A 71,698-nucleotide genomic window follows, 5' to 3' on the forward strand; every position below is an offset into this window, starting at 1 on the left:
GATTGTTTTTTTTGTTCTTTTGATATTGATCTGCAGGAGCTGTTTGTGTGTTTTGGAGATTAATTCCTTGTGGGCCTCTTCGTTTGCAAATATTTGTTCCCGTTCTGAGGGTTGTCTTTTTGTTTTGTTTCGGGTTTCCTTTGCTGTGCAAACGCTTTAAGTTGCATTAGGTCCCGTTTGTTTATTTTTGTTTTCTTGTTCACTACTCTAAGAGATGGATCGGAAAAGAACTTGCTGAGATTTATGTCAGAGCGTGTTCTCCCTATATTTTCCTCATGTGATTTAGAGTATCCGTCCTTAGGTGTAGATCTTTCATCTGGTTGGAGTTTATTTTTGTGTATGGTGTTAGAGAGTATTCTACTTTCATTCTCGTTTTAATTTTTAATATATTTATTCTACTTAGTTTTATTTTTTGCTGCATTGTGTCTTCATGACTGCATGCGGGCTTTCTCTAGTTGTGGCGAGTGGGGGCTACTCTTCGTTGTGCTGCTTGGGTTTCTCATTGCGATGGCTTCTCTTGTCGCAGAGCACAGGCTCTAGAGCGTGGGCTCAGTAGTTGTGGCGCACGGGCTTAGTTGCTCTGTGGCATGTGGGATCTTGCCGGACCAGGGCTCTATCCCGCGTCCCCTGCATCGGCGAGTGGACTCTCAACCACTGCCCCACCAGGGAAGCCCTGCCCTGTTTTTAATTCTTTTTCGAAGACCTACCCCCAGATGTTTCTTGAGGGCAGGTGTTTTTTTCTTTCCAACGCCGTTGGCCTTGTGAATATTCAGTGCCCATCAGCACAGGTTTGAAAGTTGTTGTTATGGAAAACGGCCACAAGGCGGCAGCATTTCTCCACGCCCCACTCTTCTTTTTCTTTTCTATTTTTCTTATAATTTAATTTATATTTTATATTGTAGTAATGTTGATGTCCAGTGTTGCATTTATCTTAGATGTACGGGAACTTGATTCAGTTATATGCAGTCTTACATGTATTATACTTTGGGTCCTTTTCCCATGTAAGTTATAAGACTGTGTTCAGTAGAGTTCCCTGTGCTCCTCAGTAGGTTCTTGTTGGTTATGTGTTTGATATATTCTAGTGTGTATCTCTTAATGTCAGCCTCCTAGTTTATCACTTTTCTGTCACTTTCCTTGTTGATAATCATAAGTTTGTTTTCTAAGTCTGTGAGTCTGTTTCTGTTTTGTAAATTAGTTCATGCGTCTGAACTTACAGATTCCACCTGTAAGTGATATCTAATGGTATTTGTCTTTCTCTCTCTGAGTCACTTCACTGAGTATGATCTGTGTCCATCATTGCTGCAGCAGATGGCATCAGTTCGTTCCTTTTTGTGGCTGCGTAGTATTCCATCGTATATGTGTGCTACATATTCTTCATTTTCCTGTGGATGAACGTTACGTTTGATTCTATGTCCTGGCTATTGTCATCAGCGCTGCCCTGAAAAACAGGGGTGCCCGTGTCATTTCAAATTAGGATTGTCTTTGGAGCTAAGCCCGGGAGTGGGATTGCTGGGTCACATGGTAACACGATGTTTACTTTTTTAAGGAACCTCCATACTCTTTTCCATAGTGGCTGCACCAGTTTACATCCCCACCAACAGCAGAGGATGATTCCGTTTTCCCCAAGGCCTCTCCGGCATTTATTCTTTGGAGATATTTTTTTTTTGAGCTTGGCCATTCTGACGGTTGTGAGGTGATACCCCATTGTAGTTTTGATTTGCATCTCTTTAATAATGAAAGATGTTGAGTCCCTTTCCATGTGCTTTTTCTTAATATACGGAGTGAGTAAAATTTACCTCTCGAAATTACCTTCTTGAAAATCGGCCCAGTTTTGAATTATTTTCTGATGATTTGCCCCAGGGCATTTCTTGAGGGCAGGTGTCATTTACAGCCCCACAGGCCTTGTGAAGATTAAATGCCACTCAGCACCAATTTTAAAGTTGTTGTTACGGGAAATGGCCACAAGGCGGCAGCATGTCTTCAAGCCCAACTCTGGTTACTTGGCAACCAGAGCCTGAGGGAAAGTCCTGTTCCTGGGTTGTCAGAGTGGAATGTGCCCTAAGAAACACCCAAGGCTTGTGTCTCAGGACTTCTTCCCCCTTCCCCTTTACCGCCCACCCGCCGTGCCCTGACAGATCCCAACTCCTGCAACACCGCTCTGCTGAGGTGCTGTCATCCTTAGGTGGGGCGACCGTGAGGAGGGAGGCTGGAGGTGGGAACCCCACCAGCAGGAGACGGAGCGCCCAAGGGAATTTTCAAAGCTCTTCCAGCCCAGAGGCTCCACCATCCTTTGAGTGCACTAGGCTTGGTTTCTGTGTAGGAGGGGCAGCAGGGAGCTGGAGACGGTGGGCCCGTGCAGAGGGGAAGAGGCACTCCAGGTCCAAGGCGGGGGTGCTTATTGGCTGGCATATCCTCCTCAGTTTCCTCCTTCCCACGGCAGTCCAGCTTTGGGCCCCCAACCTGCTCCGGCTCCAGGGATGTGACAGCAGCCTGGGTCACAGAGGCCTGAGGAGATGGATGGGGAATTTCTTTTCTTTTCTTTTTTTAATTTTTATTTTTTATTGGAGCGTAGGTGATCTCCCATGTTGCTGGGTTGTTTTGGGGTTTTTTTTCCCTAGCTGGACAGCAACTTGATTCACTTATATGTAGATGTGTACATATTCTTTTTCCAGTTCTCTTCCCAAGTAGGTTATTGGAGTGTTGAGTAGGATTCCTTGTGCTACACCCTGGGTTCTCATTGATTATTTTATAAATAGTAGTGTGCATGTGTTAATCTCGACCTGCTAATTTCTCCCTGCCCCCCCACGCTTCCCTTTTCCTAACCCTAAGTTTCCTTTCTAAGCCTGTGAGGCTGTTTCTGTTTTGTAAAGAAGTTCATTTGTATCCATTTTTAGATTCCACGTGTAAGTGATATCATATGATATTTGTGTTTCCCTGTCTCACTTACTTCACTTTGTATGATCATCTCTACCTGCTTTCCCATGGCTGGAAATGCCATGATTTCATGTTTATTCATGGCTGAGTAATATTCCACTGTGTTCCCAGACCCTATCTTCTTTATCCGTGCACCTGTCCTCATATGCTTAGTTTGCTTGCATGTCTTGGCTATCGTGCAGAGTGCTGCCATGATCGTTGGCGTTCACGTGTCTTTTAAAATTTTGGTTCCCTCGAGATCTTCCCCCGAGGGTGAGACTGCTGGGTCACATGCTAGTTCTATGTTTCATTTCTTAAGGAACCTCCATACTGTTCTCCATAGTGGATGTATCGATTTGCATTCCCACTGACAGTGTAGGAGGGTTCCCTTTGCTCCACAGCCTCTCCAGCATTTCTTGTTGCAGATTTTTTGATGATGACCTGTGAGAGGTGATACCTCATTGTCGTTTTGATTTGCGTGTCTCTCATAATTAGCGATGCTGAGCATCTTTTCATGTGCTTAATGGCCATCACTATGTCTTCTTTGGAGAGACGTCCATTTAGATCTTGTGCTTATTTTTGATTGTTTTTTTTGTTCTTTTGATATTGATCTGCAGGAGCTGTTTGTGTGTTTTGGAGATTAATTCCTTGTGGGCCTCTTCGTTTGCAAATATTTGTTCCCGTTCTGAGGGTTGTCTTTTTGTTTTGTTTCGGGTTTCCTTTGCTGTGCAAACGCTTTAAGTTGCATTAGGTCCCGTTTGTTTATTTTTGTTTTCTTGTTCACTACTCTAAGAGATGGATCGGAAAAGAACTTGCTGAGATTTATGTCAGAGCGTGTTCTCCCTATATTTTCCTCATGTGATTTAGAGTATCCGTCCTTAGGTGTAGATCTTTCATCTGGTTGGAGTTTATTTTTGTGTATGGTGTTAGAGAGTATTCTACTTTCATTCTCGTTTTAATTTTTAATATATTTATTCTACTTAGTTTTATTTTTTGCTGCATTGTGTCTTCATGACTGCATGCGGGCTTTCTCTAGTTGTGGCGAGTGGGGGCTACTCTTCGTTGTGCTGCTTGGGTTTCTCATTGCGATGGCTTCTCTTGTCGCAGAGCACAGGCTCTAGAGCGTGGGCTCAGTAGTTGTGGCGCACGGGCTTAGTTGCTCTGTGGCATGTGGGATCTTGCCGGACCAGGGCTCTATCCCGCGTCCCCTGCATCGGCGAGTGGACTCTCAACCACTGCCCCACCAGGGAAGCCCTGCCCTGTTTTTAATTCTTTTTCGAAGACCTACCCCCAGATGTTTCTTGAGGGCAGGTGTTTTTTTCTTTCCAACCCCGTTGGCCTTGTGAATATTCAGTGCCCATCAGCACAGGTTTTAAAGTTGTTGTTATGGAAAACGGCCACAAGGCGGCAGCATTTCTCCACGCCCCACTCTTCTTTTTCTTTTCTATTTTTCTTATAATTTAATTTATATTTTATATTGTAGTAATGTTGATGTCCAGTGTTGCATTTATCTTAGATGTACGGGAACTTGATTCAGTTATATGCAGTCTTACATGTATTATACTTTGGGTCCTTTTCCCATGTAAGTTATAAGACTGTGTTCAGTAGAGTTCCCTGTGCTCCTCAGTAGGTTCTTGTTGGTTATGTGTTTGATATATTCTAGTGTGTATCTCTTAATGTCAGCCTCCTAGTTTATCACTTTTCTGTCACTTTCCTTGTTGATAATCATAAGTTTGTTTTCTAAGTCTGTGAGTCTGTTTCTGTTTTGTAAATTAGTTCATGCGTCTGAACTTACAGATTCCACCTGTAAGTGATATCTAATGGTATTTGTCTTTCTCTCTCTGAGTCACTTCACTGAGTATGATCTGTGTCCATCATTGCTGCAGCAGATGGCATCAGTTCGTTCCTTTTTGTGGCTGCGTAGTATTCCATCGTATATGTGTGCTACATATTCTTCATTTTCCTGTGGATGAACGTTACGTTTGATTCTATGTCCTGGCTATTGTCATCAGCGCTGCCCTGAAAAACAGGGGTGCCCGTGTCATTTCAAATTAGGATTGTCTTTGGAGCTAAGCCCGGGAGTGGGATTGCTGGGTCACATGGTAACACGATGTTTACTTTTTTAAGGAACCTCCATACTCTTTTCCATAGTGGCTGCGCCAGTTTACATCCCCACCAACAGCAGAGGATGATTCCGTTTTCCCCAAGGCCTCTCCGGCATTTATTCTTTGGAGATATTTTTTTTTTGAGCTTGGCCATTCTGACGGTTGTGAGGTGATACCCCATTGTAGTTTTGATTTGCATCTCTTTAATAATGAAAGATGTTGAGTCCCTTTCCATGTGCTTTTTCTTAATATACGGAGTGAGTAAAATTTACCTCTCGAAATTACCTTCTTGAAAATCGGCCCAGTTTTGAATTATTTTCTGATGATTTGCCCCAGGGCATTTCTTGAGGGCAGGTGTCATTTACAGCCCCACAGGCCTTGTGAAGATTAAATGCCACTCAGCACCAATTTTAAAGTTGTTGTTACGGGAAATGGCCACAAGGCGGCAGCATGTCTTCAAGCCCAACTCTGGTTACTTGGCAACCAGAGCCTGAGGGAAAGTCCTGTTCCTGGGTTGTCAGAGTGGAATGTGCCCTAAGAAACACCCAAGGCTTGTGTCTCAGGACTTCTTCCCCCTTCCCCTTTACCGCCCACCCGCCGTGCCCTGACAGATCCCAACTCCTGCAACACCGCTCTGCTGAGGTGCTGTCATCCTTAGGTGGGGCGACCGTGAGGAGGGAGGCTGGAGGTGGGAACCCCACCAGCAGGAGACGGAGCGCCCAAGGGAATTTTCAAAGCTCTTCCAGCCCAGAGGCTCCACCATCCTTTGAGTGCACTAGGCTTGGTTTCTGTGTAGGAGGGGCAGCAGGGAGCTGGAGACGGTGGGCCCGTGCAGAGGGGAAGAGGCACTCCAGGTCCAAGGCGGGGGTGCTTATTGGCTGGCATATCCTCCTCAGTTTCCTCCTTCCCACGGCAGTCCAGCTTTGGGACCCCAACCTGCTCCGGCTCCAGGGATGTGACAGCAGCCTGGGTCACAGAGGCCTGAGGAGATGGATGGGGAATTTCTTTTCTTTTCTTTTTTTAATTTTTATTTTTTATTGGAGCGTAGGTGATCTCCCATGTTGCTGGGTTGTTTTGGGGTTTTTTTTTCCTAGCTGGACGGCAACTTGATTCGCTTATATGTAGATGTGTACATATTCTTTTTCCAGTTCTCTTCCCAAGTAGGTTATTGGAGTGTTGAGTAGGATTCCTTGTGCTACACCCTGGGTTCTCATTGATTATTTTATAAATAGTAGTGTGCATGTGTTAATCTCGACCTGCTAATTTCTCCCTGCCCCCCCCACGCTTCCCTTTTCCTAACCCTAAGTTTCCTTTCTAAGCCTGTGAGGCTGTTTCTGTTTTGTAAAGAAGTTCATTTGTATCCATTTTTAGATTCCACGTGTAAGTGATATCATATGATATTTGTGTTTCCCTGTCTCACTTACTTCACTTTGTATGATCATCTCTACCTGCTTTCCCATGGCTGGAAATGCCATGATTTCATGTTTATTCATGGCTGAGTAATATTCCACTGTGTTCCCAGACCCTATCTTCTTTATCCGTGCACCTGTCCTCATATGCTTAGTTTGCTTGCATGTCTTGGCTATCGTGCAGAGTGCTGCCATGATCGTTGGCGTTCACGTGTCTTTTAAAATTTTGGTTCCCTCGAGATCTTCCCCCGAGGGTGAGACTGCTGGGTCACATGCTAGTTCTATGTTTCATTTCTTAAGGAACCTCCATACTGTTCTCCATAGTGGATGTATCGATTTGCATTCCCACTGACAGTGTAGGAGGGTTCCCTTTGCTCCACAGCCTCTCCAGCATTTCTTGTTGCAGATTTTTTGATGATGACCTGTGAGAGGTGATACCTCATTGTCGTTTTGATTTGCGTGTCTCTCATAATTAGCGATGCTGAGCATCTTTTCATGTGCTTAATGGCCATCACTATGTCTTCTTTGGAGAGACGTCCATTTAGATCTTGTGCTTATTTTTGATTGTTTTTTTTGTTCTTTTGATATTGATCTGCAGGAGCTGTTTGTGTGTTTTGGAGATTAATTCCTTGTGGGCCTCTTCGTTTGCAAATATTTGTTCCCGTTCTGAGGGTTGTCTTTTTGTTTTGTTTCGGGTTTCCTTTGCTGTGCAAACGCTTTAAGTTGCATTAGGTCCCGTTTGTTTATTTTTGTTTTCTTGTTCACTACTCTAAGAGATGGATCGGAAAAGAACTTGCTGAGATTTATGTCAGAGCGTGTTCTCCCTATATTTTCCTCATGTGATTTAGAGTATCCGTCCTTAGGTGTAGATCTTTCATCTGGTTGGAGTTTATTTTTGTGTATGGTGTTAGAGAGTATTCTACTTTCATTCTCGTTTTAATTTTTAATATATTTATTCTACTTAGTTTTATTTTTTGCTGCATTGTGTCTTCATGACTGCATGCGGGCTTTCTCTAGTTGTGGCGAGTGGGGGCTACTCTTCGTTGTGCTGCTTGGGTTTCTCATTGCGATGGCTTCTCTTGTCGCAGAGCACAGGCTCTAGAGCGTGGGCTCAGTAGTTGTGGCGCACGGGCTTAGTTGCTCTGTGGCATGTGGGATCTTGCCGGACCAGGGCTCTATCCCGCGTCCCCTGCATCGGCGAGTGGACTCTCAACCACTGCCCCACCAGGGAAGCCCTGCCCTGTTTTTAATTCTTTTTCGAAGACCTACCCCCAGATGTTTCTTGAGGGCAGGTGTTTTTTTCTTTCCAACCCCGTTGGCCTTGTGAATATTCAGTGCCCATCAGCACAGGTTTTAAAGTTGTTGTTATGGAAAACGGCCACAAGGCGGCAGCATTTCTCCACGCCCCACTCTTCTTTTTCTTTTCTATTTTTCTTATAATTTAATTTATATTTTATATTGTAGTAATGTTGATGTCCAGTGTTGCATTTATCTTAGATGTACGGGAACTTGATTCAGTTATATGCAGTCTTACATGTATTATACTTTGGGTCCTTTTCCCATGTAAGTTATAAGACTGTGTTCAGTAGAGTTCCCTGTGCTCCTCAGTAGGTTCTTGTTGGTTATGTGTTTGATATATTCTAGTGTGTATCTCTTAATGTCAGCCTCCTAGTTTATCACTTTTCTGTCACTTTCCTTGTTGATAATCATAAGTTTGTTTTCTAAGTCTGTGAGTCTGTTTCTGTTTTGTAAATTAGTTCATGCGTCTGAACTTACAGATTCCACCTGTAAGTGATATCTAATGGTATTTGTCTTTCTCTCTCTGAGTCACTTCACTGAGTATGATCTGTGTCCATCATTGCTGCAGCAGATGGCATCAGTTCGTTCCTTTTTGTGGCTGCGTAGTATTCCATCGTATATGTGTGCTACATATTCTTCATTTTCCTGTGGATGAACGTTACGTTTGATTCTATGTCCTGGCTATTGTCATCAGCGCTGCCCTGAAAAACAGGGGTGCCCGTGTCATTTCAAATTAGGATTGTCTTTGGAGCTAAGCCCGGGAGTGGGATTGCTGGGTCACATGGTAACACGATGTTTACTTTTTTAAGGAACCTCCATACTCTTTTCCATAGTGGCTGCACCAGTTTACATCCCCACCAACAGCAGAGGATGATTCCGTTTTCCCCAAGGCCTCTCCGGCATTTATTCTTTGGAGATATTTTTTTTTTGAGCTTGGCCATTCTGACGGTTGTGAGGTGATACCCCATTGTAGTTTTGATTTGCATCTCTTTAATAATGAAAGATGTTGAGTCCCTTTCCATGTGCTTTTTCTTAATATACGGAGTGAGTAAAATTTACCTCTCGAAATTACCTTCTTGAAAATCGGCCCAGTTTTGAATTATTTTCTGATGATTTGCCCCAGGGCATTTCTTGAGGGCAGGTGTCATTTACAGCCCCACAGGCCTTGTGAAGATTAAATGCCACTCAGCACCAATTTTAAAGTTGTTGTTACGGGAAATGGCCACAAGGCGGCAGCATGTCTTCAAGCCCAACTCTGGTTACTTGGCAACCAGAGCCTGAGGGAAAGTCCTGTTCCTGGGTTGTCAGAGTGGAATGTGCCCTAAGAAACACCCAAGGCTTGTGTCTCAGGACTTCTTCCCCCTTCCCCTTTACCGCCCACCCGCCGTGCCCTGACAGATCCCAACTCCTGCAACACCGCTCTGCTGAGGTGCTGTCATCCTTAGGTGGGGCGACCGTGAGGAGGGAGGCTGGAGGTGGGAACCCCACCAGCAGGAGACGGAGCGCCCAAGGGAATTTTCAAAGCTCTTCCAGCCCAGAGGCTCCACCATCCTTTGAGTGCACTAGGCTTGGTTTCTGTGTAGGAGGGGCAGCGGGAGCTGGAGACGGTGGGCCCGTGCAGAGGGGAAGAGGCACTCCAGGTCCAAGGCGGGGGTGCTTATTGGCTGGCATATCCTCCTCAGTTTCCTCCTTCCCACGGCAGTCCAGCTTTGGGACCCCAACCTGCTCCGGCTCCAGGGATGTGACAGCAGCCTGGGTCACAGAGGCCTGAGGAGATGGATGGGGAATTTCTTTTCTTTTCTTTTTTTAATTTTTATTTTTTATTGGAGCGTAGGTGATCTCCCATGTTGCTGGGTTGTTTTGGGGTTTTTTTTTCCTAGCTGGACGGCAACTTGATTCGCTTATATGTAGATGTGTACATATTCTTTTTCCAGTTCTCTTCCCAAGTAGGTTATTGGAGTGTTGAGTAGGATTCCTTGTGCTACACCCTGGGTTCTCATTGATTATTTTATAAATAGTAGTGTGCATGTGTTAATCTCGACCTGCTAATTTCTCCCTGCCCCCCCCACGCTTCCCTTTTCCTAACCCTAAGTTTCCTTTCTAAGCCTGTGAGGCTGTTTCTGTTTTGTAAAGAAGTTCATTTGTATCCATTTTTAGATTCCACGTGTAAGTGATATCATATGATATTTGTGTTTCCCTGTCTCACTTACTTCACTTTGTATGATCATCTCTACCTGCTTTCCCATGGCTGGAAATGCCATGATTTCATGTTTATTCATGGCTGAGTAATATTCCACTGTGTTCCCAGACCCTATCTTCTTTATCCGTGCACCTGTCCTCATATGCTTAGTTTGCTTGCATGTCTTGGCTATCGTGCAGAGTGCTGCCATGATCGTTGGCGTTCACGTGTCTTTTAAAATTTTGGTTCCCTCGAGATCTTCCCCCGAGGGTGAGACTGCTGGGTCACATGCTAGTTCTATGTTTCATTTCTTAAGGAACCTCCATACTGTTCTCCATAGTGGATGTATCGATTTGCATTCCCACTGACAGTGTAGGAGGGTTCCCTTTGCTCCACAGCCTGTCCAGCATTTCTTGTTGCAGATTTTTTGATGATGACCTGTGAGAGGTGATACCTCATTGTCGTTTTGATTTGCGTGTCTCTCATAATTAGCGATGCTGAGCATCTTTTCATGTGCTTAATGGCCATCACTATGTCTTCTTTGGAGAGACGTCCATTTAGATCTTGTGCTTATTTTTGATTGTTTTTTTTGTTCTTTTGATATTGATCTGCAGGAGCTGTTTGTGTGTTTTGGAGATTAATTCCTTGTGGGCCTCTTCGTTTGCAAATATTTGTTCCCGTTCTGAGGGTTGTCTTTTGGTTTTGTTTCGGGTTTCCTTTGCTGTGCAAACGCTTTAAGTTGCATTAGGTCCCGTTTGTTTATTTTTGTTTTCTTGTTCACTACTCTAAGAGATGGATCGGAAAAGAACTTGCTGAGATTTATGTCAGAGCGTGTTCTCCCTATATTTTCCTCATGTGATTTAGAGTATCCGTCCTTAGGTGTAGATCTTTCATCTGGGTGGAGTTTTATTTTTGTGTATGGTGTTAGAGAGTATTCTACTTTCATTCTCGTTTTAATTTTTAATATATTTATTCTACTTAGTTTTATTTTTTGCTGCATTGTGTCTTCATGACTGCATGCGGGCTTTCTCTAGTTGTGGCGAGTGGGGGCTACTCTTCGTTGTGCTGCTTGGGTTTCTCATTGCGATGGCTTCTCTTGTCGCAGAGCACAGGCTCTAGAGCGTGGGCTCAGTAGTTGTGGCGCACGGGCTTAGTTGCTCTGTGGCATGTGAGATCTTGCCGGGCCAGGGCTCTATCCCGCGTCCCCTGCATCGGCGAGTGGACTCTCAACCACTGCCCCATCAGGGAAGCCCTGCCCTGTTTTTAATTCTTTTTCGAAGACCTACCCCCAGATGTTTCTTGAGGGCAGGTGTTTTTTTCTTTCCAACGCCGATGGCCTTGTGAATATTCAGTGCCCATCAGCACAGGTTTGAAAGTTGTTGTTATGGAAAACGGCCACAAGGCGGCAGCATTTCTCCACGCCCCACTCTTCTTTTTCTTTTCTATTTTTCTTATAATTTAATTTATATTTTATACTGTAGTAATGTTGATGTCCAGTGTTGCATTTATCTTAGATGTACGGGAACTTGATTCAGTTATATGCAGTCTTACATGTATTATACTTTGGGTCCTTTTCCCATGTAAGTTATAAGACTGTGCTCAGTAGAGTTCCCTGTGCTCCTCAGTAGGTTCTGGTTGTTTATGTCTTTGATATATTCTAGTGTGTATCTCTTAATGTCAGCCTCCTAGTTTATCACTTTTCTGTCACTTTCCTTGTTGATAATCATAAGTTTGTTTTCTAAGTCTGTGAGTCTGTTTCTGTTTTGTAAATTAGTTCATGCGTCTGAACTTACAGATTCCACCTGTAAGTGATATCTAATGGTATTTGTCTTTCTCTCTCTGAGTCACTTCACTGAGTATGATCTGTGTCCATCATTGCTGCAGCAGATGGCATCAGTTCGTTCCTTTTTGTGGCTGCGTAGTATTCCATCGTATATGTGTGCTACATATTCTTCATTTTCCTGTGGATGAACATTACGTTTGATTCTATGTCCTGGCTATTGTCATCAGCGCTGCCCTGAAAAACAGGGGTGCCCGTGTCATTTCAAATTAGGATTGTCTTTGGAGCTAAGCCCGGGAGTGGGATTGCTGGGTCACATGGTAACACGATGTTTACTTTTTTAAGGAACCTCCATACTCTTTTCCATAGTGGCTGCGCCAGTTTACATCCCCACCAGCAGCAGAGGATGATTCCGTTTTCCCCAAGGCCTCTCCGGCATTTATTCTTTGGAGATATTTTTTTTTTGAGCTTGGCCATTCTGACGGTTGTGAGGTGATACCCCATTGTAGTTTTGATTTGCATCTCTTTAATAATGAAAGATGTTGAGTCCCTTTCCATGTGCTTTTTCTTAATATACGGAGTGAGTAAAATTTACCTCTCGAAATTACCTTCTTGAAAATCGGCCCAGTTTTGAATTATTTTCTGATGATTTGCCCCAGGGCATTTCTTGAGGGCAGGTGTCATTTACAGCCCCACAGGCCTTGTGAAGATTAAATGCCACTCAGCACCAATTTTAAAGTTGTTGTTACGGGAAATGGCCACAAGGCGGCAGCATGTCTTCAAGCCCAACTCTGGTTACTTGGCAACCAGAGCCTGAGGGAAAGTCCTGTTCCTGGGTTGTCAGAGTGGAATGTGCCCTAAGAAACACCCAAGGCTTGTGTCTCAGGACTTCTTCCCCCTTCCCCTTTACCGCCCACCCGCCGTGCCCTGACAGATCCCAACTCCTGCAACACCGCTCTGCTGAGGTGCTGTCATCCTTAGGTGGGGCGACCGTGAGGAGGGAGGCTGGAGGTGGGAACCCCACCAGCAGGAGACGGAGCGCCCAAGGGAATTTTCAAAGCTCTTCCAGCCCAGAGGCTCCACCATCCTTTGAGTGCACTAGGCTTGGTTTCTGTGTAGGAGGGGCAGCAGGGAGCTGGAGACGGTGGGCCCGTGCAGAGGGGAAGAGGCACTCCAGGTCCAAGGCGGGGGTGCTTATTGGCTGGCATATCCTCCTCAGTTTCCTCCTTCCCACGGCAGTCCAGCTTTGGGACCCCAACCTGCTCCGGCTCCAGGGATGTGACAGCAGCCTGGGTCACAGAGGCCTGAGGAGATGGATGGGGAATTTCTTTTCTTTTCTTTTTTTAATTTTTATTTTTTATTGGAGCGTAGGTGATCTCCCATGTTGCTGGGTTGTTTTGGGGTTTTTTTTTCCTAGCTGGACGGCAACTTGATTCACTTATATGTAGATGTGTACATATTCTTTTTCCAGTTCTCTTCCCAAGTAGGTTATTGGAGTGTTGAGTAGGATTCCTTGTGCTACACCCTGGGTTCTCATTGATTATTTTATAAATAGTAGTGTGCATGTGTTAATCTCGACCTGCTAATTTCTCCCTGCCCCCCCCACGCTTCCCTTTTCCTAACCCTAAGTTTCCTTTCTAAGCCTGTGAGGCTGTTTCTGTTTTGTAAAGAAGTTCATTTGTATCCATTTTTAGATTCCACGTGTAAGTGATATCATATGATATTTGTGTTTCCCTGTCTCACTTACTTCACTTTGTATGATCATCTCTACCTGCTTTCCCATGGCTGGAAATGCCATGATTTCATGTTTATTCATGGCTGAGTAATATTCCACTGTGTTCCCAGACCCTATCTTCTTTATCCGTGCACCTGTCCTCATATGCTTAGTTTGCTTGCATGTCTTGGCTATCGTGCAGAGTGCTACCATGATCGTTGGCGTTCACGTGTCTTTTAAAATTTTGGTTCCCTCGAGATCTTCCCCCGAGGGTGAGACTGCTGGGTCACATGCTAGTTCTATGTTTCATTTCTTAAGGAACCTCCATACTGTTCTCCATAGTGGATGTATCGATTTGCATTCCCACTGACAGTGTAGGAGGGTTCCCTTTGCTCCACAGCCTCTCCAGCATTTCTTGTTGCAGATTTTTTGATGATGACCTGTGAGAGGTGATACCTCATTGTCGTTTTGATTTGCGTGTCTCTCATAATTAGCGATGCTGAGCATCTTTTCATGTGCTTAATGGCCATCACTATGTCTTCTTTGGAGAGACGTCCATTTAGATCTTGTGCTTATTTTTGATTGTTTTTTTTGTTCTTTTGATATTGATCTGCAGGAGCTGTTTGTGTGTTTTGGAGATTAATTCCTTGTGGGCCTCTTCGTTTGCAAATATTTGTTCCCGTTCTGAGGGTTGTCTTTTTGTTTTGTTTCGGGTTTCCTTTGCTGTGCAAACGCTTTAAGTTGCATTAGGTCCCGTTTGTTTATTTTTGTTTTCTTGTTCACTACTCTAAGAGATGGATCGGAAAAGAACTTGCTGAGATTTATGTCAGAGCGTGTTCTCCCTATATTTTCCTCATGTGATTTAGAGTATCCGTCCTTAGGTGTAGATCTTTCATCTGGTTGGAGTTTATTTTTGTGTATGGTGTTAGAGAGTATTCTACTTTCATTCTCGTTTTAATTTTTAATATATTTATTCTACTTAGTTTTATTTTTTGCTGCATTGTGTCTTCATGACTGCATGCGGGCTTTCTCTAGTTGTGGCGAGTGGGGGCTACTCTTCGTTGTGCTGCTTGGGTTTCTCATTGCGATGGCTTCTCTTGTCGCAGAGCACAGGCTCTAGAGCGTGGGCTCAGTAGTTGTGGCGCACGGGCTTAGTTGCTCTGTGGCATGTGGGATCTTGCCGGACCAGGGCTCTATCCCGCGTCCCCTGCATCGGCGAGTGGAGTCTCAACCACTGCCCCACCAGGGAAGCCCTGCCCTGTTTTTAATTCTTTTTCGAAGACCTACCCCCAGATGTTTCTTGAGGGCAGGTGTTTTTTTTCTTTCCAACCCCTTTGGCCTTGTGAATATTCAGTGCCCATCAGCACAGGTTTTAAAGTTGTTGTTATGGAAAACGGCCACAAGGCGGCAGCATTTCTCCACGCCCCACTCTTCTTTTTCTTTTCTATTTTTCTTATAATTTAATTTATATTTTATACTGTAGTAATGTTGATGTCCAGTGTTGCATTTATCTTAGATGTACGGGAACTTGATTCAGTTATATGCAGTCTTACATGTATTATACTTTGGGTCCTTTTCCCATGTAAGTTATAAGACTGTGCTCAGTAGAGTTCCCTGTGCTCCTCAGTAGGTTCTGGTTGGTTATGTGTTTGATATATTCTAGTGTGTATCTCTTAATGTCAGCCTCCTAGTTTATCACTTTTCTGTCACTTTCCTTGTTGATAATCATAAGTTTGTTTTCTAAGTCTGTGAGTCTGTTTCTGTTTTGTAAATTAGTTCATGCGTCTGAACTTACAGATTCCACCTGTAAGTGATATCTAATGGTATTTGTCTTTCTCTCTCTGAGTCACTTCACTGAGTATGATCTGTGTCCATCATTGCTGCAGCAGATGGCATCAGTTCGTTCCTTTTTGTGGCTGCGTAGTATTCCATCGTATATGTGTGCTACATATTCTTCATTTTCCTGTGGATGAACGTTACGTTTGATTCTATGTCCTGGCTATTGTCATCAGCGCTGCCCTGAAAAACAGGGGTGCCCGTGTCATTTCAAATTAGGATTGTCTTTGGAGCTAAGCCCGGGAGTGGGATTGCTGGGTCACATGGTAACACGATGTTTACTTTTTTAAGGAACCTCCATACTCTTTTCCATAGTGGCTGCACCAGTTTACATCCCCACCAACAGCAGAGGATGATTCCGTTTTCCCCAAGGCCTCTCCGGCATTTATTCTTTGGAGATATTTTTTTTTTGAGCTTGGCCATTCTGACGGTTGTGAGGTGATACCCCATTGTAGTTTTGATTTGCATCTCTTTAATAATGAAAGATGTTGAGTCCCTTTCCATGTGCTTTTTCTTAATATACGGAGTGAGTAAAATTTACCTCTCGAAATTACCTTCTTGAAAATCGGCCCAGTTTTGAATTATTTTCTGATGATTTGCCCCAGGTCATTTCTTGAGGGCAGGTGTCATTTACAGCCCCACAGGCCTTGTGAAGATTAAATGCCACTCAGCACCAATTTTAAAGTTGTTGTTACGGGAAATGGCCACAAGGCGGCAGCATGTCTTCAAGCCCAACTCTGGTTACTTGGCAACCAGAGCCTGAGGGAAAGTCCTGTTCCTGGGTTGTCAGAGTGGAATGTGCCCTAAGAAACACCCAAGGCTTGTGTCTCAGGACTTCTTCCCCCTTCCCCTTTACCGCCCACCCGCCGTGCCCTGACAGATCCCAACTCCTGCAACACCGCTCTGCTGAGGTGCTGTCATCCTTAGGTGGGGCGACCGTGAGGAGGGAGGCTGGAGGTGGGAACCCCACCAGCAGGAGACGGAGCGCCCAAGGGAATTTTCAAAGCTCTTCCAGCCCAGAGGCTCCACCATCCTTTGAGTGCACTAGGCTTGGTTTCTGTGTAGGAGGGGCAGCAGGGAGCTGGAGACGGTGGGCCCGTGCAGAGGGGAAGAGGCACTCCAGGTCCAAGGCGGGGGTGCTTATTGGCTGGCATATCCTCCTCAGTTTCCTCCTTCCCACGGCAGTCCAGCTTTGGGCCCCCAACCTGCTCCGGCTCCAGGGATGTGACAGCAGCCTGGGTCACAGAGGCCTGAGGAGATGGATGGGGAATTTCTTTACTTTTCTTTTTTTAATTTTTATTTTTTATTGGAGCGTAGGTGATCTCCCATGTTGCTGGGTTGTTTTGGGGTTTTTTTTTCCTAGCTGGACAGCAACTTGATTCACTTATATGTAGATGTGTACATATTCTTTTTCCAGTTCTCTTCCCAAGTAGGTTATTGGAGTGTTGAGTAGGATTCCTTGTGCTACACCCTGGGTTCTCATTGATTATTTTATAAATAGTAGTGTGCATGTGTTAATCTCGACCTGCTAATTTCTCCCTGCCCCCCCACGCTTCCCTTTTCCTAACCCTAAGTTTCCTTTCTAAGCCTGTGAGGCTGTTTCTGTTTTGTAAAGAAGTTCATTTGTATCCATTTTTAGATTCCACGTGTAAGTGATATCATATGATATTTGTGTTTCCCTGTCTCACTTACTTCACTTTGTATGATCATCTCTACCTGCTTTCCCATGGCTGGAAATGCCATGATTTCATGTTTATTCATGGCTGAGTAATATTCCACTGTGTTCCCAGACCCTATCTTCTTTATCCGTGCACCTGTCCTCATATGCTTAGTTTGCTTGCATGTCTTGGCTATCGTGCAGAGTGCTACCATGATCGTTGGCGTTCACGTGTCTTTTAAAATTTTGGTTCCCTCGAGATCTTCCCCCGAGGGTGAGACTGCTGGGTCACATGCTAGTTCTATGTTTCATTTCTTAAGGAACCTCCATACTGTTCTCCATAGTGGATGTATCGATTTGCATTCCCACTGACAGTGTAGGAGGGTTCCCTTTGCTCCACAGCCTCTCCAGCATTTCTTGTTGCAGATTTTTTGATGATGACCTGTGAGAGGTGATACCTCATTGTCGTTTTGATTTGCGTGTCTCTCATAATTAGCGATGCTGAGCATCTTTTCATGTGCTTAATGGCCATCACTATGTCTTCTTTGGAGAGACGTCCATTTAGATCTTGTGCTTATTTTTGATTGTTTTTTTTGTTCTTTTGATATTGATCTGCAGGAGCTGTTTGTGTGTTTTGGAGATTAATTCCTTGTGGGCCTCTTCGTTTGCAAATATTTGTTCCCGTTCTGAGGGTTGTCTTTTTGTTTTGTTTCGGGTTTCCTTTGCTGTGCAAACGCTTTAAGTTGCATTAGGTCCCGTTTGTTTATTTTTGTTTTCTTGTTCACTACTCTAAGAGATGGATCGGAAAAGAACTTGCTGAGATTTATGTCAGAGCGTGTTCTCCCTATATTTTCCTCATGTGATTTAGAGTATCCGTCCTTAGGTGTAGATCTTTCATCTGGTTGGAGTTTATTTTTGTGTATGGTGTTAGAGAGTATTCTACTTTCATTCTCGTTTTAATTTTTAATATATTTATTCTACTTAGTTTTATTTTTTGCTGCATTGTGTCTTCATGACTGCATGCGGGCTTTCTCTAGTTGTGGCGAGTGGGGGCTACTCTTCGTTGTGCTGCTTGGGTTTCTCATTGCGATGGCTTCTCTTGTCGCAGAGCACAGGCTCTAGAGCGTGGGCTCAGTAGTTGTGGCGCACGGGCTTAGTTGCTCTGTGGCATGTGGGATCTTGCCGGACCAGGGCTCTATCCCGCGTCCCCTGCATCGGCGAGTGGACTCTCAACCACTGCCCCACCAGGGAAGCCCTGCCCTGTTTTTAATTCTTTTTCGAAGACCTACCCCCAGATGTTTCTTGAGGGCAGGTGTTTTTTTCTTTCCAACCCCGTTGGCCTTGTGAATATTCAGTGCCCATCAGCACAGGTTTTAAAGTTGTTGTTATGGAAAACGGCCACAAGGCGGCAGCATTTCTCCACGCCCCACTCTTCTTTTTCTTTTCTATTTTTCTTATAATTTAATTTATATTTTATATTGTAGTAATGTTGATGTCCAGTGTTGCATTTATCTTAGATGTACGGGAACTTGATTCAGTTATATGCAGTCTTACATGTATTATACTTTGGGTCCTTTTCCCATGTAAGTTATAAGACTGTGTTCAGTAGAGTTTCCTGTGCTCCTCAGTAGGTTCTTGTTGGTTATGTGTTTGATATATTCTAGTGTGTATCTCTTAATGTCAGCCTCCTAGTTTATCACTTTTCTGTCACTTTCCTTGTTGATAATCATAAGTTTGTTTTCTAAGTCTGTGAGTCTGTTTCTGTTTTGTAAATTAGTTCATGCGTCTGAACTTACAGATTCCACCTGTAAGTGATATCTAATGGTATTTGTCTTTCTCTCTCTGAGTCACTTCACTGAGTATGATCTGTGTCCATCATTGCTGCAGCAGATGGCATCAGTTCGTTCCTTTTTGTGGCTGCGTAGTATTCCATCGTATATGTGTGCTACATATTCTTCATTTTCCTGTGGATGAACGTTACGTTTGATTCTATGTCCTGGCTATTGTCATCAGCGCTGCCCTGAAAAACAGGGGTGCCCGTGTCATTTCAAATTAGGATTGTCTTTGGAGCTAAGCCCGGGAGTGGGATTGCTGGGTCACATGGTAACACGATGTTTACTTTTTTAAGGAACCTCCATACTCTTTTCCATAGTGGCTGCACCAGTTTACATCCCCACCAACAGCAGAGGATGATTCCGTTTTCCCCAAGGCCTCTCCGGCATTTATTCTTTGGAGATATTTTTTTTTTGAGCTTGGCCATTCTGACGGTTGTGAGGTGATACCCCATTGTAGTTTTGATTTGCATCTCTTTAATAATGAAAGATGTTGAGTCCCTTTCCATGTGCTTTTTCTTAATATACGGAGTGAGTAAAATTTACCTCTCGAAATTACCTTCTTGAAAATCGGCCCAGTTTTGAATTATTTTCTGATGATTTGCCCCAGGGCATTTCTTGAGGGCAGGTGTCATTTACAGCCCCACAGGCCTTGTGAAGATTAAATGCCACTCAGCACCAATTTTAAAGTTGTTGTTACGGGAAATGGCCACAAGGCGGCAGCATGTCTTCAAGCCCAACTCTGGTTACTTGGCAACCAGAGCCTGAGGGAAAGTCCTGTTCCTGGGTTGTCAGAGTGGAATGTGCCCTAAGAAACACCCAAGGCTTGTGTCTCAGGACTTCTTCCCCCTTCCCCTTTACCGCCCACCCGCCGTGCCCTGACAGATCCCAACTCCTGCAACACCGCTCTGCTGAGGTGCTGTCATCCTTAGGTGGGGCGACCGTGAGGAGGGAGGCTGGAGGTGGGAACCCCACCAGCAGGAGACGGAGCGCCCAAGGGAATTTTCAAAGCTCTTCCAGCCCAGAGGCTCCACCATCCTTTGAGTGCACTAGGCTTGGTTTCTGTGTAGGAGGGGCAGCAGGGAGCTGGAGACGGTGGGCCCGTGCAGAGGGGAAGAGGCACTCCAGGTCCAAGGCGGGGGTGCTTATTGGCTGGCATATCCTCCTCAGTTTCCTCCTTCCCACGGCAGTCCAGCTTTGGGACCCCAACCTGCTCCGGCTCCAGGGATGTGACAGCAGCCTGGGTCACAGAGGCCTGAGGAGATGGATGGGGAATTTCTTTTCTTTTCTTTTTTTAATTTTTATTTTTTATTGGAGCGTAGGTGATCTCCCATGTTGCTGGGTTGTTTTGGGGTTTTTTTTTCCTAGCTGGACGGCAACTTGATTCGCTTATATGTAGATGTGTACATATTCTTTTTCCAGTTCTCTTCCCAAGTAGGTTATTGGAGTGTTGAGTAGGATTCCTTGTGCTACACCCTGGGTTCTCATTGATTATTTTATAAATAGTAGTGTGCATGTGTTAATCTCGACCTGCTAATTTCTCCCTGCCCCCCCCACGCTTCCCTTTTCCTAACCCTAAGTTTCCTTTCTAAGCCTGTGAGGCTGTTTCTGTTTTGTAAAGAAGTTCATTTGTATCCATTTTTAGATTCCACGTGTAAGTGATATCATATGATATTTGTGTTTCCCTGTCTCACTTACTTCACTTTGTATGATCATCTCTACCTGCTTTCCCATGGCTGGAAATGCCATGATTTCATGTTTATTCATGGCTGAGTAATATTCCACTGTGTTCCCAGACCCTATCTTCTTTATCCGTGCACCTGTCCTCATATGCTTAGTTTGCTTGCATGTCTTGGCTATCGTGCAGAGTGCTGCCATGATCGTTGGCGTTCACGTGTCTTTTAAAATTTTGGTTCCCTCGAGATCTTCCCCCGAGGGTGAGACTGCTGGGTCACATGCTAGTTCTATGTTTCATTTCTTAAGGAACCTCCATACTGTTCTCCATAGTGGATGTATCGATTTGCATTCCCACTGACAGTGTAGGAGGGTTCCCTTTGCTCCACAGCCTCTCCAGCATTTCTTGTTGCAGATTTTTTGATGATGACCTGTGAGAGGTGATACCTCATTGTCGTTTTGATTTGCGTGTCTCTCATAATTAGCGATGCTGAGCATCTTTTCATGTGCTTAATGGCCATCACTATGTCTTCTTTGGAGAGACGTCCATTTAGATCTTGTGCTTATTTTTGATTGTTTTTTTTGTTCTTTTGATATTGATCTGCAGGAGCTGTTTGTGTGTTTTGGAGATTAATTCCTTGTGGGCCTCTTCGTTTGCAAATATTTGTTCCCGTTCTGAGGGTTGTCTTTTTGTTTTGTTTCGGGTTTCCTTTGCTGTGCAAACGCTTTAAGTTGCATTAGGTCCCGTTTGTTTATTTTTGTTTTCTTGTTCACTACTCTAAGAGATGGATCGGAAAAGAACTTGCTGAGATTTATGTCAGAGCGTGTTCTCCCTATATTTTCCTCATGTGATTTAGAGTATCCGTCCTTAGGTGTAGATCTTTCATCTGGTTGGAGTTTATTTTTGTGTATGGTGTTAGAGAGTATTCTACTTTCATTCTCGTTTTAATTTTTAATATATTTATTCTACTTAGTTTTATTTTTTGCTGCATTGTGTCTTCATGACTGCATGCGGGCTTTCTCTAGTTGTGGCGAGTGGGGGCTACTCTTCGTTGTGCTGCTTGGGTTTCTCATTGCGATGGCTTCTCTTGTCGCAGAGCACAGGCTCTAGAGCGTGGGCTCAGTAGTTGTGGCGCACGGGCTTAGTTGCTCTGTGGCATGTGGGATCTTGCCGGACCAGGGCTCTATCCCGCGTCCCCTGCATCGGCGAGTGGACTCTCAACCACTGCCCCACCAGGGAAGCCCTGCCCTGTTTTTAATTCTTTTTCGAAGACCTACCCCCAGATGTTTCTTGAGGGCAGGTGTTTTTTTCTTTCCAACCCCGTTGGCCTTGTGAATATTCAGTGCCCATCAGCACAGGTTTTAAAGTTGTTGTTATGGAAAACGGCCACAAGGCGGCAGCATTTCTCCACGCCCCACTCTTCTTTTTCTTTTCTATTTTTCTTATAATTTAATTTATATTTTATATTGTAGTAATGTTGATGTCCAGTGTTGCATTTATCTTAGATGTACGGGAACTTGATTCAGTTATATGCAGTCTTACATGTATTATACTTTGGGTCCTTTTCCCATGTAAGTTATAAGACTGTGTTCAGTAGAGTTCCCTGTGCTCCTCAGTAGGTTCTTGTTGGTTATGTGTTTGATATATTCTAGTGTGTATCTCTTAATGTCAGCCTCCTAGTTTATCACTTTTCTGTCACTTTCCTTGTTGATAATCATAAGTTTGTTTTCTAAGTCTGTGAGTCTGTTTCTGTTTTGTAAATTAGTTCATGCGTCTGAACTTACAGATTCCACCTGTAAGTGATATCTAATGGTATTTGTCTTTCTCTCTCTGAGTCACTTCACTGAGTATGATCTGTGTCCATCATTGCTGCAGCAGATGGCATCAGTTCGTTCCTTTTTGTGGCTGCGTAGTATTCCATCGTATATGTGTGCTACATATTCTTCATTTTCCTGTGGATGAACGTTACGTTTGATTCTATGTCCTGGCTATTGTCATCAGCGCTGCCCTGAAAAACAGGGGTGCCCGTGTCATTTCAAATTAGGATTGTCTTTGGAGCTAAGCCCGGGAGTGGGATTGCTGGGTCACATGGTAACACGATGTTTACTTTTTTAAGGAACCTCCATACTCTTTTCCATAGTGGCTGCACCAGTTTACATCCCCACCAACAGCAGAGGATGATTCCGTTTTCCCCAAGGCCTCTCCGGCATTTATTCTTTGGAGATATTTTTTTTTTGAGCTTGGCCATTCTGACGGTTGTGAGGTGATACCCCATTGTAGTTTTGATTTGCATCTCTTTAATAATGAAAGATGTTGAGTCCCTTTCCATGTGCTTTTTCTTAATATACGGAGTGAGTAAAATTTACCTCTCGAAATTACCTTCTTGAAAATCGGCCCAGTTTTGAATTATTTTCTGATGATTTGCCCCAGGGCATTTCTTGAGGGCAGGTGTCATTTACAGCCCCACAGGCCTTGTGAAGATTAAATGCCACTCAGCACCAATTTTAAAGTTGTTGTTACGGGAAATGGCCACAAGGCGGCAGCATGTCTTCAAGCCCAACTCTGGTTACTTGGCAACCAGAGCCTGAGGGAAAGTCCTGTTCCTGGGTTGTCAGAGTGGAATGTGCCCTAAGAAACACCCAAGGCTTGTGTCTCAGGACTTCTTCCCCCTTCCCCTTTACCGCCCACCCGCCGTGCCCTGACAGATCCCAACTCCTGCAACACCGCTCTGCTGAGGTGCTGTCATCCTTAGGTGGGGCGACCGTGAGGAGGGAGGCTGGAGGTGGGAACCCCACCAGCAGGAGACGGAGCGCCCAAGGGAATTTTCAAAGCTCTTCCAGCCCAGAGGCTCCACCATCCTTTGAGTGCACTAGGCTTGGTTTCTGTGTAGGAGGGGCAGCAGGGAGCTGGAGACGGTGGGCCCGTGCAGAGGGGAAGAGGCACTCCAGGTCCAAGGCGGGGGTGCTTATTGGCTGGCATATCCTCCTCAGTTTCCTCCTTCCCACGGCAGTCCAGCTTTGGGCCCCCAACCTGCTCCGGCTCCAGGGATGTGACAGCAGCCTGGGTCACAGAGGCCTGAGGAGATGGATGGGGAATTTCTTTACTTTTCTTTTTTTAATTTTTATTTTTTATTGGAGCGTAGGTGATCTCCCATGTTGCTGGGTTGTTTTGGGTTTTTTTTTTCCTAGCTAGACGGCAACTTGATTCACTTATATGTAGATGTGTACATATTCTTTTTCCAGTTCTCTTCCCAAGTAGGTTATTGGAGTGTTGAGTAGGATTCCTTGTGCTACACCCTGGGTTCTCATTGATTATTTTATAAATAGTAGTGTGCATGTGTTAATCTCGACCTGCTAATTTCTCCCTGCCCCCCCACGCTTCCCTTTTCCTAACCCTAAGTTTCCTTTCTAAGCCTGTGAGGCTGTTTCTGTTTTGTAAAGAAGTTCATTTGTATCCATTTTTAGATTCCACGTGTAAGTGATATCATATGATATTTGTGTTTCCCTGTCTCACTTACTTCACTTTGTATGATCATCTCTACCTGCTTTCCCATGGCTGGAAATGCCATGATTTCATGTTTATTCATGGCTGAGTAATATTCCACTGTGTTCCCAGACCCTATCTTCTTTATCCGTGCACCTGTCCTCATATGCTTAGTTTGCTTGCATGTCTTGGCTATCGTGCAGAGTGCTGCCATGATCGTTGGCGTTCACGTGTCTTTTAAAATTTTGGTTCCCTCGAGATCTTCCCCCGAGGGTGAGACTGCTGGGTCACATGCTAGTTCTATGTTTCATTTCTTAAGGAACCTCCATACTGTTCTCCATAGTGGATGTATCGATTTGCATTCCCACTGACAGTGTAGGAGGGTTCCCTTTGCTCCACAGCCTGTCCAGCATTTCTTGTTGCAGATTTTTTGATGATGACCTGTGAGAGGTGATACCTCATTGTCGTTTTGATTTGCGTGTCTCTCATAATTAGTGATGCTGAGCATCTTTTCATGTGCTTAATGGCCATCACTATGTCTTCTTTGGAGAGACGTCCATTTAGATCTTGTGCTTATTTTTGATTGTTTTTTTTGTTCTTTTGATATTGATCTGCAGGAGCTGTTTGTATGTTTTGGAGATTAATTCCTTGTGGGCCTCTTCGTTTGCAAATATTTGTTCCCGTTCTGAGGGTTGTCTTTTTATTTTGTTTCGGGTTTCCTTTGCTGTGCAAACGCTTTAAGTTGCATTAGGTGCCGTTTGTTTATTTTTGTTTTCTTGTTCACTACTCTAAGAGATGGATCGGAAAAGAACTTGCTGAGATTTATGTCAGAGCGTGTTCTCCCTATATTTTCCTCATGTGATTTAGAGTATCCGTCCTTAGGTGTAGATCTTTCATCTGGGTGGAGTTTTATTTTTGTGTATGGTGTTAGAGAGTATTCTACTTTCATTCTCGTTTTAATTTTTAATATATTTATTCTACTTAGTTTTATTTTTTGCTGCATTGTGTCTTCATGACTGCATGCGGGCTTTCTCTAGTTGTGGCGAGTGGGGGCTACTCTTCGTTGTGCTGCTTGGGTTTCTCATTGCGATGGCTTCTCTTGTCGCAGAGCACAGGCTCTAGAGCGTGGGCTCAGTAGTTGTGGCGCACGGGCTTAGTTGCTCTGTGGCATGTGAGATCTTGCCGGGCCAGGGCTCTATCCCGCGTCCCCTGCATCGGCGAGTGGACTCTCAACCACTGCCCCACCAGGGAAGCCCTGCCCTGTTTTTAATTCTTTTTCGAAGACCTACCCCCAGATGTTTCTTGAGGGCAGGTGTTTTTTTCTTTCCAACGCCGATGGCCTTGTGAATATTCAGTGCCCATCAGCACAGGTTTGAAAGTTGTTGTTATGGAAAACGGCCACAAGGCGGCAGCATTTCTCCACGCCCCACTCTTCTTTTTCTTTTCTATTTTTCTTATAATTTAATTTATATTTTATACTGTAGTAATGTTGATGTCCAGTGTTGCATTTATCTTAGATGTACGGGAACTTGATTCAGTTATATGCAGTCTTACATGTATTATACTTTGGGTCCTTTTCCCATGTAAGTTATAAGACTGTGCTCAGTAGAGTTCCCTGTGCTCCTCAGTAGGTTCTGGTTGTTTATGTCTTTGATATATTCTAGTGTGTATCTCTTAATGTCAGCCTCCTAGTTTATCACTTTTCTGTCACTTTCCTTGTTGATAATCATAAGTTTGTTTTCTAAGTCTGTGAGTCTGTTTCTGTTTTGTAAATTAGTTCATGCGTCTGAACTTACAGATTCCACCTGTAAGTGATATCTAATGGTATTTGTCTTTCTCTCTCTGAGTCACTTCACTGAGTATGATCTGTGTCCATCATTGCTGCAGCAGATGGCATCAGTTCGTTCCTTTTTGTGGCTGCGTAGTATTCCATCGTATATGTGTGCTACATATTCTTCATTTTCCTGTGGATGAACATTACGTTTGATTCTATGTCCTGGCTATTGTCATCAGCGCTGCCCTGAAAAACAGGGGTGCCCGTGTCATTTCAAATTAGGATTGTCTTTGGAGCTAAGCCCGGGAGTGGGATTGCTGGGTCACATGGTAACACGATGTTTACTTTTTTAAGGAACCTCCATACTCTTTTCCATAGTGGCTGCGCCAGTTTACATCCCCACCAGCAGCAGAGGATGATTCCGTTTTCCCCAAGGCCTCTCCGGCATTTATTCTTTGGAGATATTTTTTTTTTGAGCTTGGCCATTCTGACGGTTGTGAGGTGATACCCCATTGTAGTTTTGATTTGCATCTCTTTAATAATGAAAGATGTTGAGTCCCTTTCCATGTGCTTTTTCTTAATATACGGAGTGAGTAAAATTTACCTCTCGAAATTACCTTCTTGAAAATCGGCCCAGTTTTGAATTATTTTCTGATGATTTGCCCCAGGGCATTTCTTGAGGGCAGGTGTCATTTACAGCCCCACAGGCCTTGTGAAGATTAAATGCCACTCAGCACCAATTTTAAAGTTGTTGTTACGGGAAATGGCCACAAGGCGGCAGCATGTCTTCAAGCCCAACTCTGGTTACTTGGCAACCAGAGCCTGAGGGAAAGTCCTGTTCCTGGGTTGTCAGAGTGGAATGTGCCCTAAGAAACACCCAAGGCTTGTGTCTCAGGACTTCTTCCCCCTTCCCCTTTACCGCCCACCCGCCGTGCCCTGACAGATCCCAACTCCTGCAACACCGCTCTGCTGAGGTGCTGTCATCCTTAGGTGGGGCGACCGTGAGGAGGGAGGCTGGAGGTGGGAACCCCACCAGCAGGAGACGGAGCGCCCAAGGGAATTTTCAAAGCTCTTCCAGCCCAGAGGCTCCACCATCCTTTGAGTGCACTAGGCTTGGTTTCTGTGTAGGAGGGGCAGCAGGGAGCTGGAGACGGTGGGCCCGTGCAGAGGGGAAGAGGCACTCCAGGTCCAAGGCGGGGGTGCTTATTGGCTGGCATATCCTCCTCAGTTTCCTCCTTCCCACGGCAGTCCAGCTTTGGGCCCCCAACCTGCTCCGGCTCCAGGGATGTGACAGCAGCCTGGGTCACAGAGGCCTGAGGAGATGGATGGGGAATTTCTTTTCTTTTCTTTTTTTAATTTTTATTTTTTATTGGAGCGTAGGTGATCTCCCATGTTGCTGGGTTGTTTTGGGGTTTTTTTTTCCTAGCTGGACGGCAACTTGATTCACTTATATGTAGATGTGTACATATTCTTTTTCCAGTTCTCTTCCCAAGTAGGTTATTGGAGTGTTGAGTAGGATTCCTTGTGCTACACCCTGGGTTCTCATTGATTATTTTATAAATAGTAGTGTGCATGTGTTAATCTCGACCTGCTAATTTCTCCCTGCCCCCCCCACGCTTCCCTTTTCCTAACCCTAAGTTTCCTTTCTAAGCCTGTGAGGCTGTTTCTGTTTTGTAAAGAAGTTCATTTGTATCCATTTTTAGATTCCACGTGTAAGTGATATCATATGATATTTGTGTTTCCCTGTCTCACTTACTTCACTTTGTATGATCATCTCTACCTGCTTTCCCATGGCTGGAAATGCCATGATTTCATGTTTATTCATGGCTGAGTAATATTCCACTGTGTTCCCAGACCCTATCTTCTTTATCCGTGCACCTGTCCTCATATGCTTAGTTTGCTTGCATGTCTTGGCTATCGTGCAGAGTGCTACCATGATCGTTGGCGTTCACGTGTCTTTTAAAATTTTGGTTCCCTCGAGATCTTCCCCCGAGGGTGAGACTGCTGGGTCACATGCTAGTTCTATGTTTCATTTCTTAAGGAACCTCCATACTGTTCTCCATAGTGGATGTATCGATTTGCATTCCCACTGACAGTGTAGGAGGGTTCCCTTTGCTCCACAGCCTCTCCAGCATTTCTTGTTGCAGATTTTTTGATGATGACCTGTGAGAGGTGATACCTCATTGTCGTTTTGATTTGCGTGTCTCTCATAATTAGCGATGCTGAGCATCTTTTCATGTGCTTAATGGCCATCACTATGTCTTCTTTGGAGAGACGTCCATTTAGATCTTGTGCTTATTTTTGATTGTTTTTTTTGTTCTTTTGATATTGATCTGCAGGAGCTGTTTGTGTGTTTTGGAGATTAATTCCTTGTGGGCCTCTTCGTTTGCAAATATTTGTTCCCGTTCTGAGGGTTGTCTTTTTGTTTTGTTTCGGGTTTCCTTTGCTGTGCAAACGCTTTAAGTTGCATTAGGTCCCGTTTGTTTATTTTTGTTTTCTTGTTCACTACTCTAAGAGATGGATCGGAAAAGAACTTGCTGAGATTTATGTCAGAGCGTGTTCTCCCTATATTTTCCTCATGTGATTTAGAGTATCCGTCCTTAGGTGTAGATCTTTCATCTGGTTGGAGTTTATTTTTGTGTATGGTGTTAGAGAGTATTCTACTTTCATTCTCGTTTTAATTTTTAATATATTTATTCTACTTAGTTTTATTTTTTGCTGCATTGTGTCTTCATGACTGCATGCGGGCTTTCTCTAGTTGTGGCGAGTGGGGGCTACTCTTCGTTGTGCTGCTTGGGTTTCTCATTGCGATGGCTTCTCTTGTCGCAGAGCACAGGCTCTAGAGCGTGGGCTCAGTAGTTGTGGCGCACGGGCTTAGTTGCTCTGTGGCATGTGGGATCTTGCCGGACCAGGGCTCTATCCCGCGTCCCCTGCATCGGCGAGTGGAGTCTCAACCACTGCCCCACCAGGGAAGCCCTGCCCTGTTTTTAATTCTTTTTCGAAGACCTACCCCCAGATGTTTCTTGAGGGCAGGTGTTTTTTTTCTTTCCAACCCCTTTGGCCTTGTGAATATTCAGTGCCCATCAGCACAGGTTTTAAAGTTGTTGTTATGGAAAACGGCCACAAGGCGGCAGCATTTCTCCACGCCCCACTCTTCTTTTTCTTTTCTATTTTTCTTATAATTTAATTTATATTTTATACTGTAGTAATGTTGATGTCCAGTGTTGCATTTATCTTAGATGTACGGGAACTTGATTCAGTTATATGCAGTCTTACATGTATTATACTTTGGGTCCTTTTCCCATGTAAGTTATAAGACTGTGCTCAGTAGAGTTCCCTGTGCTCCTCAGTAGGTTCTGGTTGGTTATGTGTTTGATATATTCTAGTGTGTATCTCTTAATGTCAGCCTCCTAGTTTATCACTTTTCTGTCACTTTCCTTGTTGATAATCATAAGTTTGTTTTCTAAGTCTGTGAGTCTGTTTCTGTTTTGTAAATTAGTTCATGCGTCTGAACTTACAGATTCCACCTGTAAGTGATATCTAATGGTATTTGTCTTTCTCTCTCTGAGTCACTTCACTGAGTATGATCTGTGTCCATCATTGCTGCAGCAGATGGCATCAGTTCGTTCCTTTTTGTGGCTGCGTAGTATTCCATCGTATATGTGTGCTACATATTCTTCATTTTCCTGTGGATGAACGTTACGTTTGATTCTATGTCCTGGCTATTGTCATCAGCGCTGCCCTGAAAAACAGGGGTGCCCGTGTCATTTCAAATTAGGATTGTCTTTGGAGCTAAGCCCGGGAGTGGGATTGCTGGGTCACATGGTAACACGATGTTTACTTTTTTAAGGAACCTCCATACTCTTTTCCATAGTGGCTGCGCCAGTTTACATCCCCACCAACAGCAGAGGATGATTCCGTTTTCCCCAAGGCCTCTCCGGCATTTATTCTTTGGAGATATTTTTTTTTTGAGCTTGGCCATTCTGACGGTTGTGAGGTGATACCCCATTGTAGTTTTGATTTGCATCTCTTTAATAATGAAAGATGTTGAGTCCCTTTCCATGTGCTTTTTCTTAATATACGGAGTGAGTAAAATTTACCTCTCGAAATTACCTTCTTGAAAATCGGCCCAGTTTTGAATTATTTTCTGATGATTTGCCCCAGGTCATTTCTTGAGGGCAGGTGTCATTTACAGCCCCACAGGCCTTGTGAAGATTAAATGCCACTCAGCACCAATTTTAAAGTTGTTGTTACGGGAAATGGCCACAAGGCGGCAGCATGTCTTCAAGCCCAACTCTGGTTACTTGGCAACCAGAGCCTGAGGGAAAGTCCTGTTCCTGGGTTGTCAGAGTGGAATGTGCCCTAAGAAACACCCAAGGCTTGTGTCTCAGGACTTCTTCCCCCTTCCCCTTTACCGCCCACCCGCCGTGCCCTGACAGATCCCAACTCCTGCAACACCGCTCTGCTGAGGTGCTGTCATCCTTAGGTGGGGCGACCGTGAGGAGGGAGGCTGGAGGTGGGAACCCCACCAGCAGGAGACGGAGCGCCCAAGGGAATTTTCAAAGCTCTTCCAGCCCAGAGGCTCCACCATCCTTTGAGTGCACTAGGCTTGGTTTCTGTGTAGGAGGGGCAGCAGGGAGCTGGAGACGGTGGGCCCGTGCAGAGGGGAAGAGGCACTCCAGGTCCAAGGCGGGGGTGCTTATTGGCTGGCATATCCTCCTCAGTTTCCTCCTTCCCACGGCAGTCCAGCTTTGGGCCCCCAACCTGCTCCGGCTCCAGGGATGTGACAGCAGCCTGGGTCACAGAGGCCTGAGGAGATGGATGGGGAATTTCTTTACTTTTCTTTTTTTAATTTTTATTTTTTATTGGAGCGTAGGTGATCTCCCATGTTGCTGGGTTGTTTTGGGGTTTTTTTTTCCTAGCTGGACAGCAACTTGATTCACTTATATGTAGATGTGTACATATTCTTTTTCCAGTTCTCTTCCCAAGTAGGTTATTGGAGTGTTGAGTAGGATTCCTTGTGCTACACCCTGGGTTCTCATTGATTATTTTATAAATAGTAGTGTGCATGTGTTAATCTCGACCTGCTAATTTCTCCCTGCCCCCCCACGCTTCCCTTTTCCTAACCCTAAGTTTCCTTTCTAAGCCTGTGAGGCTGTTTCTGTTTTGTAAAGAAGTTCATTTGTATCCATTTTTAGATTCCACGTGTAAGTGATATCATATGATATTTGTGTTTCCCTGTCTCACTTACTTCACTTTGTATGATCATCTCTACCTGCTTTCCCATGGCTGGAAATGCCATGATTTCATGTTTATTCATGGCTGAGTAATATTCCACTGTGTTCCCAGACCCTATCTTCTTTATCCGTGCACCTGTCCTCATATGCTTAGTTTGCTTGCATGTCTTGGCTATCGTGCAGAGTGCTACCATGATCGTTGGCGTTCACGTGTCTTTTAAAATTTTGGTTCCCTCGAGATCTTCCCCCGAGGGTGAGACTGCTGGGTCACATGCTAGTTCTATGTTTCATTTCTTAAGGAACCTCCATACTGTTCTCCATAGTGGATGTATCGATTTGCATTCCCACTGACAGTGTAGGAGGGTTCCCTTTGCTCCACAGCCTCTCCAGCATTTCTTGTTGCAGATTTTTTGATGATGACCTGTGAGAGGTGATACCTCATTGTCGTTTTGATTTGCGTGTCTCTCATAATTAGCGATGCTGAGCATCTTTTCATGTGCTTAATGGCCATCACTATGTCTTCTTTGGAGAGACGTCCATTTAGATCTTGTGCTTATTTTTGATTGTTTTTTTTGTTCTTTTGATATTGATCTGCAGGAGCTGTTTGTGTGTTTTGGAGATTAATTCCTTGTGGGCCTCTTCGTTTGCAAATATTTGTTCCCGTTCTGAGGGTTGTCTTTTTGTTTTGTTTCGGGTTTCCTTTGCTGTGCAAACGCTTTAAGTTGCATTAGGTCCCGTTTGTTTATTTTTGTTTTCTTGTTCACTACTCTAAGAGATGGATCGGAAAAGAACTTGCTGAGATTTATGTCAGAGCGTGTTCTCCCTATATTTTCCTCATGTGATTTAGAGTATCCGTCCTTAGGTGTAGATCTTTCATCTGGTTGGAGTTTATTTTTGTGTATGGTGTTAGAGAGTATTCTACTTTCATTCTCGTTTTAATTTTTAATATATTTATTCTACTTAGTTTTATTTTTTGCTGCATTGTGTCTTCATGACTGCATGCGGGCTTTCTCTAGTTGTGGCGAGTGGGGGCTACTCTTCGTTGTGCTGCTTGGGTTTCTCATTGCGATGGCTTCTCTTGTCGCAGAGCACAGGCTCTAGAGCGTGGGCTCAGTAGTTGTGGCGCACGGGCTTAGTTGCTCTGTGGCATGTGGGATCTTGCCGGACCAGGGCTCTATCCCGCGTCCCCTGCATCGGCGAGTGGAGTCTCAACCACTGCCCCATCAGGGAAGCCCTGCCCTGTTTTTAATTCTTTTTCGAAGACCTACCCCCAGATGTTTCTTGAGGGCAGGTGTTTTTTTTCTTTCCAACCCCTTTGGCCTTGTGAATATTCAGTGCCCATCAGCACAGGTTTTAAAGTTGTTGTTATGGAAAACGGCCACAAGGCGGCAGCATTTCTCCACGCCCCACTCTTCTTTTTCTTTTCTATTTTTCTTATAATTTAATTTATATTTTATACTGTAGTAATGTTGATGTCCAGTGTTGCATTTATCTTAGATGTACGGGAACTTGATTCAGTTATATGCAGTCTTACATGTATTATACTTTGGGTCCTTTTCCCATGTAAGTTATAAGACTGTGCTCAGTAGAGTTCCCTGTGCTCCTCAGTAGGTTCTGGTTGTTTATGTCTTTGATATATTCTAGTGTGTATCTCTTAATGTCAGCCTCCTAGTTTATCACTTTTCTGTCACTTTCCTTGTTGATAATCATAAGTTTGTTTTCTAAGTCTGTGAGTCTGTTTCTGTTTTGTAAATTAGTTCATGCGTCTGAACTTACAGATTCCACCTGTAAGTGATATCTAATGGTATTTGTCTTTCTCTCTCTGAGTCACTTCACTGAGTATGATCTGTGTCCATCATTGCTGCAGCAGATGGCATCAGTTCGTTCCTTTTTGTGGCTGCGTAGTATTCCATCGTATATGTGTGCTACATATTCTTCATTTTCCTGTGGATGAACATTACGTTTGATTCTATGTCCTGGCTATTGTCATCAGCGCTGCCCTGAAAAACAGGGGTGCCCGTGTCATTTCAAATTAGGATTGTCTTTGGAGCTAAGCCCGGGAGTGGGATTGCTGGGTCACATGGTAACACGATGTTTACTTTTTTAAGGAACCTCCATACTCTTTTCCATAGTGGCTGCGCCAGTTTACGTCCCCACCAGCAGCAGAGGATGATTCCGTTTTCCCCAAGGCCTCTCCGGCATTTATTCTTTGGAGATATTTTTTTTTTGAGCTTGGCCATTCTGACGGTTGTGAGGTGATACCCCATTGTAGTTTTGATTTGCATCTCTTTAATAATGAAAGATGTTGAGTCCCTTTCCATGTGCTTTTTCTTAATATACGGAGTGAGTAAAATTTACCTCTCGAAATTACCTTCTTGAAAATCGGCCCAGTTTTGAATTATTTTCTGATGATTTGCCCCAGGTCATTTCTTGAGGGCAGGTGTCATTTACAGCCCCACAGGCCTTGTGAAGATTAAATGCCACTCAGCACCAATTTTAAAGTTGTTGTTACGGGAAATGGCCACAAGGCGGCAGCATGTCTTCAAGCCCAACTCTGGTTACTTGGCAACCAGAGCCTGAGGGAAAGTCCTGTTCCTGGGTTGTCAGAGTGGAATGTGCCCTAAGAAACACCCAAGGCTTGTGTCTCAGGACTTCTTCCCCCTTCCCCTTTACCGCCCACCCGCCGTGCCCTGACAGATCCCAACTCCTGCAACACCGCTCTGCTGAGGTGCTGTCATCCTTAGGTGGGGCGACCGTGAGGAGGGAGGCTGGAGGTGGGAACCCCACCAGCAGGAGACGGAGCGCCCAAGGGAATTTTCAAAGCTCTTCCAGCCCAGAGGCTCCACCATCCTTTGAGTGCACTAGGCTTGGTTTCTGTGTAGGAGGGGCAGCAGGGAGCTGGAGACGGTGGGCCCGTGCAGAGGGGAAGAGGCACTCCAGGTCCAAGGCGGGGGTGCTTATTGGCTGGCATATCCTCCTCAGTTTCCTCCTTCCCACGGCAGTCCAGCTTTGGGCCCCCAACCTGCTCCGGCTCCAGGGATGTGACAGCAGCCTGGGTCACAGAGGCCTGAGGAGATGGATGGGGAATTTCTTTACTTTTCTTTTTTTAATTTTTATTTTTTATTGGAGCGTAGGTGATCTCCCATGTTGCTGGGTTGTTTTGGGTTTTTTTTTTCCTAGCTGGACGGCAACTTGATTCACTTATATGTAGATGTGTACATATTCTTTTTCCAGTTCTCTTCCCAAGTAGGTTATTGGAGTGTTGAGTAGGATTCCTTGTGCTACACCCTGGGTTCTCATTGATTATTTTATAAATAGTAGTGTGCATGTGTTAATCTCGACCTGCTAATTTCTCCCTGCCCCCCCCACGCTTCCCTTTTCCTAACCCTAAGTTTCCTTTCTAAGCCTGTGAGGCTGTTTCTGTTTTGTAAAGAAGTTCATTTGTATCCATTTTTAGATTCCACGTGTAAGTGATATCATATGATATTTGTGTTTCCCTGTCTCACTTACTTCACTTTGTATGATCATCTCTACCTGCTTTCCCATGGCTGGAAATGCCATGATTTCATGTTTATTCATGGCTGAGTAATATTCCACTGTGTTCCCAGACCCTATCTTCTTTATCCGTGCACCTGTCCTCATATGCTTAGTTTGCTTGCATGTCTTGGCTATCGTGCAGAGTGCTGCCATGATCGTTGGCGTTCACGTGTCTTTTAAAATTTTGGTTCCCTCGAGATCTTCCCCCGAGGGTGAGACTGCTGGGTCACATGCTAGTTCTATGTTTCATTTCTTAAGGAACCTCCATACTGTTCTCCATAGTGGATGTATCGATTTGCATTCCCACTGACAGTGTAGGAGGGTTCCCTTTGCTCCACAGCCTGTCCAGCATTTCTTGTTGCAGATTTTTTGATGATGACCTGTGAGAGGTGATACCTCATTGTCGTTTTGATTTGCGTGTCTCTCATAATTAGCGATGCTGAGCATCTTTTCATGTGCTTAATGGCCATCACTATGTCTTCTTTGGAGAGACGTCCATTTAGATCTTGTGCTTATTTTTGATTGTTTTTTTTGTTCTTTTGATATTGATCTGCAGGAGCTGTTTGTATGTTTTGGAGATTAATTCCTTGTGGGCCTCTTCGTTTGCAAATATTTGTTCCCGTTCTGAGGGTTGTCTTTTTATTTTGTTTCGGGTTTCCTTTGCTGTGCAAACGCTTTAAGTTGCATTAGGTGCCGTTTGTTTATTTTTGTTTTCTTGTTCACTACTCTAAGAGATGGATCGGAAATGAACTTGCTGAGATTTATGTCAGAGCGTGTTCTCCCTATATTTTCCTCATGTGATTTAGAGTATCCGTCCTTAGGTGTAGATCTTTCATCTGGTTGGAGTTTATTTTTGTGTATGGTGTTAGAGAGTATTCTACTTTCATTCTCGTTTTAATTTTTAATATATTTATTCTACTTAGTTTTATTTTTTGCTGCATTGTGTCTTCATGACTGCATGCGGGCTTTCTCTAGTTGTGGCGAGTGGGGGCTACTCTTCGTTGTGCTGCTTGGGTTTCTCATTGCGATGGCTTCTCTTGTCGCAGAGCACAGGCTCTAGAGCGTGGGCTCAGTAGTTGTGGCGCACGGGCTTAGTTGCTCTGTGGCATGTGGGATCTTGCCGGACCAGGGCTCTATCCCGCGTCCCCTGCATCGGCGAGTGGACTCTCAACCACTGCCCCACCAGGGAAGCCCTGCCCTGTTTTTAATTCTTTTTCGAAGACCTACCCCCAGATGTTTCTTGAGGGCAGGTGTTTTTTTTCTTTCCAACCCCTTTGGCCTTGTGAATATTCAGTGCCCATCAGCACAGGTTTGAAAGTTGTTGTTATGGAAAACGGCCACAAGGCGGCAGCATTTCTCCACGCCCCACTCTTCTTTTTCTTTTCTATTTTTCTTATAATTTAATTTATATTTTATACTGTAGTAATGTTGATGTCCAGTGTTGCATTTATCTTAGATGTACGGGAACTTGATTCAGTTATATGCAGTCTTACATGTATTATACTTTGGGTCCTTTTCCCATGTAAGTTATAAGACTGTGTTCAGTAGAGTTCCCTGTGCTCCTCAGTAGGTTCTGGTTGTTTATGTCTTTGATATATTCTAGTGTGTATCTCTTAATGTCAGCCTCCTAGTTTATCACTTTTCTGTCACTTTCCTTGTTGATAATCATAAGTTTGTTTTCTAAGTCTGTGAGTCTGTTTCTGTTTTGTAAATTAGTTCATGCGTCTGAACTTACAGATTCCACCTGTAAGTGATATCTAATGGTATTTGTCTTTCTCTCTCTGAGTCACTTCACTGAGTATGATCTGTGTCCATCATTGCTGCAGCAGATGGCATCAGTTCGTTCCTTTTTGTGGCTGCGTAGTATTCCATCGTATATGTGTGCTACATATTCTTCATTTTCCTGTGGATGAACATTACGTTTGATTCTATGTCCTGGCTATTGTCATCAGCGCTGCCCTGAAAAACAGGGGTGCCCGTGTCATTTCAAATTAGGATTGTCTTTGGAGCTAAGCCCGGGAGTGGGATTGCTGGGTCACATGGTAACACGATGTTTACTTTTTTAAGGAACCTCCATACTCTTTTCCATAGTGGCTGCGCCAGTTTACGTCCCCACCAACAGCAGAGGATGATTCCGTTTTCCCCAAGGCCTCTCCGGCATTTATTCTTTGGAGATATTTTTTTTTTGAGCTTGGCCATTCTGACGGTTGTGAGGTGATACCCCATTGTAGTTTTGATTTGCATCTCTTTAATAATGAAAGATGTTGAGTCCCTTTCCATGTGCTTTTTCTTAATATACGGAGTGAGTAAAATTTACCTCTCGAAATTACCTTCTTGAAAATCGGCCCAGTTTTGAATTATTTTCTGATGATTTGCCCCAGGTCATTTCTTGAGGGCAGGTGTCATTTACAGCCCCACAGGCCTTGTGAAGATTAAATGCCACTCAGCACCAATTTTAAAGTTGTTGTTACGGGAAATGGCCACAAGGCGGCAGCATGTCTTCAAGCCCAACTCTGGTTACTTGGCAACCAGAGCCTGAGGGAAAGTCCTGTTCCTGGGTTGTCAGAGTGGAATGTGCCCTAAGAAACACCCAAGGCTTGTGTCTCAGGACTTCTTCCCCCTTCCCCTTTACCGCCCACCCGCCGTGCCCTGACAGATCCCAACTCCTGCAACACCGCTCTGCTGAGGTGCTGTCATCCTTAGGTGGGGCGACCGTGAGGAGGGAGGCTGGAGGTGGGAACCCCACCAGCAGGAGACGGAGCGCCCAAGGGAATTTTCAAAGCTCTTCCAGCCCAGAGGCTCCACCATCCTTTGAGTGCACTAGGCTTGGTTTCTGTGTAGGAGGGGCAGCAGGGAGCTGGAGACGGTGGGCCCGTGCAGAGGGGAAGAGGCACTCCAGGTCCAAGGCGGGGGTGCTTATTGGCTGGCATATCCTCCTCAGTTTCCTCCTTCCCACGGCAGTCCAGCTTTGGGACCCCAACCTGCTCCGGCTCCAGGGATGTGACAGCAGCCTGGGTCACAGAGGCCTGAGGAGATGGATGGGGAATTTCTTTTCTTTTCTTTTTTTAATTTTTATTTTTTATTGGAGCGTAGGTGATCTCCCATGTTGCTGGGTTGTTTTGGGGTTTTTTTTTCCTAGCTGGACAGCAACTTGATTCACTTATATGTAGATGTGTACATATTCTTTTTCCAGTTCTCTTCCCAAGTAGGTTATTGGAGTGTTGAGTAGGATTCCTTGTGCTACACCCTGGGTTCTCATTGATTATTTTATAAATAGTAGTGTGCATGTGTTAATCTCGACCTGCTAATTTCTCCCTGCCCCCCCCACGCTTCCCTTTTCCTAACCCTAAGTTTCCTTTCTAAGCCTGTGAGGCTGTTTCTGTTTTGTAAAGAAGTTCATTTGTATCCATTTTTAGATTCCACGTGTAAGTGATATCATATGATATTTGTGTTTCCCTGTCTCACTTACTTCACTTTGTATGATCATCTCTACCTGCTTTCCCATGGCTGGAAATGCCATGATTTCATGTTTATTCATGGCTGAGTAATATTCCACTGTGTTCCCAGACCCTATCTTCTTTATCCGTGCACCTGTCCTCATATGCTTAGTTTGCTTGCATGTCTTGGCTATCGTGCAGAGTGCTGCCATGATCGTTGGCGTTCACGTGTCTTTTAAAATTTTGGTTCCCTCGAGATCTTCCCCCGAGGGTGAGACTGCTGGGTCACATGCTAGTTCTATGTTTCATTTCTTAAGGAACCTCCATACTGTTCTCCATAGTGGATGTATCGATTTGCATTCCCACTGACAGTGTAGGAGGGTTCCCTTTGCTCCACAGCCTGTCCAGCATTTCTTGTTGCAGATTTTTTGATGATGACCTGTGAGAGGTGATACCTCATTGTCGTTTTGATTTGCGTGTCTCTCATAATTAGCGATGCTGAGCATCTTTTCATGTGCTTAATGGCCATCACTATGTCTTCTTTGGAGAGACGTCCATTTAGATCTTGTGCTTATTTTTGATTGTTTTTTTTGTTCTTTTGATATTGATCTGCAGGAGCTGTTTGTGTGTTTTGGAGATTAATTCCTTGTGGGCCTCTTCGTTTGCAAATATTTGTTCCCGTTCTGAGGGTTGTCTTTTTGTTTTGTTTCGGGTTTCCTTTGCTGTGCAAACGCTTTAAGTTGCATTAGGTCCCGTTTGTTTATTTTTGTTTTCTTGTTCACTACTCTAAGAGATGGATCGGAAAAGAACTTGCTGAGATTTATGTCAGAGCGTGTTCTCCCTATATTTTCCTCATGTGATTTAGAGTATCCGTCCTTAGGTGTAGATCTTTCATCTGGTTGGAGTTTATTTTTGTGTATGGTGTTAGAGAGTATTCTACTTTCATTCTCGTTTTAATTTTTAATATATTTATTCTACTTAGTTTTATTTTTTGCTGCATTGTGTCTTCATGACTGCATGCGGGCTTTCTCTAGTTGTGGCGAGTGGGGGCTACTCTTCGTTGTGCTGCTTGGGTTTCTCATTGCGATGGCTTCTCTTGTCGCAGAGCACAGGCTCTAGAGCGTGGGCTCAGTAGTTGTGGCGCACGGGCTTAGTTGCTCTGTGGCATGTGGGATCTTGCCGGACCAGGGCTCTATCCCGCGTCCCCTGCATCGGCGAGTGGAGTCTCAACCACTGCCCCATCAGGGAAGCCCTGCCCTGTTTTTAATTCTTTTTCGAAGACCTACCCCCAGATGTTTCTTGAGGGCAGGTGTTTTTTTTCTTTCCAACCCCTTTGGCCTTGTGAATATTCAGTGCCCATCAGCACAGGTTTTAAAGTTGTTGTTATGGAAAACGGCCACAAGGCGGCAGCATTTCTCCACGCCCCACTCTTCTTTTTCTTTTCTATTTTTCTTATAATTTAATTTATATTTTATACTGTAGTAATGTTGATGTCCAGTGTTGCATTTATCTTAGATGTACGGGAACTTGATTCAGTTATATGCAGTCTTACATGTATTATACTTTGGGTCCTTTTCCCATGTAAGTTATAAGACTGTGCTCAGTAGAGTTCCCTGTGCTCCTCAGTAGGTTCTGGTTGTTTATGTCTTTGATATATTCTAGTGTGTATCTCTTAATGTCAGCCTCCTAGTTTATCACTTTTCTGTCACTTTCCTTGTTGATAATCATAAGTTTGTTTTCTAAGTCTGTGAGTCTGTTTCTGTTTTGTAAATTAGTTCATGCGTCTGAACTTACAGATTCCACCTGTAAGTGATATCTAATGGTATTTGTCTTTCTCTCTCTGAGTCACTTCACTGAGTATGATCTGTGTCCATCATTGCTGCAGCAGATGGCATCAGTTCGTTCCTTTTTGTGGCTGCGTAGTATTCCATCGTATATGTGTGCTACATATTCTTCATTTTCCTGTGGATGAACATTACGTTTGATTCTATGTCCTGGCTATTGTCATCAGCGCTGCCCTGAAAAACAGGGGTGCCCGTGTCATTTCAAATTAGGATTGTCTTTGGAGCTAAGCCCGGGAGTGGGATTGCTGGGTCACATGGTAACACGATGTTTACTTTTTTAAGGAACCTCCATACTCTTTTCCATAGTGGCTGCGCCAGTTTACGTCCCCACCAGCAGCAGAGGATGATTCCGTTTTCCCCAAGGCCTCTCCGGCATTTATTCTTTGGAGATATTTTTTTTTTGAGCTTGGCCATTCTGACGGTTGTGAGGTGATACCCCATTGTAGTTTTGATTTGCATCTCTTTAATAATGAAAGATGTTGAGTCCCTTTCCATGTGCTTTTTCTTAATATACGGAGTGAGTAAAATTTACCTCTCGAAATTACCTTCTTGAAAATCGGCCCAGTTTTGAATTATTTTCTGATGATTTGCCCCAGGTCATTTCTTGAGGGCAGGTGTCATTTACAGCCCCACAGGCCTTGTGAAGATTAAATGCCACTCAGCACCAATTTTAAAGTTGTTGTTACGGGAAATGGCCACAAGGCGGCAGCATGTCTTCAAGCCCAACTCTGGTTACTTGGCAACCAGAGCCTGAGGGAAAGTCCTGTTCCTGGGTTGTCAGAGTGGAATGTGCCCTAAGAAACACCCAAGGCTTGTGTCTCAGGACTTCTTCCCCCTTCCCCTTTACCGCCCACCCGCCGTGCCCTGACAGATCCCAACTCCTGCAACACCGCTCTGCTGAGGTGCTGTCATCCTTAGGTGGGGCGACCGTGAGGAGGGAGGCTGGAGGTGGGAACCCCACCAGCAGGAGACGGAGCGCCCAAGGGAATTTTCAAAGCTCTTCCAGCCCAGAGGCTCCACCATCCTTTGAGTGCACTAGGCTTGGTTTCTGTGTAGGAGGGGCAGCAGGGAGCTGGAGACGGTGGGCCCGTGCAGAGGGGAAGAGGCACTCCAGGTCCAAGGCGGGGGTGCTTATTGGCTGGCATATCCTCCTCAGTTTCCTCCTTCCCACGGCAGTCCAGCTTTGGGCCCCCAACCTGCTCCGGCTCCAGGGATGTGACAGCAGCCTGGGTCACAGAGGCCTGAGGAGATGGATGGGGAATTTCTTTACTTTTCTTTTTTTAATTTTTATTTTTTATTGGAGCGTAGGTGATCTCCCATGTTGCTGGGTTGTTTTGGGTTTTTTTTTTCCTAGCTGGACGGCAACTTGATTCACTTATATGTAGATGTGTACATATTCTTTTTCCAGTTCTCTTCCCAAGTAGGTTATTGGAGTGTTGAGTAGGATTCCTTGTGCTACACCCTGGGTTCTCATTGATTATTTTATAAATAGTAGTGTGCATGTGTTAATCTCGACCTGCTAATTTCTCCCTGCCCCCCCCCACGCTTCCCTTTTCCTAACCCTAAGTTTCCTTTCTAAGCCTGTGAGGCTGTTTCTGTTTTGTAAAGAAGTTCATTTGTATCCATTTTTAGATTCCACGTGTAAGTGATATCATATGATATTTGTGTTTCCCTGTCTCACTTACTTCACTTTGTATGATCATCTCTACCTGCTTTCCCATGGCTGGAAATGCCATGATTTCATGTTTATTCATGGCTGAGTAATATTCCACTGTGTTCCCAGACCCTATCTTCTTTATCCGTGCACCTGTCCTCATATGCTTAGTTTGCTTGCATGTCTTGGCTATCGTGCAGAGTGCTGCCATGATCGTTGGCGTTCACGTGTCTTTTAAAATTTTGGTTCCCTCGAGATCTTCCCCCGAGGGTGAGACTGCTGGGTCACATGCTAGTTCTATGTTTCATTTCTTAAGGAACCTCCATACTGTTCTCCATAGTGGATGTATCGATTTGCATTCCCACTGACAGTGTAGGAGGGTTCCCTTTGCTCCACAGCCTGTCCAGCATTTCTTGTTGCAGATTTTTTGATGATGACCTGTGAGAGGTGATACCTCATTGTCGTTTTGATTTGCGTGTCTCTCATAATTAGTGATGCTGAGCATCTTTTCATGTGCTTAATGGCCATCACTATGTCTTCTTTGGAGAGACGTCCATTTAGATCTTGTGCTTATTTTTGATTGTTTTTTTTGTTCTTTTGATATTGATCTGCAGGAGCTGTTTGTATGTTTTGGAGATTAATTCCTTGTGGGCCTCTTCGTTTGCAAATATTTGTTCCCGTTCTGAGGGTTGTCTTTTTATTTTGTTTCGGGTTTCCTTTGCTGTGCAAACGCTTTAAGTTGCATTAGGTGCCATTTGTTTATTTTTGTTTTCTTGTTCACTACTCTAAGAGATGGATCGGAAAAGAACTTGCTGAGATTTATGTCAGAGCGTGTTCTCCCTATATTTTCCTCATGTGATTTAGAGTATCCGTCCTTAGGTGTAGATCTTTCATCTGGTTGGAGTTTATTTTTGTGTATGGTGTTAGAGAGTATTCTACTTTCATTCTCGTTTTAATTTTTAATATATTTATTCTACTTAGTTTTATTTTTTGCTGCATTGTGTCTTCATGACTGCATGCGGGCTTTCTCTAGTTGTGGCGAGTGGGGGCTACTCTTCGTTGTGCTGCTTGGGTTTCTCATTGCGATGGCTTCTCTTGTCGCAGAGCACAGGCTCTAGAGCGTGGGCTCAGTAGTTGTGGCGCACGGGCTTAGTTGCTCTGTGGCATGTGGGATCTTGCCGGACCAGGGCTCTATCCCGCGTCCCCTGCATCGGCGAGTGGAGTCTCAACCACTGCCCCACCAGGGAAGCCCTGCCCTGTTTTTAATTCTTTTTCGAAGACCTACCCCCAGATGTTTCTTGAGGGCAGGTGTTTTTTTTCTTTCCAACCCCTTTGGCCTTGTGAATATTCAGTGCCCATCAGCACAGGTTTTAAAGTTGTTGTTATGGAAAACGGCCACAAGGCGGCAGCATTTCTCCACGCCCCACTCTTCTTTTTCTTTTCTATTTTTCTTATAATTTAATTTATATTTTATACTGTAGTAATGTTGATGTCCAGTGTTGCATTTATCTTAGATGTACGGGAACTTGATTCAGTTATATGCAGTCTTACATGTATTATACTTTGGGTCCTTTTCCCATGTAAGTTATAAGACTGTGTTCAGTAGAGTTCCCTGTGCTCCTCAGTAGGTTCTTGTTGGTTATGTGTTTGATATATTCTAGTGTGTATCTCTTAATGTCAGCCTCCTAGTTTATCACTTTTCTGTCACTTTCCTTGTTGATAATCATAAGTTTGTTTTCTAAGTCTGTGAGTCTGTTTCTGTTTTGTAAATTAGTTCATGCGTCTGAACTTACAGATTCCACCTGTAAGTGATATCTAATGGTATTTGTCTTTCTCTCTCTGAGTCACTTCACTGAGTATGATCTGTGTCCATCATTGCTGCAGCAGATGGCATCAGTTCGTTCCTTTTTGTGGCTGCGTAGTATTCCATCGTATATGTGTGCTACATATTCTTCATTTTCCTGTGGATGAACATTACGTTTGATTCTATGTCCTGGCTATTGTCATCAGCGCTGCCCTGAAAAACAGGGGTGCCCGTGTCATTTCAAATTAGGATTGTCTTTGGAGCTAAGCCCGGGAGTGGGATTGCTGGGTCACATGGTAACACGATGTTTACTTTTTTAAGGAACCTCCATACTCTTTTCCATAGTGGCTGCGCCAGTTTACGTCCCCACCAACAGCAGAGGATGATTCCGTTTTCCCCAAGGCCTCTCCGGCATTTATTCTTTGGAGATATTTTTTTTTTGAGCTTGGCCATTCTGACGGTTGTGAGGTGATACCCCATTGTAGTTTTGATTTGCATCTCTTTAATAATGAAAGATGTTGAGTCCCTTTCCATGTGCTTTTTCTTAATATACGGAGTGAGTAAAATTTACCTCTCGAAATTACCTTCTTGAAAATCGGCCCAGTTTTGAATTATTTTCTGATGATTTGCCCCAGGTCATTTCTTGAGGGCAGGTGTCATTTACAGCCCCACAGGCCTTGTGAAGATTAAATGCCACTCAGCACCAATTTTAAAGTTGTTGTTACGGGAAATGGCCACAAGGCGGCAGCATGTCTTCAAGCCCAACTCTGGTTACTTGGCAACCAGAGCCTGAGGGAAAGTCCTGTTCCTGGGTTGTCAGAGTGGAATGTGCCCTAAGAAACACCCAAGGCTTGTGTCTCAGGACTTCTTCCCCCTTCCCCTTTACCGCCCACCCGCCGTGCCCTGACAGATCCCAACTCCTGCAACACCGCTCTGCTGAGGTGCTGTCATCCTTAGGTGGGGCGACCGTGAGGAGGGAGGCTGGAGGTGGGAACCCCACCAGCAGGAGACGGAGCGCCCAAGGGAATTTTCAAAGCTCTTCCAGCCCAGAGGCTCCACCATCCTTTGAGTGCACTAGGCTTGGTTTCTGTGTAGGAGGGGCAGCAGGGAGCTGGAGACGGTGGGCCCGTGCAGAGGGGAAGAGGCACTCCAGGTCCAAGGCGGGGGTGCTTATTGGCTGGCATATCCTCCTCAGTTTCCTCCTTCCCACGGCAGTCCAGCTTTGGGCCCCCAACCTGCTCCGGCTCCAGGGATGTGACAGCAGCCTGGGTCACAGAGGCCTGAGGAGATGGATGGGGAATTTCTTTACTTTTCTTTTTTTAATTTTTATTTTTTATTGGAGCGTAGGTGATCTCCCATGTTGCTGGGTTGTTTTGGGTTTTTTTTTTCCTAGCTGGACGGCAACTTGATTCACTTATATGTAGATGTGTACATATTCTTTTTCCAGTTCTCTTCCCAAGTAGGTTATTGGAGTGTTGAGTAGGATTCCTTGTGCTACACCCTGGGTTCTCATTGATTATTTTATAAATAGTAGTGTGCATGTGTTAATCTCGACCTGCTAATTTCTCCCTGCCCCCCCCACGCTTCCCTTTTCCTAACCCTAAGTTTCCTTTCTAAGCCTGTGAGGCTGTTTCTGTTTTGTAAAGAAGTTCATTTGTATCCATTTTTAGATTCCACGTGTAAGTGATATCATATGATATTTGTGTTTCCCTGTCTCACTTACTTCACTTTGTATGATCATCTCTACCTGCTTTCCCATGGCTGGAAATGCCATGATTTCATGTTTATTCATGGCTGAGTAATATTCCACTGTGTTCCCAGACCCTATCTTCTTTATCCGTGCACCTGTCCTCATATGCTTAGTTTGCTTGCATGTCTTGGCTATCGTGCAGAGTGCTGCCATGATCGTTGGCGTTCACGTGTCTTTTAAAATTTTGGTTCCCTCGAGATCTTCCCCCGAGGGTGAGACTGCTGGGTCACATGCTAGTTCTATGTTTCATTTCTTAAGGAACCTCCATACTGTTCTCCATAGTGGATGTATCGATTTGCATTCCCACTGACAGTGTAGGAGGGTTCCCTTTGCTCCACAGCCTGTCCAGCATTTCTTGTTGCAGATTTTTTGATGATGACCTGTGAGAGGTGATACCTCATTGTCGTTTTGATTTGCGTGTCTCTCATAATTAGCGATGCTGAGCATCTTTTCATGTGCTTAATGGCCATCACTATGTCTTCTTTGGAGAGACGTCCATTTAGATCTTGTGCTTATTTTTGATTGTTTTTTTTGTTCTTTTGATATTGATCTGCAGGAGCTGTTTGTGTGTTTTGGAGATTAATTCCTTGTGGGCCTCTTCGTTTGCAAATATTTGTTCCCGTTCTGAGGGTTGTCTTTTTGTTTTGTTTCGGGTTTCCTTTGCTGTGCAAACGCTTTAAGTTGCATTAGGTGCCGTTTGTTTATTTTTGTTTTCTTGTTCACTACTCTAAGAGATGGATCGGAAAAGAACTTGCTGAGATTTATGTCAGAGCGTGTTCTCCCTATATTTTCCTCATGTGATTTAGAGTATCCGTCCTTAGGTGTAGATCTTTCATCTGGTTGGAGTTTATTTTTGTGTATGGTGTTAGAGAGTATTCTACTTTCATTCTCGTTTTAATTTTTAATATATTTATTCTACTTAGTTTTATTTTTTGCTGCATTGTGTCTTCATGACTGCATGCGGGCTTTCTCTAGTTGTGGCGAGTGGGGGCTACTCTTCGTTGTGCTGCTTGGGTTTCTCATTGCGATGGCTTCTCTTGTCGCAGAGCACAGGCTCTAGAGCGTGGGCTCAGTAGTTGTGGCGCACGGGCTTAGTTGCTCTGTGGCATGTGGGATCTTGCCGGACCAGGGCTCTATCCCGCGTCCCCTGCATCGGCGAGTGGACTCTCAACCACTGCCCCACCAGGGAAGCCCTGCCCTGTTTTTAATTCTTTTTCGAAGACCTACCCCCAGATGTTTCTTGAGGGCAGGTGTTTTTTTTCTTTCCAACCCCTTTGGCCTTGTGAATATTCAGTGCCCATCAGCACAGGTTTTAAAGTTGTTGTTATGGAAAACGGCCACAAGGCGGCAGCATTTCTCCACGCCCCACTCTTCTTTTTCTTTTCTATTTTTCTTATAATTTAATTTATATTTTATACTGTAGTAATGTTGATGTCCAGTGTTGCATTTATCTTAGATGTACGGGAACTTGATTCAGTTATATGCAGTCTTACATGTATTATACTTTGGGTCCTTTTCCCATGTAAGTTATAAGACTGTGTTCAGTAGAGTTCCCTGTGCTCCTCAGTAGGTTCTGGTTGTTTATGTCTTTGATATATTCTAGTGTGTATCTCTTAATGTCAGCCTCCTAGTTTATCACTTTTCTGTCACTTTCCTTGTTGATAATCATAAGTTTGTTTTCTAAGTCTGTGAGTCTGTTTCTGTTTTGTAAATTAGTTCATGCGTCTGAACTTACAGATTCCACCTGTAAGTGATATCTAATGGTATTTGTCTTTCTCTCTCTGAGTCACTTCACTGAGTATGATCTGTGTCCATCATTGCTGCAGCAGATGGCATCAGTTCGTTCCTTTTTGTGGCTGCGTAGTATTCCATCGTATATGTGTGCTACATATTCTTCATTTTCCTGTGGATGAACATTACGTTTGATTCTATGTCCTGGCTATTGTCATCAGCGCTGCCCTGAAAAACAGGGGTGCCCGTGTCATTTCAAATTAGGATTGTCTTTGGAGCTAAGCCCGGGAGTGGGATTGCTGGGTCACATGGTAACACGATGTTTACTTTTTTAAGGAACCTCCATACTCTTTTCCATAGTGGCTGCGCCAGTTTACGTCCCCACCAACAGCAGAGGATGATTCCGTTTTCCCCAAGGCCTCTCCGGCATTTATTCTTTGGAGATATTTTTTTTTTGAGCTTGGCCATTCTGACGGTTGTGAGGTGATACCCCATTGTAGTTTTGATTTGCATCTCTTTAATAATGAAAGATGTTGAGTCCCTTTCCATGTGCTTTTTCTTAATATACGGAGTGAGTAAAATTTACCTCTCGAAATTACCTTCTTGAAAATCGGCCCAGTTTTGAATTATTTTCTGATGATTTGCCCCAGGTCATTTCTTGAGGGCAGGTGTCATTTACAGCCCCACAGGCCTTGTGAAGATTAAATGCCACTCAGCACCAATTTTAAAGTTGTTGTTACGGGAAATGGCCACAAGGCGGCAGCATGTCTTCAAGCCCAACTCTGGTTACTTGGCAACCAGAGCCTGAGGGAAAGTCCTGTTCCTGGGTTGTCAGAGTGGAATGTGCCCTAAGAAACACCCAAGGCTTGTGTCTCAGGACTTCTTCCCCCTTCCCCTTTACCGCCCACCCGCCGTGCCCTGACAGATCCCAACTCCTGCAACACCGCTCTGCTGAGGTGCTGTCATCCTTAGGTGGGGCGACCGTGAGGAGGGAGGCTGGAGGTGGGAACCCCACCAGCAGGAGACGGAGCGCCCAAGGGAATTTTCAAAGCTCTTCCAGCCCAGAGGCTCCACCATCCTTTGAGTGCACTAGGCTTGGTTTCTGTGTAGGAGGGGCAGCAGGGAGCTGGAGACGGTGGGCCCGTGCAGAGGGGAAGAGGCACTCCAGGTCCAAGGCGGGGGTGCTTATTGGCTGGCATATCCTCCTCAGTTTCCTCCTTCCCACGGCAGTCCAGCTTTGGGACCCCAACCTGCTCCGGCTCCAGGGATGTGACAGCAGCCTGGGTCACAGAGGCCTGAGGAGATGGATGGGGAATTTCTTTTCTTTTCTTTTTTTAATTTTTATTTTTTATTGGAGCGTAGGTGATCTCCCATGTTGCTGGGTTGTTTTGGGGTTTTTTTTTCCTAGCTGGACAGCAACTTGATTCACTTATATGTAGATGTGTACATATTCTTTTTCCAGTTCTCTTCCCAAGTAGGTTATTGGAGTGTTGAGTAGGATTCCTTGTGCTACACCCTGGGTTCTCATTGATTATTTTATAAATAGTAGTGTGCATGTGTTAATCTCGACCTGCTAATTTCTCCCTGCCCCCCCCACGCTTCCCTTTTCCTAACCCTAAGTTTCCTTTCTAAGCCTGTGAGGCTGTTTCTGTTTTGTAAAGAAGTTCATTTGTATCCATTTTTAGATTCCACGTGTAAGTGATATCATATGATATTTGTGTTTCCCTGTCTCACTTACTTCACTTTGTATGATCATCTCTACCTGCTTTCCCATGGCTGGAAATGCCATGATTTCATGTTTATTCATGGCTGAGTAATATTCCACTGTGTTCCCAGACCCTATCTTCTTTATCCGTGCACCTGTCCTCATATGCTTAGTTTGCTTGCATGTCTTGGCTATCGTGCAGAGTGCTGCCATGATCGTTGGCGTTCACGTGTCTTTTAAAATTTTGGTTCCCTCGAGATCTTCCCCCGAGGGTGAGACTGCTGGGTCACATGCTAGTTCTATGTTTCATTTCTTAAGGAACCTCCATACTGTTCTCCATAGTGGATGTATCGATTTGCATTCCCACTGACAGTGTAGGAGGGTTCCCTTTGCTCCACAGCCTGTCCAGCATTTCTTGTTGCAGATTTTTTGATGATGACCTGTGAGAGGTGATACCTCATTGTCGTTTTGATTTGCGTGTCTCTCATAATTAGCGATGCTGAGCATCTTTTCATGTGCTTAATGGCCATCACTATGTCTTCTTTGGAGAGACGTCCATTTAGATCTTGTGCTTATTTTTGATTGTTTTTTTTGTTCTTTTGATATTGATCTGCAGGAGCTGTTTGTATGTTTTGGAGATTAATTCCTTGTGGGCCTCTTCGTTTGCAAATATTTGTTCCCGTTCTGAGGGTTGTCTTTTTATTTTGTTTCGGGTTTCCTTTGCTGTGCAAACGCTTTAAGTTGCATTAGGTGCCGTTTGTTTATTTTTGTTTTCTTGTTCACTACTCTAAGAGATGGATCGGAAAAGAACTTGCTGAGATTTATGTCAGAGCGTGTTCTCCCTATATTTTCCTCATGTGATTTAGAGTATCCGTCCTTAGGTGTAGATCTTTCATCTGGGTGGAGTTTTATTTTTGTGTATGGTGTTAGAGAGTATTCTACTTTCATTCTCGTTTTAATTTTTAATATATTTATTCTACTTAGTTTTATTTTTTGCTGCATTGTGTCTTCATGACTGCATGCGGGCTTTCTCTAGTTGTGGCGAGTGGGGGCTACTCTTCGTTGTGCTGCTTGGGTTTCTCATTGCGATGGCTTCTCTTGTCGCAGAGCACAGGCTCTAGAGCGTGGGCTCAGTAGTTGTGGCGCACGGGCTTAGTTGCTCTGTGGCATGTGAGATCTTGCCGGGCCAGGGCTCTATCCCGCGTCCCCTGCATCGGCGAGTGGACTCTCAACCACTGCCCCACCAGGGAAGCCCTGCCCTGTTTTTAATTCTTTTTCGAAGACCTACCCCCAGATGTTTCTTGAGGGCAGGTGTTTTTTTCTTTCCAACGCCGATGGCCTTGTGAATATTCAGTGCCCATCAGCACAGGTTTGAAAGTTGTTGTTATGGAAAACGGCCACAAGGCGGCAGCATTTCTCCACGCCCCACTCTTCTTTTTCTTTTCTATTTTTCTTATAATTTAATTTATATTTTATACTGTAGTAATGTTGATGTCCAGTGTTGCATTTATCTTAGATGTACGGGAACTTGATTCAGTTATATGCAGTCTTACATGTATTATACTTTGGGTCCTTTTCCCATGTAAGTTATAAGACTGTGCTCAGTAGAGTTCCCTGTGCTCCTCAGTAGGTTCTGGTTGTTTATGTCTTTGATATATTCTAGTGTGTATCTCTTAATGTCAGCCTCCTAGTTTATCACTTTTCTGTCACTTTCCTTGTTGATAATCATAAGTTTGTTTTCTAAGTCTGTGAGTCTGTTTCTGTTTTGTAAATTAGTTCATGCGTCTGAACTTACAGATTCCACCTGTAAGTGATATCTAATGGTATTTGTCTTTCTCTCTCTGAGTCACTTCACTGAGTATGATCTGTGTCCATCATTGCTGCAGCAGATGGCATCAGTTCGTTCCTTTTTGTGGCTGCGTAGTATTCCATCGTATATGTGTGCTACATATTCTTCATTTTCCTGTGGATGAACATTACGTTTGATTCTATGTCCTGGCTATTGTCATCAGCGCTGCCCTGAAAAACAGGGGTGCCCGTGTCATTTCAAATTAGGATTGTCTTTGGAGCTAAGCCCGGGAGTGGGATTGCTGGGTCACATGGTAACACGATGTTTACTTTTTTAAGGAACCTCCATACTCTTTTCCATAGTGGCTGCGCCAGTTTACGTCCCCACCAGCAGCAGAGGATGATTCCGTTTTCCCCAAGGCCTCTCCGGCATTTATTCTTTGGAGATATTTTTTTTTTGAGCTTGGCCATTCTGACGGTTGTGAGGTGATACCCCATTGTAGTTTTGATTTGCATCTCTTTAATAATGAAAGATGTTGAGTCCCTTTCCATGTGCTTTTTCTTAATATACGGAGTGAGTAAAATTTACCTCTCGAAATTACCTTCTTGAAAATCGGCCCAGTTTTGAATTATTTTCTGATGATTTGCCCCAGGTCATTTCTTGAGGGCAGGTGTCATTTACAGCCCCACAGGCCTTGTGAAGATTAAATGCCACTCAGCACCAATTTTAAAGTTGTTGTTACGGGAAATGGCCACAAGGCGGCAGCATGTCTTCAAGCCCAACTCTGGTTACTTGGCAACCAGAGCCTGAGGGAAAGTCCTGTTCCTGGGTTGTCAGAGTGGAATGTGCCCTAAGAAACACCCAAGGCTTGTGTCTCAGGACTTCTTCCCCCTTCCCCTTTACCGCCCACCCGCCGTGCCCTGACAGATCCCAACTCCTGCAACACCGCTCTGCTGAGGTGCTGTCATCCTTAGGTGGGGCGACCGTGAGGAGGGAGGCTGGAGGTGGGAACCCCACCAGCAGGAGACGGAGCGCCCAAGGGAATTTTCAAAGCTCTTCCAGCCCAGAGGCTCCACCATCCTTTGAGTGCACTAGGCTTGGTTTCTGTGTAGGAGGGGCAGCAGGGAGCTGGAGACGGTGGGCCCGTGCAGAGGGGAAGAGGCACTCCAGGTCCAAGGCGGGGGTGCTTATTGGCTGGCATATCCTCCTCAGTTTCCTCCTTCCCACGGCAGTCCAGCTTTGGGCCCCCAACCTGCTCCGGCTCCAGGGATGTGACAGCAGCCTGGGTCACAGAGGCCTGAGGAGATGGATGGGGAATTTCTTTTCTTTTCTTTTTTTAATTTTTATTTTTTATTGGAGCGTAGGTGATCTCCCATGTTGCTGGGTTGTTTTGGGTTTTTTTTTTCCTAGCTGGACGGCAACTTGATTCACTTATATGTAGATGTGTACATATTCTTTTTCCAGTTCTCTTCCCAAGTAGGTTATTGGAGTGTTGAGTAGGATTCCTTGTGCTACACCCTGGGTTCTCATTGATTATTTTATAAATAGTAGTGTGCATGTGTTAATCTCGACCTGCTAATTTCTCCCTGCCCCCCCCCACGCTTCCCTTTTCCTAACCCTAAGTTTCCTTTCTAAGCCTGTGAGGCTGTTTCTGTTTTGTAAAGAAGTTCATTTGTATCCATTTTTAGATTCCACGTGTAAGTGATATCATATGATATTTGTGTTTCCCTGTCTCACTTACTTCACTTTGTATGATCATCTCTACCTGCTTTCCCATGGCTGGAAATGCCATGATTTCATGTTTATTCATGGCTGAGTAATATTCCACTGTGTTCCCAGACCCTATCTTCTTTATCCGTGCACCTGTCCTCTTATGCTTAGTTTGCTTGCATGTCTTGGCTATCGTGCAGAGTGCTGCCATGATCGTTGGCGTTCACGTGTCTTTTAAAATTTTGGTTCCCTCGAGATCTTCCCCCGAGGGTGAGACTGCTGGGTCACATGCTAGTTCTATGTTTCATTTCTTAAGGAACCTCCATACTGTTCTCCATAGTGGATGTATCGATTTGCATTCCCACTGACAGTGTAGGAGGGTTCCCTTTGCTCCACAGCCTGTCCAGCATTTCTTGTTGCAGATTTTTTGATGATGACCTGTGAGAGGTGATACCTCATTGTCGTTTTGATTTGCGTGTCTCTCATAATTAGTGATGCTGAGCATCTTTTCATGTGCTTAATGGCCATCACTATGTCTTCTTTGGAGAGACGTCCATTTAGATCTTGTGCTTATTTTTGATTGTTTTTTTTGTTCTTTTGATATTGATCTGCAGGAGCTGTTTGTATGTTTTGGAGATTAATTCCTTGTGGGCCTCTTCGTTTGCAAATATTTGTTCCCGTTCTGAGGGTTGTCTTTTTATTTTGTTTCGGGTTTCCTTTGCTGTGCAAACGCTTTAAGTTGCATTAGGTGCCATTTGTTTATTTTTGTTTTCTTGTTCACTACTCTAAGAGATGGATCGGAAAAGAACTTGCTGAGATTTATGTCAGAGCGTGTTCTCCCTATATTTTCCTCATGTGATTTAGAGTATCCGTCCTTAGGTGTAGATCTTTCATCTGGTTGGAGTTTATTTTTGTGTATGGTGTTAGAGAGTATTCTACTTTCATTCTCGTTTTAATTTTTAATATATTTATTCTACTTAGTTTTATTTTTTGCTGCATTGTGTCTTCATGACTGCATGCGGGCTTTCTCTAGTTGTGGCGAGTGGGGGCTACTCTTCGTTGTGCTGCTTGGGTTTCTCATTGCGATGGCTTCTCTTGTCGCAGAGCACAGGCTCTAGAGCGTGGGCTCAGTAGTTGTGGCGCACGGGCTTAGTTGCTCTGTGGCATGTGGGATCTTGCCGGACCAGGGCTCTATCCCGCGTCCCCTGCATCGGCGAGTGGAGTCTCAACCACTGCCCCACCAGGGAAGCCCTGCCCTGTTTTTAATTCTTTTTCGAAGACCTACCCCCAGATGTTTCTTGAGGGCAGGTGTTTTTTTTCTTTCCAACCCCTTTGGCCTTGTGAATATTCAGTGCCCATCAGCACAGGTTTTAAAGTTGTTGTTATGGAAAACGGCCACAAGGCGGCAGCATTTCTCCACGCCCCACTCTTCTTTTTCTTTTCTATTTTTCTTATAATTTAATTTATATTTTATACTGTAGTAATGTTGATGTCCAGTGTTGCATTTATCTTAGATGTACGGGAACTTGATTCAGTTATATGCAGTCTTACATGTATTATACTTTGGGTCCTTTTCCCATGTAAGTTATAAGACTGTGTTCAGTAGAGTTCCCTGTGCTCCTCAGTAGGTTCTTGTTGGTTATGTGTTTGATATATTCTAGTGTGTATCTCTTAATGTCAGCCTCCTAGTTTATCACTTTTCTGTCACTTTCCTTGTTGATAATCATAAGTTTGTTTTCTAAGTCTGTGAGTCTGTTTCTGTTTTGTAAATTAGTTCATGCGTCTGAACTTACAGATTCCACCTGTAAGTGATATCTAATGGTATTTGTCTTTCTCTCTCTGAGTCACTTCACTGAGTATGATCTGTGTCCATCATTGCTGCAGCAGATGGCATCAGTTCGTTCCTTTTTGTGGCTGCGTAGTATTCCATCGTATATGTGTGCTACATATTCTTCATTTTCCTGTGGATGAACATTACGTTTGATTCTATGTCCTGGCTATTGTCATCAGCGCTGCCCTGAAAAACAGGGGTGCCCGTGTCATTTCAAATTAGGATTGTCTTTGGAGCTAAGCCCGGGAGTGGGATTGCTGGGTCACATGGTAACACGATGTTTACTTTTTTAAGGAACCTCCATACTCTTTTCCATAGTGGCTGCGCCAGTTTACGTCCCCACCAACAGCAGAGGATGATTCCGTTTTCCCCAAGGCCTCTCCGGCATTTATTCTTTGGAGATATTTTTTTTTTGAGCTTGGCCATTCTGACGGTTGTGAGGTGATACCCCATTGTAGTTTTGATTTGCATCTCTTTAATAATGAAAGATGTTGAGTCCCTTTCCATGTGCTTTTTCTTAATATACGGAGTGAGTAAAATTTACCTCTCGAAATTACCTTCTTGAAAATCGGCCCAGTTTTGAATTATTTTCTGATGATTTGCCCCAGGTCATTTCTTGAGGGCAGGTGTCATTTACAGCCCCACAGGCCTTGTGAAGATTAAATGCCACTCAGCACCAATTTTAAAGTTGTTGTTACGGGAAATGGCCACAAGGCGGCAGCATGTCTTCAAGCCCAACTCTGGTTACTTGGCAACCAGAGCCTGAGGGAAAGTCCTGTTCCTGGGTTGTCAGAGTGGAATGTGCCCTAAGAAACACCCAAGGCTTGTGTCTCAGGACTTCTTCCCCCTTCCCCTTTACCGCCCACCCGCCGTGCCCTGACAGATCCCAACTCCTGCAACACCGCTCTGCTGAGGTGCTGTCATCCTTAGGTGGGGCGACCGTGAGGAGGGAGGCTGGAGGTGGGAACCCCACCAGCAGGAGACGGAGCGCCCAAGGGAATTTTCAAAGCTCTTCCAGCCCAGAGGCTCCACCATCCTTTGAGTGCACTAGGCTTGGTTTCTGTGTAGGAGGGGCAGCAGGGAGCTGGAGACGGTGGGCCCGTGCAGAGGGGAAGAGGCACTCCAGGTCCAAGGCGGGGGTGCTTATTGGCTGGCATATCCTCCTCAGTTTCCTCCTTCCCACGGCAGTCCAGCTTTGGGCCCCCAACCTGCTCCGGCTCCAGGGATGTGACAGCAGCCTGGGTCACAGAGGCCTGAGGAGATGGATGGGGAATTTCTTTACTTTTCTTTTTTTAATTTTTATTTTTTATTGGAGCGTAGGTGATCTCCCATGTTGCTGGGTTGTTTTGGGTTTTTTTTTTCCTAGCTGGACGGCAACTTGATTCACTTATATGTAGATGTGTACATATTCTTTTTCCAGTTCTCTTCCCAAGTAGGTTATTGGAGTGTTGAGTAGGATTCCTTGTGCTACACCCTGGGTTCTCATTGATTATTTTATAAATAGTAGTGTGCATGTGTTAATCTCGACCTGCTAATTTCTCCCTGCCCCCCCCACGCTTCCCTTTTCCTAACCCTAAGTTTCCTTTCTAAGCCTGTGAGGCTGTTTCTGTTTTGTAAAGAAGTTCATTTGTATCCATTTTTAGATTCCACGTGTAAGTGATATCATATGATATTTGTGTTTCCCTGTCTCACTTACTTCACTTTGTATGATCATCTCTACCTGCTTTCCCATGGCTGGAAATGCCATGATTTCATGTTTATTCATGGCTGAGTAATATTCCACTGTGTTCCCAGACCCTATCTTCTTTATCCGTGCACCTGTCCTCATATGCTTAGTTTGCTTGCATGTCTTGGCTATCGTGCAGAGTGCTGCCATGATCGTTGGCGTTCACGTGTCTTTTAAAATTTTGGTTCCCTCGAGATCTTCCCCCGAGGGTGAGACTGCTGGGTCACATGCTAGTTCTATGTTTCATTTCTTAAGGAACCTCCATACTGTTCTCCATAGTGGATGTATCGATTTGCATTCCCACTGACAGTGTAGGAGGGTTCCCTTTGCTCCACAGCCTGTCCAGCATTTCTTGTTGCAGATTTTTTGATGATGACCTGTGAGAGGTGATACCTCATTGTCGTTTTGATTTGCGTGTCTCTCATAATTAGCGATGCTGAGCATCTTTTCATGTGCTTAATGGCCATCACTATGTCTTCTTTGGAGAGACGTCCATTTAGATCTTGTGCTTATTTTTGATTGTTTTTTTTGTTCTTTTGATATTGATCTGCAGGAGCTGTTTGTGTGTTTTGGAGATTAATTCCTTGTGGGCCTCTTCGTTTGCAAATATTTGTTCCCGTTCTGAGGGTTGTCTTTTTGTTTTGTTTCGGGTTTCCTTTGCTGTGCAAACGCTTTAAGTTGCATTAGGTGCCGTTTGTTTATTTTTGTTTTCTTGTTCACTACTCTAAGAGATGGATCGGAAAAGAACTTGCTGAGATTTATGTCAGAGCGTGTTCTCCCTATATTTTCCTCATGTGATTTAGAGTATCCGTCCTTAGGTGTAGATCTTTCATCTGGTTGGAGTTTATTTTTGTGTATGGTGTTAGAGAGTATTCTACTTTCATTCTCGTTTTAATTTTTAATATATTTATTCTACTTAGTTTTATTTTTTGCTGCATTGTGTCTTCATGACTGCATGCGGGCTTTCTCTAGTTGTGGCGAGTGGGGGCTACTCTTCGTTGTGCTGCTTGGGTTTCTCATTGCGATGGCTTCTCTTGTCGCAGAGCACAGGCTCTAGAGCGTGGGCTCAGTAGTTGTGGCGCACGGGCTTAGTTGCTCTGTGGCATGTGGGATCTTGCCGGACCAGGGCTCTATCCCGCGTCCCCTGCATCGGCGAGTGGAGTCTCAACCACTGCCCCACCAGGGAAGCCCTGCCCTGTTTTTAATTCTTTTTCGAAGACCTACCCCCAGATGTTTCTTGAGGGCAGGTGTTTTTTTTCTTTCCAACCCCTTTGGCCTTGTGAATATTCAGTGCCCATCAGCACAGGTTTTAAAGTTGTTGTTATGGAAAACGGCCACAAGGCGGCAGCATTTCTCCACGCCCCACTCTTCTTTTTCTTTTCTATTTTTCTTATAATTTAATTTATATTTTATACTGTAGTAATGTTGATGTCCAGTGTTGCATTTATCTTAGATGTACGGGAACTTGATTCAGTTATATGCAGTCTTACATGTATTATACTTTGGGTCCTTTTCCCATGTAAGTTATAAGACTGTGTTCAGTAGAGTTCCCTGTGCTCCTCAGTAGGTTCTTGTTGGTTATGTGTTTGATATATTCTAGTGTGTATCTCTTAATGTCAGCCTCCTAGTTTATCACTTTTCTGTCACTTTCCTTGTTGATAATCATAAGTTTGTTTTCTAAGTCTGTGAGTCTGTTTCTGTTTTGTAAATTAGTTCATGCGTCTGAACTTACAGATTCCACCTGTAAGTGATATCTAATGGTATTTGTCTTTCTCTCTCTGAGTCACTTCACTGAGTATGATCTGTGTCCATCATTGCTGCAGCAGATGGCATCAGTTCGTTCCTTTTTGTGGCTGCGTAGTATTCCATCGTATATGTGTGCTACATATTCTTCATTTTCCTGTGGATGAACATTACGTTTGATTCTATGTCCTGGCTATTGTCATCAGCGCTGCCCTGAAAAACAGGGGTGCCCGTGTCATTTCAAATTAGGATTGTCTTTGGAGCTAAGCCCGGGAGTGGGATTGCTGGGTCACATGGTAACACGATGTTTACTTTTTTAAGGAACCTCCATACTCTTTTCCATAGTGGCTGCGCCAGTTTACGTCCCCACCAACAGCAGAGGATGATTCCGTTTTCCCCAAGGCCTCTCCGGCATTTATTCTTTGGAGATATTTTTTTTTTGAGCTTGGCCATTCTGACGGTTGTGAGGTGATACCCCATTGTAGTTTTGATTTGCATCTCTTTAATAATGAAAGATGTTGAGTCCCTTTCCATGTGCTTTTTCTTAATATACGGAGTGAGTAAAATTTACCTCTCGAAATTACCTTCTTGAAAATCGGCCCAGTTTTGAATTATTTTCTGATGATTTGCCCCAGGTCATTTCTTGAGGGCAGGTGTCATTTACAGCCCCACAGGCCTTGTGAAGATTAAATGCCACTCAGCACCAATTTTAAAGTTGTTGTTACGGGAAATGGCCACAAGGCGGCAGCATGTCTTCAAGCCCAACTCTGGTTACTTGGCAACCAGAGCCTGAGGGAAAGTCCTGTTCCTGGGTTGTCAGAGTGGAATGTGCCCTAAGAAACACCCAAGGCTTGTGTCTCAGGACTTCTTCCCCCTTCCCCTTTACCGCCCACCCGCCGTGCCCTGACAGATCCCAACTCCTGCAACACCGCTCTGCTGAGGTGCTGTCATCCTTAGGTGGGGCGACCGTGAGGAGGGAGGCTGGAGGTGGGAACCCCACCAGCAGGAGACGGAGCGCCCAAGGGAATTTTCAAAGCTCTTCCAGCCCAGAGGCTCCACCATCCTTTGAGTGCACTAGGCTTGGTTTCTGTGTAGGAGGGGCAGCAGGGAGCTGGAGACGGTGGGCCCGTGCAGAGGGGAAGAGGCACTCCAGGTCCAAGGCGGGGGTGCTTATTGGCTGGCATATCCTCCTCAGTTTCCTCCTTCCCACGGCAGTCCAGCTTTGGGCCCCCAACCTGCTCCGGCTCCAGGGATGTGACAGCAGCCTGGGTCACAGAGGCCTGAGGAGATGGATGGGGAATTTCTTTACTTTTCTTTTTTTAATTTTTATTTTTTATTGGAGCGTAGGTGATCTCCCATGTTGCTGGGTTGTTTTGGGTTTTTTTTTTCCTAGCTGGACGGCAACTTGATTCACTTATATGTAGATGTGTACATATTCTTTTTCCAGTTCTCTTCCCAAGTAGGTTATTGGAGTGTTGAGTAGGATTCCTTGTGCTACACCCTGGGTTCTCATTGATTATTTTATAAATAGTAGTGTGCATGTGTTAATCTCGACCTGCTAATTTCTCCCTGCCCCCCCCACGCTTCCCTTTTCCTAACCCTAAGTTTCCTTTCTAAGCCTGTGAGGCTGTTTCTGTTTTGTAAAGAAGTTCATTTGTATCCATTTTTAGATTCCACGTGTAAGTGATATCATATGATATTTGTGTTTCCCTGTCTCACTTACTTCACTTTGTATGATCATCTCTACCTGCTTTCCCATGGCTGGAAATGCCATGATTTCATGTTTATTCATGGCTGAGTAATATTCCACTGTGTTCCCAGACCCTATCTTCTTTATCCGTGCACCTGTCCTCATATGCTTAGTTTGCTTGCATGTCTTGGCTATCGTGCAGAGTGCTGCCATGATCGTTGGCGTTCACGTGTCTTTTAAAATTTTGGTTCCCTCGAGATCTTCCCCCGAGGGTGAGACTGCTGGGTCACATGCTAGTTCTATGTTTCATTTCTTAAGGAACCTCCATACTGTTCTCCATAGTGGATGTATCGATTTGCATTCCCACTGACAGTGTAGGAGGGTTCCCTTTGCTCCACAGCCTGTCCAGCATTTCTTGTTGCAGATTTTTTGATGATGACCTGTGAGAGGTGATACCTCATTGTCGTTTTGATTTGCGTGTCTCTCATAATTAGCGATGCTGAGCATCTTTTCATGTGCTTAATGGCCATCACTATGTCTTCTTTGGAGAGACGTCCATTTAGATCTTGTGCTTATTTTTGATTGTTTTTTTTGTTCTTTTGATATTGATCTGCAGGAGCTGTTTGTGTGTTTTGGAGATTAATTCCTTGTGGGCCTCTTCGTTTGCAAATATTTGTTCCCGTTCTGAGGGTTGTCTTTTTGTTTTGTTTCGGGTTTCCTTTGCTGTGCAAACGCTTTAAGTTGCATTAGGTGCCGTTTGTTTATTTTTGTTTTCTTGTTCACTACTCTAAGAGATGGATCGGAAAAGAACTTGCTGAGATTTATGTCAGAGCGTGTTCTCCCTATATTTTCCTCATGTGATTTAGAGTATCCGTCCTTAGGTGTAGATCTTTCATCTGGTTGGAGTTTATTTTTGTGTATGGTGTTAGAGAGTATTCTACTTTCATTCTCGTTTTAATTTTTAATATATTTATTCTACTTAGTTTTATTTTTTGCTGCATTGTGTCTTCATGACTGCATGCGGGCTTTCTCTAGTTGTGGCGAGTGGGGGCTACTCTTCGTTGTGCTGCTTGGGTTTCTCATTGCGATGGCTTCTCTTGTCGCAGAGCACAGGCTCTAGAGCGTGGGCTCAGTAGTTGTGGCGCACGGGCTTAGTTGCTCTGTGGCATGTGGGATCTTGCCGGACCAGGGCTCTATCCCGCGTCCCCTGCATCGGCGAGTGGACTCTCAACCACTGCCCCACCAGGGAAGCCCTGCCCTGTTTTTAATTCTTTTTCGAAGACCTACCCCCAGATGTTTCTTGAGGGCAGGTGTTTTTTTTCTTTCCAACCCCTTTGGCCTTGTGAATATTCAGTGCCCATCAGCACAGGTTTTAAAGTTGTTGTTATGGAAAACGGCCACAAGGCGGCAGCATTTCTCCACGCCCCACTCTTCTTTTTCTTTTCTATTTTTCTTATAATTTAATTTATATTTTATACTGTAGTAATGTTGATGTCCAGTGTTGCATTTATCTTAGATGTACGGGAACTTGATTCAGTTATATGCAGTCTTACATGTATTATACTTTGGGTCCTTTTCCCATGTAAGTTATAAGACTGTGCTCAGTAGAGTTCCCTGTGCTCCTCAGTAGGTTCTGGTTGTTTATGTCTTTGATATATTCTAGTGTGTATCTCTTAATGTCAGCCTCCTAGTTTATCACTTTTCTGTCACTTTCCTTGTTGATAATCATAAGTTTGTTTTCTAAGTCTGTGAGTCTGTTTCTGTTTTGTAAATTAGTTCATGCGTCTGAACTTACAGATTCCACCTGTAAGTGATATCTAATGGTATTTGTCTTTCTCTCTCTGAGTCACTTCACTGAGTATGATCTGTGTCCATCATTGCTGCAGCAGATGGCATCAGTTCGTTCCTTTTTGTGGCTGCGTAGTATTCCATCGTATATGTGTGCTACATATTCTTCATTTTCCTGTGGATGAACATTACGTTTGATTCTATGTCCTGGCTATTGTCATCAGCGCTGCCCTGAAAAACAGGGGTGCCCGTGTCATTTCAAATTAGGATTGTCTTTGGAGCTAAGCCCGGGAGTGGGATTGCTGGGTCACATGGTAACACGATGTTTACTTTTTTAAGGAACCTCCATACTCTTTTCCATAGTGGCTGCGCCAGTTTACGTCCCCACCAGCAGCAGAGGATGATTCCGTTTTCCCCAAGGCCTCTCCGGCATTTATTCTTTGGAGATATTTTTTTTTTGAGCTTGGCCATTCTGACGGTTGTGAGGTGATACCCCATTGTAGTTTGATTTGCATCTCTTTAATAATGAAAGATGTTGAGTCCCTTTCCATGTGCTTTTTCTTAATATACGGAGTGAGTAAAATTTACCTCTCGAAATTACCTTCTTGAAAATCGGCCCAGTTTTGAATTATTTTCTGATGATTTGCCCCAGGGCATTTCTTGAGGGCAGGTGTCATTTACAGCCCCACAGGCCTTGTGAAGATTAAATGCCACTCAGCACCAATTTTAAAGTTGTTGTTACGGGAAATGGCCACAAGGCGGCAGCATGTCTTCAAGCCCAACTCTGGTTACTTGGCAACCAGAGCCTGAGGGAAAGTCCTGTTCCTGGGTTGTCAGAGTGGAATGTGCCCTAAGAAACACCCAAGGCTTGTGTCTCAGGACTTCTTCCCCCTTCCCCTTTACCGCCCACCCGCCGTGCCCTGACAGATCCCAACTCCTGCAACACCGCTCTGCTGAGGTGCTGTCATCCTTAGGTGGGGCGACCGTGAGGAGGGAGGCTGGAGGTGGGAACCCCACCAGCAGGAGACGGAGCGCCCAAGGGAATTTTCAAAGCTCTTCCAGCCCAGAGGCTCCACCATCCTTTGAGTGCACTAGGCTTGGTTTCTGTGTAGGAGGGGCAGCAGGGAGCTGGAGACGGTGGGCCCGTGCAGAGGGGAAGAGGCACTCCAGGTCCAAGGCGGGGGTGCTTATTGGCTGGCATATCCTCCTCAGTTTCCTCCTTCCCACGGCAGTCCAGCTTTGGGACCCCAACCTGCTCCGGCTCCAGGGATGTGACAGCAGCCTGGGTCACAGAGGCCTGAGGAGATGGATGGGGAATTTCTTTTCTTTTCTTTTTTTAATTTTTATTTTTTATTGGAGCGTAGGTGATCTCCCATGTTGCTGGGTTGTTTTGGGGTTTTTTTTTCCTAGCTGGACGGCAACTTGATTCGCTTATATGTAGATGTGTACATATTCTTTTTCCAGTTCTCTTCCCAAGTAGGTTATTGGAGTGTTGAGTAGGATTCCTTGTGCTACACCCTGGGTTCTCACTGATTATTTTATAAATAGTAGTGTGCATGTGTTAATCTCGACCTGCTAATTTCTCCCTGCCCCCCCCACGCTTCCCTTTTCCTAACCCTAAGTTTCCTTTCTAAGCCTGTGAGGCTGTTTCTGTTTTGTAAAGAAGTTCATTTGTATCCATTTTTAGATTCCACGTGTAAGTGATATCATATGATATTTGTGTTTCCCTGTCTCACTTACTTCACTTTGTATGATCATCTCTACCTGCTTTCCCATGGCTGGAAATGCCATGATTTCATGTTTATTCATGGCTGAGTAATATTCCACTGTGTTCCCAGACCCTATCTTCTTTATCCGTGCACCTGTCCTCATATGCTTAGTTTGCTTGCATGTCTTGGCTATCGTGCAGAGTGCTGCCATGATCGTTGGCGTTCACGTGTCTTTTAAAATTTTGGTTCCCTCGAGATCTTCCCCCGAGGGTGAGACTGCTGGGTCACATGCTAGTTCTATGTTTCATTTCTTAAGGAACCTCCATACTGTTCTCCATAGTGGATGTATCGATTTGCATTCCCACTGACAGTGTAGGAGGGTTCCCTTTGCTCCACAGCCTGTCCAGCATTTCTTGTTGCAGATTTTTTGATGATGACCTGTGAGAGGTGATACCTCATTGTCGTTTTGATTTGCGTGTCTCTCATAATTAGCGATGCTGAGCATCTTTTCATGTGCTTAATGGCCATCACTATGTCTTCTTTGGAGAGACGTCCATTTAGATCTTGTGCTTATTTTTGATTGTTTTTTTTGTTCTTTTGATATTGATCTGCAGGAGCTGTTTGTGTGTTTTGGAGATTAATTCCTTGTGGGCCTCTTCGTTTGCAAATATTTGTTCCCGTTCTGAGGGTTGTCTTTTTGTTTTGTTTCGGGTTTCCTTTGCTGTGCAAACGCTTTAAGTTGCATTAGGTCCCGTTTGTTTATTTTTGTTTTCTTGTTCACTACTCTAAGAGATGGATCGGAAAAGAACTTGCTGAGATTTATGTCAGAGCGTGTTCTCCCTATATTTTCCTCATGTGATTTAGAGTATCCGTCCTTAGGTGTAGATCTTTCATCTGGTTGGAGTTTATTTTTGTGTATGGTGTTAGAGAGTATTCTACTTTCATTCTCGTTTTAATTTTTAATATATTTATTCTACTTAGTTTTATTTTTTGCTGCATTGTGTCTTCATGACTGCATGCGGGCTTTCTCTAGTTGTGGCGAGTGGGGGCTACTCTTCGTTGTGCTGCTTGGGTTTCTCATTGCGATGGCTTCTCTTGTCGCAGAGCACAGGCTCTAGAGCGTGGGCTCAGTAGTTGTGGCGCACGGGCTTAGTTGCTCTGTGGCATGTGGGATCTTGCCGGACCAGGGCTCTATCCCGCGTCCCCTGCATCGGCGAGTGGACTCTCAACCACTGCCCCACCAGGGAAGCCCTGCCCTGTTTTTAATTCTTTTTCGAAGACCTACCCCCAGATGTTTCTTGAGGGCAGGTGTTTTTTTTCTTTCCAACCCCTTTGGCCTTGTGAATATTCAGTGCCCATCAGCACAGGTTTGAAAGTTGTTGTTATGGAAAACGGCCACAAGGCGGCAGCATTTCTCCACGCCCCACTCTTCTTTTTCTTTTCTATTTTTCTTATAATTTAATTTATATTTTATACTGTAGTAATGTTGATGTCCAGTGTTGCATTTATCTTAGATGTACGGGAACTTGATTCAGTTATATGCAGTCTTACATGTATTATACTTTGGGTCCTTTTCCCATGTAAGTTATAAGACTGTGCTCAGTAGAGTTCCCTGTGCTCCTCAGTAGGTTCTGGTTGTTTATGTCTTTGATATATTCTAGTGTGTATCTCTTAATGTCAGCCTCCTAGTTTATCACTTTTCTGTCACTTTCCTTGTTGATAATCATAAGTTTGTTTTCTAAGTCTGTGAGTCTGTTTCTGTTTTGTAAATTAGTTCATGCGTCTGAACTTACAGATTCCACCTGTAAGTGATATCTAATGGTATTTGTCTTTCTCTCTCTGAGTCACTTCACTGAGTATGATCTGTGTCCATCATTGCTGCAGCAGATGGCATCAGTTCGTTCCTTTTTGTGGCTGCGTAGTATTCCATCGTATATGTGTGCTACATATTCTTCATTTTCCTGTGGATGAACATTACGTTTGATTCTATGTCCTGGCTATTGTCATCAGCGCTGCCCTGAAAAACAGGGGTGCCCGTGTCATTTCAAATTAGGATTGTCTTTGGAGCTAAGCCCGGGAGTGGGATTGCTGGGTCACATGGTAACACGATGTTTACTTTTTTAAGGAACCTCCATACTCTTTTCCATAGTGGCTGCGCCAGTTTACGTCCCCACCAGCAGCAGAGGATGATTCCGTTTTCCCCAAGGCCTCTCCGGCATTTATTCTTTGGAGATATTTTTTTTTTGAGCTTGGCCATTCTGACGGTTGTGAGGTGATACCCCATTGTAGTTTTGATTTGCATCTCTTTAATAATGAAAGATGTTGAGTCCCTTTCCATGTGCTTTTTCTTAATATACGGAGTGAGTAAAATTTACCTCTCGAAATTACCTTCTTGAAAATCGGCCCAGTTTTGAATTATTTTCTGATGATTTGCCCCAGGGCATTTCTTGAGGGCAGGTGTCATTTACAGCCCCACAGGCCTTGTGAAGATTAAATGCCACTCAGCACCAATTTTAAAGTTGTTGTTACGGGAAATGGCCACAAGGCGGCAGCATGTCTTCAAGCCCAACTCTGGTTACTTGGCAACCAGAGCCTGAGGGAAAGTCCTGTTCCTGGGTTGTCAGAGTGGAATGTGCCCTAAGAAACACCCAAGGCTTGTGTCTCAGGACTTCTTCCCCCTTCCCCTTTACCGACCACCCGCCGTGCCCTGACAGATCCCAACTCCTGCAACACCGCTCTGCTGAGGTGCTGTCATCCTTAGGTGGGGCGACCGTGAGGAGGGAGGCTGGAGGTGGGAACCCCACCAGCAGGAGACGGAGCGCCCAAGGGAATTTTCAAAGCTCTTCCAGCCCAGAGGCTCCACCATCCTTTGAGTGCACTAGGCTTGGTTTCTGTGTAGGAGGGGCAGCAGGGAGCTGGAGACGGTGGGCCCGTGCAGAGGGGAAGAGGCACTCCAGGTCCAAGGCGGGGGTGCTTATTGGCTGGCATATCCTCCTCAGTTTCCTCCTTCCCACGGCAGTCCAGCTTTGGGACCCCAACCTGCTCCGGCTCCAGGGATGTGACAGCAGCCTGGGTCACAGAGGCCTGAGGAGATGGATGGGGAATTTCTTTTCTTTTCTTTTTTTAATTTTTATTTTTTATTGGAGCGTAGGTGATCTCCCATGTTGCTGGGTTGTTTTGGGGTTTTTTTTTCCTAGCTGGACGGCAACTTGATTCGCTTATATGTAGATGTGTACATATTCTTTTTCCAGTTCTCTTCCCAAGTAGGTTATTGGAGTGTTGAGTAGGATTCCTTGTGCTACACCCTGGGTTCTCATTGATTATTTTATAAATAGTAGTGTGCATGTGTTAATCTCGACCTGCTAATTTCTCCCTGCCCCCCCCACGCTTCCCTTTTCCTAACCCTAAGTTTCCTTTCTAAGCCTGTGAGGCTGTTTCTGTTTTGTAAAGAAGTTCATTTGTATCCATTTTTAGATTCCACGTGTAAGTGATATCATATGATATTTGTGTTTCCCTGTCTCACTTACTTCACTTTGTATGATCATCTCTACCTGCTTTCCCATGGCTGGAAATGCCATGATTTCATGTTTATTCATGGCTGAGTAATATTCCACTGTGTTCCCAGACCCTATCTTCTTTATCCGTGCACCTGTCCTCATATGCTTAGTTTGCTTGCATGTCTTGGCTATCGTGCAGAGTGCTGCCATGATCGTTGGCGTTCACGTGTCTTTTAAAATTTTGGTTCCCTCGAGATCTTCCCCCGAGGGTGAGACTGCTGGGTCACATGCTAGTTCTATGTTTCATTTCTTAAGGAACCTCCATACTGTTCTCCATAGTGGATGTATCGATTTGCATTCCCACTGACAGTGTAGGAGGGTTCCCTTTGCTCCACAGCCTGTCCAGCATTTCTTGTTGCAGATTTTTTGATGATGACCTGTGAGAGGTGATACCTCATTGTCGTTTTGATTTGCGTGTCTCTCATAATTAGCGATGCTGAGCATCTTTTCATGTGCTTAATGGCCATCACTATGTCTTCTTTGGAGAGACGTCCATTTAGATCTTGTGCTTATTTTTGATTGTTTTTTTTGTTCTTTTGATATTGATCTGCAGGAGCTGTTTGTGTGTTTTGGAGATTAATTCCTTGTGGGCCTCTTCGTTTGCAAATATTTGTTCCCGTTCTGAGGGTTGTCTTTTTGTTTTGTTTCGGGTTTCCTTTGCTGTGCAAACGCTTTAAGTTGCATTAGGTCCCGTTTGTTTATTTTTGTTTTCTTGTTCACTACTCTAAGAGATGGATCGGAAAAGAACTTGCTGAGATTTATGTCAGAGCGTGTTCTCCCTATATTTTCCTCATGTGATTTAGAGTATCCGTCCTTAGGTGTAGATCTTTCATCTGGTTGGAGTTTATTTTTGTGTATGGTGTTAGAGAGTATTCTACTTTCATTCTCGTTTTAATTTTTAATATATTTATTCTACTTAGTTTTATTTTTTGCTGCATTGTGTCTTCATGACTGCATGCGGGCTTTCTCTAGTTGTGGCGAGTGGGGGCTACTCTTCGTTGTGCTGCTTGGGTTTCTCATTGCGATGGCTTCTCTTGTCGCAGAGCACAGGCTCTAGAGCGTGGGCTCAGTAGTTGTGGCGCACGGGCTTAGTTGCTCTGTGGCATGTGGGATCTTGCCGGACCAGGGCTCTATCCCGCGTCCCCTGCATCGGCGAGTGGACTCCCAACCACTGCCCCACCAGGGAAGCCCTGCCCTGTTTTTAATTCTTTTTCGAAGACCTACCCCCAGATGTTTCTTGAGGGCAGGTGTTTTTTTTCTTTCCAACCCCTTTGGCCTTGTGAATATTCAGTGCCCATCAGCACAGGTTTGAAAGTTGTTGTTATGGAAAACGGCCACAAGGCGGCAGCATTTCTCCACGCCCCACTCTTCTTTTTCTTTTCTATTTTTCTTATAATTTAATTTATATTTTATACTGTAGTAATGTTGATGTCCAGTGTTGCATTTATCTTAGATGTACGGGAACTTGATTCAGTTATATGCAGTCTTACATGTATTATACTTTGGGTCCTTTTCCCATGTAAGTTATAAGACTGTGCTCAGTAGAGTTCCCTGTGCTCCTCAGTAGGTTCTGGTTGTTTATGTCTTTGATATATTCTAGTGTGTATCTCTTAATGTCAGCCTCCTAGTTTATCACTTTTCTGTCACTTTCCTTGTTGATAATCATAAGTTTGTTTTCTAAGTCTGTGAGTCTGTTTCTGTTTTGTAAATTAGTTCATGCGTCTGAACTTACAGATTCCACCTGTAAGTGATATCTAATGGTATTTGTCTTTCTCTCTCTGAGTCACTTCACTGAGTATGATCTGTGTCCATCATTGCTGCAGCAGATGGCATCAGTTCGTTCCTTTTTGTGGCTGCGTAGTATTCCATCGTATATGTGTGCTACATATTCTTCATTTTCCTGTGGATGAACATTACGTTTGATTCTATGTCCTGGCTATTGTCATCAGCGCTGCCCTGAAAAACAGGGGTGCCCGTGTCATTTCAAATTAGGATTGTCTTTGGAGCTAAGCCCGGGAGTGGGATTGCTGGGTCACATGGTAACACGATGTTTACTTTTTTAAGGAACCTCCATACTCTTTTCCATAGTGGCTGCGCCAGTTTACGTCCCCACCAGCAGCAGAGGATGATTCCGTTTTCCCCAAGGCCTCTCCGGCATTTATTCTTTGGAGATATTTTTTTTTTGAGCTTGGCCATTCTGACGGTTGTGAGGTGATACCCCATTGTAGTTTTGATTTGCATCTCTTTAATAATGAAAGATGTTGAGTCCCTTTCCATGTGCTTTTTCTTAATATACGGAGTGAGTAAAATTTACCTCTCGAAATTACCTTCTTGAAAATCGGCCCAGTTTTGAATTATTTTCTGATGATTTGCCCCAGGTCATTTCTTGAGGGCAGGTGTCATTTACAGCCCCACAGGCCTTGTGAAGATTAAATGCCACTCAGCACCAATTTTAAAGTTGTTGTTACGGGAAATGGCCACAAGGCGGCAGCATGTCTTCAAGCCCAACTCTGGTTACTTGGCAACCAGAGCCTGAGGGAAAGTCCTGTTCCTGGGTTGTCAGAGTGGAATGTGCCCTAAGAAACACCCAAGGCTTGTGTCTCAGGACTTCTTCCCCCTTCCCCTTTACCGCCCACCCGCCGTGCCCTGACAGATCCCAACTCCTGCAACACCGCTCTGCTGAGGTGCTGTCATCCTTAGGTGGGGCGACCGTGAGGAGGGAGGCTGGAGGTGGGAACCCCACCAGCAGGAGACGGAGCGCCCAAGGGAATTTTCAAAGCTCTTCCAGCCCAGAGGCTCCACCATCCTTTGAGTGCACTAGGCTTGGTTTCTGTGTAGGAGGGGCAGCAGGGAGCTGGAGACGGTGGGCCCGTGCAGAGGGGAAGAGGCACTCCAGGTCCAAGGCGGGGGTGCTTATTGGCTGGCATATCCTCCTCAGTTTCCTCCTTCCCACGGCAGTCCAGCTTTGGGCCCCCAACCTGCTCCGGCTCCAGGGATGTGACAGCAGCCTGGGTCACAGAGGCCTGAGGAGATGGATGGGGAATTTCTTTTCTTTTCTTTTTTTAATTTTTATTTTTTATTGGAGCGTAGGTGATCTCCCATGTTGCTGGGTTGTTTTGGGGTTTTTTTTTCCTAGCTGGACGGCAACTTGATTCGCTTATATGTAGATGTGTACATATTCTTTTTCCAGTTCTCTTCCCAAGTAGGTTATTGGAGTGTTGAGCAGGATTCCTTGTGCTACACCCTGGGTTCTCATTGATTATTTTATAAATAGTAGTGTGCATGTGTTAATCTCGACCTGCTAATTTCTCCCTGCCCCCCCCACGCTTCCCTTTTCCTAACCCTAAGTTTCCTTTCTAAGCCTGTGAGGCTGTTTCTGTTTTGTAAAGAAGTTCATTTGTATCCATTTTTAGATTCCACGTGTAAGTGATATCATATGATATTTGTGTTTCCCTGTCTCACTTACTTCACTTTGTATGATCATCTCTACCTGCTTTCCCATGGCTGGAAATGCCATGATTTCATGTTTATTCATGGCTGAGTAATATTCCACTGTGTTCCCAGACCCTATCTTCTTTATCCGTGCACCTGTCCTCATATGCTTAGTTTGCTTGCATGTCTTGGCTATCGTGCAGAGTGCTGCCATGATCGTTGGCGTTCACGTGTCTTTTAAAATTTTGGTTCCCTCGAGATCTTCCCCCGAGGGTGAGACTGCTGGGTCACATGCTAGTTCTATGTTTCATTTCTTAAGGAACCTCCATACTGTTCTCCATAGTGGATGTATCGATTTGCATTCCCACTGACAGTGTAGGAGGGTTCCCTTTGCTCCACAGCCTCTCCAGCATTTCTTGTTGCAGATTTTTTGATGATGACCTGTGAGAGGTGATACCTCATTGTCGTTTTGATTTGCGTGTCTCTCATAATTAGCGATGCTGAGCATCTTTTCATGTGCTTAATGGCCATCACTATGTCTTCTTTGGAGAGACGTCCATTTAGATCTTGTGCTTATTTTTGATTGTTTTTTTTGTTCTTTTGATATTGATCTGCAGGAGCTGTTTGTGTGTTTTGGAGATTAATTCCTTGTGGGCCTCTTCGTTTGCAAATATTTGTTCCCGTTCTGAGGGTTGTCTTTTTGTTTTGTTTCGGGTTTCCTTTGCTGTGCAAACGCTTTAAGTTGCATTAGGTCCCGTTTGTTTATTTTTGTTTTCTTGTTCACTACTCTAAGAGATGGATCGGAAAAGAACTTGCTGAGATTTATGTCAGAGCGTGTTCTCCCTATATTTTCCTCATGTGATTTAGAGTATCCGTCCTTAGGTGTAGATCTTTCATCTGGTTGGAGTTTATTTTTGTGTATGGTGTTAGAGAGTATTCTACTTTCATTCTCGTTTTAATTTTTAATATATTTATTCTACTTAGTTTTATTTTTTGCTGCATTGTGTCTTCATGACTGCATGCGGGCTTTCTCTAGTTGTGGCGAGTGGGGGCTACTCTTCGTTGTGCTGCTTGGGTTTCTCATTGCGATGGCTTCTCTTGTCGCAGAGCACAGGCTCTAGAGCGTGGGCTCAGTAGTTGTGGCGCACGGGCTTAGTTGCTCTGTGGCATGTGAGATCTTGCCGGACCAGGGCTCTATCCCGCGTCCCCTGCATCGGCGAGTGGACTCTCAACCACTGCCCCACCAGGGAAGCCCTGCCCTGTTTTTAATTCTTTTTCGAAGACCTACCCCCAGATGTTTCTTGAGGGCAGGTGTTTTTTTTCTTTCCAACCCCTTTGGCCTTGTGAATATTCAGTGCCCATCAGCACAGGTTTGAAAGTTGTTGTTATGGAAAACGGCCACAAGGCGGCAGCATTTCTCCACGCCCCACTCTTCTTTTTCTTTTCTATTTTTCTTATAATTTAATTTATATTTTATACTGTAGTAATGTTGATGTCCAGTGTTGCATTTATCTTAGATGTACGGGAACTTGATTCAGTTATATGCAGTCTTACATGTATTATACTTTGGGTCCTTTTCCCATGTAAGTTATAAGACTGTGCTCAGTAGAGTTCCCTGTGCTCCTCAGTAGGTTCTGGTTGTTTATGTCTTTGATATATTCTAGTGTGTATCTCTTAATGTCAGCCTCCTAGTTTATCACTTTTCTGTCACTTTCCTTGTTGATAATCATAAGTTTGTTTTCTAAGTCTGTGAGTCTGTTTCTGTTTTGTAAATTAGTTCATGCGTCTGAACTTACAGATTCCACCTGTAAGTGATATCTAATGGTATTTGTCTTTCTCTCTCTGAGTCACTTCACTGAGTATGATCTGTGTCCATCATTGCTGCAGCAGATGGCATCAGTTCGTTCCTTTTTGTGGCTGCGTAGTATTCCATCGTATATGTGTGCTACATATTCTTCATTTTCCTGTGGATGAACATTACGTTTGATTCTATGTCCTGGCTATTGTCATCAGCGCTGCCCTGAAAAACAGGGGTGCCCGTGTCATTTCAAATTAGGATTGTCTTTGGAGCTAAGCCCGGGAGTGGGATTGCTGGGTCACATGGTAACACGATGTTTACTTTTTTAAGGAACCTCCATACTCTTTTCCATAGTGGCTGCACCAGTTTACGTCCCCACCAGCAGCAGAGGATGATTCCGTTTTCCCCAAGGCCTCTCCGGCATTTATTCTTTGGAGATATTTTTTTTTTGAGCTTGGCCATTCTGACGGTTGTGAGGTGATACCCCATTGTAGTTTTGATTTGCATCTCTTTAATAATGAAAGATGTTGAGTCCCTTTCCATGTGCTTTTTCTTAATATACGGAGTGAG

This window comes from Stenella coeruleoalba (assembly GCF_951394435.1).
Source record: "Stenella coeruleoalba genome assembly, chromosome: 8".
Lineage (NCBI taxonomy): Eukaryota > Metazoa > Chordata > Mammalia > Artiodactyla > Delphinidae > Stenella > Stenella coeruleoalba.